Source organism: Monopterus albus, unplaced genomic scaffold (genome assembly GCF_001952655.1).
Source record: "Monopterus albus unplaced genomic scaffold, M_albus_1.0 scaffold376.1, whole genome shotgun sequence".
NCBI classification, from domain to species: Eukaryota; Metazoa; Chordata; class Actinopteri; order Synbranchiformes; family Synbranchidae; genus Monopterus; species Monopterus albus.
The window spans coordinates 1-51279 of record NW_018128256.1 but is presented as its reverse complement, the minus strand read 5'-3'; the positions used below and the strand labels follow the sequence as shown (position 1 = coordinate 51279).

General features: G+C 42.0%; 3 protein-coding genes across 4 annotated transcripts; 1 reads left to right on the top strand and 2 right to left on the bottom strand.

Annotated features, from left to right (window-relative positions):
- Positions 1–1875: 1875 nt before the first annotated feature.
- On the bottom strand, positions 1876–4706 carry LOC109951324 (transcriptional activator protein Pur-beta-like). The gene is given in 2 exon segments (XM_020585776.1): positions 1876–3659; positions 3662–4706. Coding segments are annotated over 2 exon segments (909 nt in total). The 5' UTR covers positions 4260–4706; the 3' UTR covers positions 1876–3348.
- A 155-nt stretch (positions 4707–4861) lies between these two features.
- Positions 4862–8614, top strand: LOC109951325 (histone H2A.V-like). Its single transcript, XM_020585777.1, has 4 exons — positions 4862–4964; positions 6021–6098; positions 6450–6579; positions 6775–8614. The coding sequence occupies exons 1-4, from the start codon at positions 4962–4964 to the stop codon at positions 6834–6836; spliced, it is 273 nt and encodes a 90-aa protein (XP_020441433.1). The 5' UTR covers positions 4862–4961; the 3' UTR covers positions 6837–8614.
- A 3370-nt stretch (positions 8615–11984) lies between these two features.
- Positions 11985–34549, bottom strand: hs3st1l2 (heparan sulfate (glucosamine) 3-O-sulfotransferase 1-like 2). 2 transcript variants are annotated; one of them, XM_020585791.1, is made up of 3 exons: positions 34345–34549; positions 14070–14463; positions 11985–13510 (listed from the first exon to the last, which is right to left on the bottom strand). In XM_020585791.1, the coding sequence occupies exons 2-3, from the start codon at positions 14325–14327 to the stop codon at positions 12845–12847; spliced, it is 924 nt and encodes a 307-aa protein (XP_020441447.1). In that variant the 5' UTR covers positions 14328–14463; positions 34345–34549; the 3' UTR covers positions 11985–12844. The 2 variants fall into 2 exon arrangements, with proteins under 2 accessions (XP_020441447.1, XP_020441448.1); XM_020585792.1 differs by lacking the exon at positions 34345–34549 and adding an exon at positions 27279–27478.
- Between the last annotated feature and the right edge of the window lie 16730 nt (positions 34550–51279).

Genomic DNA, 51279 nt, shown 5'->3' with positions numbered 1-51279 from the left:
CTGAGATCTACTATGATGCAAGAACGTCTCTTTGGACTTGCCATTATAAGCATAAACCATGTGGTCTCAAATCAGTTGTCATATGATGATGTTGTAGATGACTTTGCTGCAAGAAAAACCAGGAGAGTAAAGCTGTAGCAGGTTATGTGAGATTGAGGAGGTGATGGTGTAGTTTTTAAGTTACGGCAGTACCAAAAACACCACTAGAGGTCTTTGTAAGATCATCTTTTTATTTTTATTTAAATCCTTGTATTTTTTTGTGCCTACTCGTTTCTTTAATATCTTATTTTGCACAGTGCCGTATTTATATTGTATTTTTAAGTTAATGTCACTTGTTTACACTTTTTATTTTGGGAGTATTAATAGGTACTTTATGTAAGCTATTTATATTGTATTTCATATGTTCAGTTCATTTTTTTGTATTTGTTTCTTTAATTCTTTCTAAGTATTTTGAATGTGCAATTGCTTTATTTAAATAAAAGAATGTCCAAGACAAAGCTATTACGTTTCTTATGAGTATATACACTAGCAGTGGAATTTACTGCGATGCAATGGGGCGCCACCTGAAATCTTGCCTAGGGCGCCAAATTGGTTAGGGCCGGGCCTGCTCCACCCTGGGAACAGTGACTTTTGAGTTGATGCTTCAAGTACTATACATTTTGTTGATCACACTTTGGTGCTTTCATTCAAGTATTCAAGTATGAGTATTTTTAACTCATGTAAAACATCACATTTTATTAACTTTAAATAAAGAAGTCACAGCTACAAAATAAAGTTACGAAGGCACTGTTACTTCCCATCAGATAGATGCTGACAATTAACTGACAAGACATTTTAATATTTGGCTTATAGTTTAAGTCATTTTAAAGCAAAAAGGGACAAAAACTTTGTGGTCCCAGTTTGCTGGTTTTTATAGCATCATTTCACAGTTAACTGAATATCTTTGGGTTCTGAACAGTTTGTCAGACAAATCAAGCAACATGAAGACGTCACCTTGGACTAACGGGCATTTTTCTGTAACTTGTGACAAATTAAAGACAAAACAATTGAGATAATTGCAAACCTAATCTGCAGGTTAATGAAAATAATGAGTACACTCACTGACCTTGAAGCAGGAGTAAAAAAGAGACCACACGTCTCCTGAGCAAAAACCTTTTTTTTTTTATTTCTCGTTGAAAGGAACTTGGTAGAATATTACAGCAGAACACACATGACTGAAACAGCTGCCATTTCACGTAACACAGTACAGGAAGAAGGATGTAGTTCAATCTCATGTGTAATATCATATATAGTATATTTATATCAATAAAAAAGAAAAAACTATTGCTCCCAGGTGTTTTTTTCCATATGGCATTTCTCTGCTGTGTCAAAGTGGGTAAAGTAAAATTCAACGAGAGGTTTACACACCAAAGGAAGTGGGACAATGAAAGTGACATTCCCCAAAGCATGGGTACTTTGTGGCTTTTTAAAAAATTTTAGGCTGAGCAATAAACTTTAAATGTTTTTACCATTGCAAAAATCTAAATAAAACTTAAAACCACTCTCACAAAAAAGGATAAATACCATCATACAGCAATCAGAGTATGCAAAAGAAAAGAACACAAGGCAGCTCCGCATAAGAGCAGGCATGCAAATATGATCTTAAAAATAGGAGCACTAAAGACAGCCTGTTGATGATTGCAGGTGTTTGTGTTCGCGTCGTATGGCAACTGATGGAAAGCCAATTAATGACAAAACGTGGTAAAATGGGTGGACTGAAACGAGGGGACAAGTCGACGCTCTGTAAAGTGAACTGGAGTGCTGAGTGTTTGCTGACAAACTACTTCAATGAAGTTGTGTCAAGAAATTGCTATAACATACTCTGTTATCAATTTGTTGTACTCGTCTTAATTTCCTCTAAGGAATAAAAGAAATGTTAAGAAAAAAGCAGGTATGAAATATCACCCTGGACAGTTGCATCCAAGTTTAGTGTTTTAAATAAGCCACTTTAGGCAGCATTTATCTAATAAATGTCTCATATTTCTAAGACATTTCAATATATCTCTTTTGAAAAATAATTCTATCTATACTTGATCTTTTTGTAAGTAAATCTCTTCCAGTATGTTTGTTTTTTTTACTTTAGGAACAGCACCCCACTATGGGTTTTTATTTTCCAAAAGCACCTAATTTTTCTTACAATCAGACTGAACACAGCTTCAGTCATTAATGGTCAGAGTTCAAGATTAAAGGATCCAAATGGTGCACCCTAAATACATCAACAAGGTCAATTTCCTTGAGACCTTAGCTCAAGCCCCGCAATGTTAAGCTTAGCGCAGAAAAGTGTGACCAGTGCTGGAGGCCTGAGCTCACCGCATCCTTTTTGCCAAAGAGGTCACAGAAGTCACATGTGGCCCTGCATCATATGAGACATCATCAGTTGTCACCGACATCTCAGCTGCAGCAACTTGCTGACCAGATCTGCACCCAGAGCCTCTTGAGGATGATGCACAGGCCCAGGTAATACACAGATAGGACTTGCCAGCCCTGAGCCATGTGGGAGCAGGTCAGCACCTAGCACCTGAGGGATGCCCAGGAGGGAGAGGAGGAGGGGATGGAGGAGGAAGGAAGGACTGGGGGAGGTCATTTGGACTCATTTGGATTGTCCAGGAATCCAAATGTGTCATGTGCTTGTAACAGATCACCTTAAAGGAGGGACCTCGCTGGGCTGAGTGCATGTCCAAGGATGCCCCCTATAGCTGAAACCGGGGCTCTGGGTGTTGCAGGTCTGCCTGGGCAAGCTGTTCGTTACTGATCACTTTAGACAAAAAACACACAGCCATGGTGAGTGATGCAGGTGCGCTGTCTCACGCCCACTCCACACCTGCTGGTTTGAGTATGTGACACGTTTCACACTTCCTTATTTTCATCACACAGATACAGGTCAGCACCAGGTGAGCTCTTATCATTGGATATCAAGCAGGAAGTGGGACTGGTAACCTACTGCTGCCTCTTGAGCTGTCAGACTTAATTTGCTGGGCTACATGTTTGAGGTTATCAAATGGACAATCAATATATTTATGTATATATAGATATTTATAGTTTTATCAAGGGGAAATCTCATACAGGAGCTGACTACTGCAGTCCGCACTCATTTATCTATAACATCCACCTAAACTTTAGAACATGGATCTCTTATATAGACATTAATTTCTCAGTCAAATATACTTTTTATTTTACTCTGTTGTTTTAGCATTTAAAGTTCGATTCGTCATGCACAGAATAGCTAGTCGTTCCCCTCTCTCCGTTTCTCTGTGTATCTCCAGGCTTTGCATCATGTTGTGAGCTTCATCACAAGCAGACACCTCTCCGTCAATCGTCGTCCACGTCGTCGCCCTCCGACTCCTCTCCGGTTCTCCTCTCATACATCTTATCCCGGTGCCGCTCCTGGATCTCTTTCATTTCCTCGGCGTAGCGGCTGAACGCCCCTCCGAACTTGCTCCACGCCTTGAAGGGGATTGTTATAGAGTTTCTATAGCTGGGCTTCACTTCACTCACCCTTAAGAAAACTCCGTACTTGTTGGATCCCACGTCAAAGAAGAACCGCTTGGAGTCCACCATGATCGAGGTGCCCTCCGGAAGCTCGCTGTAGCCACCGGCCCCTCCGCCGCCGGCCAGCTCCTGTAGTCGTCTATTAACTTGGCCAAGGCGTCGCGGAACTCTATTAAGCCCTGGGCCGGGAGTGCAATGGTTTGTCCGGCTTGCAGGCCAGCCCCGGGGATGCCGCCTACTCCGACACCGAAGCCGGGGCCTCGATTGACGGTCTGTCGGATCCGGAGAAACCGACCCCTCTGGTTCTCCTTCAAGTCGAGGTAGTATTTGCGGTTCTCACGCACCAGGAACTCGCTCTTCAAGGCCCTTCTAGGCCCGGTGTCATCCCCACCGGATGACTGAGCGATCTGCTCCGGGGTACTAGGCCCAAGCTGGGCGTAGTGCTCTATGAAATCCCCCAGGTAGTCACGGAACTCTGCTGCAACTGACATAGAGAGGGTCAGTCGACTTTTCGAGCCTCCGGCGCCGACCTCGGCGATTTTGATAAACCGGCCTTTCGCGTTTTGCTTCACATCAAGGTAGAAACGTTTGTTCTGAATGTCCAATCGTTTCGAGGCCAGCTCCTGGGTCTCCGGTTCCCGCTGGTAATGCTGAAACCCACTGCCTCCTCCCCCTCCACCGCCACCGCCGCTGCTGCCACCGCGCTCACTGCCACTGTCCCCATCCGCCATCTTCGCCACCAGCAGCCCGTTTCTCTGCGTATCTTTGACCCTCACCCCACCTCCTTGCTTGGCGAGCTCGCAGAGGAAACCGGACGCTGGTTGCTGGGCTTTGATTGGCCACTGCAGCTGCCAATTACGACATCAGATAAGGAGCTTGCGTTTTCATTTGCCAAGTATCTGTCAATAAAACGTATTCTGCCTTCTGAATGACATTCGAGTATATGTTGTATTTACAATCCGAATACCAGCTATCCATGTCAGTAATAAACTTGTAACTATACATGCACCGGAGAATGGGCTCTTTGGTGCATTCACATTTTCCATAACCACTTTCCTAATGTAGTCGACACAAAACTTTGTATTTGAAGAGCTTGAAATTCAAGAATTAATTCCAACTATGGCCTCATGATTATGTATTTTGTACATTTTTAGACTGGATGCCCCTGGAAGGACACTCCCGCCTACTTGTTGGTTTCGTGCGCAAAGGCAGGCACGATGATCCTAGAGTGGGGGATGGGTGAATGTTGTGTAAGCTGTTTGGCGATTGGTCGACACAGACATTCGAAGTAACAACACGCACTCTGATTGGCTCTCTAGGCTTCCACGAGGGGTCGCACGCAAAAGATTTGCGAAAGGGGTTATTGTTTCTTTGCTTTCGGGAGCTGAAATTGTTATCCACTCAGTTCTACAATCAAATACCACAACGTTAAAATGGTAAGTGCGCGTCGGGCAATGGTAATTGCGTTGTAGATGCTGTCTGTTCGTTTTTACTTTAATTAATACACTATAGAAAGTGTTGCTTTCAATTTTTATTGAGGAAATTCGACCAGGACGTGTGTGCTTAACAAGCTCGCTACATAGCTAACTGTTAGCATTAGCCTCAGAAGTCCGAATTTTTTGCTTTTCTGTCAGAGGTAGCATAATACTGTTGCTGCGCTGTGTTTTTTCAGATAGTGTCTCTTTTGTCGAAGTGATGTGGCTTATTCGGAGATTACACTTTGTTTCACAGAAAAGTGCTCTTGAGTCGGAGTAGCCTCTGAAAGGTGGACTAGCAACCATTAGCAAGCTAAGTTTAGTTGGTCCATTGGTTTAACGGTAGGTAATTGGCTATAAGTGTTTGATATTAAGTCTGTAAACGCGTATAATAGGGTTAAGACGTTGCTGGGGTTTATTTACGACAATGCGACTCCATTAGACAACTTCGCTTTGTTGAAATTTATGAATGAAAACTTAAGCTGGCCGTGTTTGACGCGGCGGTTTGTTTTCTGTTTGTCGCGGGGTCAGCGGCAGTACCCCGCTTAAAAAGTTTCTAATGTTTTTGTCAGGATGGCTCCGTATCAGTTTCCCCTACTTAATCGTTTCATTGCTAGGCTGTTCATGCAACATCCGTCTACCATTAACGTCGCCTGCTTGGATTTCGTGTGTTTAATTTTTGATTGGCGGGAAAACGATAATAGTTTAACCGGGCATCTGTAACGGAACCTACTGAGCTGCTAATGTGCGTGTAGTGCCTGCTCTCTCAATTGGTCTCCCTTTTCCCCACAAGTTCATCCACTTCATTTGCTTATACTGGATCTGTAAATATTTTGCCCAAGTCGAAAATATGATGTGCTATTGTAGTGTTCATCTTTGTTATGTAGTGCTTACTCTTGCGCAAGTCCATGCACTGCAGCCGCTCAGATTTTTGCCTCACCTTTACTGCAGTTATTTCTCAGAATACGTGCTCTTGTTATTTCCTTGTGTAAACTTCCTGAGATCACCCTTATGCAGGCTGGTGGCAAAGCAGGAAAGGACAGTGGCAAAGCCAAGGCGAAAGCAGTGTCTCGTTCCCAGAGGGCTGGGCTGCAGGTAAATCTTCCTTCCTTTGGCAGTTTGTGGCTTTGCTTCACATGTTCCCTGATTGCAGAAAAAGTTGGCGTCTTTGTTTTACTCAGACCACTGACTTGTATCTATTTCGTGCCAGTTTCCAGTGGGTCGTATCCACAGGCACTTGAAGACTCGCACAACCCGCCATGGGCGTGTAGGGGCCACAGCGGCTGTGTGCAGTGCTGCCCTCCCACTGCTGAAGTAAACCACCCTTGTTTTATGCATATTTGTTTAACAGTGGCCCTGGGTGTTGCATCATACTGTGTTGTATTGTTTCTTTGTAGATTATTGCTTTTTCCATTAATATCCGTTCATTGTCATTTTTATTCTCAGGTACTAGAGTTGGCAGGCAATGCTTCAAAAGACTTGAAGGTCAAGCGTATCACTCCCCGTCACTTGCAGCTGGCCATCCGTGGCGATGAGGAGTTGGATTCCCTTATCAAGGCAACAATTGCTGGAGGAGGTGAGCTGACAGTTTCTCAAACAGATTAATTAGTTTTATTTTTACCGATTTTATGACCGTTTGTGTCCTGATTGCATTTTTATTATATAACTTGTGTGGACTGCTGATTTTACACAACACATTTCTGCAGATCACAGGTAGTCTTTAGTGAAACATTTCATCTCACCATTGTTTTATTTTTCTGCTTGTTTTCAGGTGTCATTCCCCACATCCACAAATCCCTCATTGGGAAAAAGGGCCAACAGAAAACTGCATAGATACCATGTCGACCAGAAGTTTTTGGGCTTGGGCTTTCATAGGACAGGGGTCCACATTTGTTCTTTTTTATTATTAATATTATAGCAAACAAGGAGTGATTGTTAGGCTTTGTGTTATATTTTCTCATAACTAGAAAAAAAAAGTACAGAAAACCCCTTAACAAAAAACCCTTTGTATGTTATTGTAGGACGCTTGACTGGGGAGTTAATGATGATGAATTATTTCTGATTGTGAAGCTGAATTTGTTTGATTGGCCTGGGACTCTGTAATGTTTTATACTGAAAAAATGTTAAACCATTTTTTATATAAAAATTGTTTTGTGGTTATTTTCTTGAAGTTACAATATTTACTATAATACAAGTTTTAAGGAGCTTTTTTGGACAGCAATTTAACAGCTAAATGTGAGATGGTGCTTTTTTTTTCCTTTGACTTCCTATAACCTTTTGAACTGCACAAGGATAGTGACGTATTAAAAGTTGAATTTTTTTACATCATTGGAAAAAAAAGAAATACCACAACTGTGCTGTAGTGTTTTGTGTTTGTGTTTATAGCAGTGTTAAACTTGAACTTAAACATTTGACAGTGTGATCCAGGTGACAGTTTTTGCTTCACCATAGAAGTGTCCTGCCATTTATCAACTACATATCACCTCTGGATATAGTTGGTACCCTGATATTTGAAGAATTCTAGGTGATGATTTAATACCCAGCTGATCTGAACCACAGCAGTGCTTCAGTCATTTACCTGCAACACCTAAGTGTGTGCAGAAACTGACATTCCCACTTAAGTCTATTGGCTTTTTCAAGTAAAAGGGTTTGAGACTTGTTTAAAAGCTGGGTGTTCAGGGAAATGGCTTTGCATATTTTATCTTTGAATAAATACCCTTTGCATGTTATCCTTGGCTTGAAACCACTACTTGAAATTATTTTTGCAGCTCTGATTTTTGTAAGTCTTATATGGAAGAGGTGCTATGACTGTCCAACAATACATGAATGAAACTGCCAAATGTTTTTCTGTTTGTTTTTTATATTTACACTGGAGATATTTATGAAATGTGAAAGTTTTTGAAATCAGCAAAGTATAAGTCAGTACATAATTGAAAATTAGTTTTGCATTTTCTCTGGTAGAGAATTGAATTGTTAACTGGAGGTTAAAAAGTATCTCATCCCTTGTATTGGCTATTTCATTTGGTGTATAATTACAGCTTAAGGTTAAGCTTTAACTGAGCAAATTGTGGTTGAATTTATGTTGTCTCACATGACAATTTGAGGATCTGTTCTGCAGGTTTGCAGCCTGCCAGCAGGGGGAGCCAGTGACATTCACAGTCACATCTCTTCCTCACTAAACAATCAATTAAATAGTGGAACAATATTCTTCCTAAAGCCAACCACATCTCCAAACATGACAAATGTATTTTTACATTTAGGGAAGAATTGAAGGACACCTTAGAAAGGCAAACTTGCCACAAATAAGGAATGTACTTGTGCATGCCAGCTTATATTGCTGGGCTGTTCAGCAATATGGTTCTGATCATTGCTAGCCTGCAAAATATAAGTTTAGAATGATCAAACCTGCAAACAGTTAAAAAAGCACACTTCTGTTTTCCCTGTTGTGTAAAATAAGTCAAAGAAAAAGCAATACTTTGCATTCAGTCTGTAAAACTAAAGATTTTATTAATATTTCAGGTTGTGTTTAGGATAGGAAAATATGATTATCTGTTAATGTCTGCTCACTGTAAAATATATGTATGTCTAAATAAAAATACAGGGTCACATAATAGAGTGTCTAGATGCAAGCCTATTTAATGAACTACATATACTGTAGATGCGGATCAGACTGCTGCAGACATCCATTAAAGTTCAAAAGCAAAAACAATGACTTAATCACTCAGGAAGGGCGAGGTGCATGTTAAATTAATTTCTCATTAGTTATGTCAATTAAAATGTGTCGCTTCATAGATGTTGCACATGCACAAGTTAATTGTGATGGTCTGAACCTGATGCTGGCTGTGATGAGCTGTTGTGTGGGCAGCTGTTGATTTTCAAGCAGACAAAGCGTCTCTTCTCTTCCTCCACAAGATGAAGAGTTTCCATGGAATGATCTACAGCTGCACTGGGCTTCTGACAACAAACTGCAGAAAATGCTTCACATTGATTGCAGCCATTTGAACCACTTGCACATTTCTTTGATGTCCTGTAGCTATTTTAACACCATGAACAAAAACGTGATGTACTTAATGTATATTTATTCCCAAAGTCTGCAGTTCAAAGCTGTACGTGTCAGCCGACTTGTTCCACTGGCTTTTTACTTGTCTTTTTGCTACACTTCTATCAGTAGTGATTTTTCTGAAGGGCAGTGGTGTTGGTGATGGTGAGACCTTGAAAGATTAAATTTAACTTTATTCCCATTCTAAATAGCAGAAACAGCTGAGGAACAAGGACATGTCACACTTCAGAGAACAGTGCTGGTTAAAGTACTGAAATTCTTGTGCTTTGCAGCTAGAAATTACTACATTACAAGTGTGAGTTCTGTGAAAGTTCTCAGCCATCTCACTCTCAATCATCCAAGTGGAGTGATGGCTCATTTCTCCAGACATTCTGCTAATTAAAAGTCGTCCTCTACTCCACAAGCAGTAATAGTTTCAAAAGAGATATTCTTATGGAGTTTAAAGTACAACTAAATCAGTCACAGTGAGGGGAAAACATGCTGTGTCTCTAATTGTCATTTCCCCCGCTTTCTAATAAGTTGAGGATTCACTTGTCTGTCAGCTAATATCTAAAATGTACTGTGACATGAGGAAAACCAGGCTGCTTTATTTATTCATTTGTTTTATTGTTCAGAAAAACACACTGCTTGACAGATTTAATCTAAAGGACAAGTTCAACATTTTGGGAATTAGCCATTGCTAACTTCACTTTCATGATGAGAGTTTGGCAAGAACATGAATACTACTCACGTGTCTGCTTAGCTCAGCATAGAAATGGGAGAAGGCGCGTGCCTGGCTCTGAAGTAGAGCGGGGTCAGGCTGCATTTTTCTGTCCGAACCCATTCTGTGCTAGAGAGTGTGGCGTCTGAAACCCACCCGGTCCAGACAAAGCTTATAATATATAACAGGGGCGTTTCTAGACATCAGGCTCTACTGGGGCACAGGCCCCCCTTTACTCAGATCACATTTTTTCCTTGAATGTTTACTACATAAATTAAATATGCTATACATTGTGCTATGTGAACGTCCCATGCTTAGCCCACTGTTACACTGCCATGCTGCTGCTAAAACAACTACTGCTAAAGGTAACATGTCTTGTCGCGGTTATTTATTTTTACAGTCACTTGTGATAAACTGAGATTAACTTTAACTCTTATTATTTTAATGCTGACAGAAATTTAAAAGAATCTAACTGTGGTTTTCTCCTCTGTATCCCAGCAACACCTCAGCTTCATAGTCGTCTCATTTCCTTTGCAGTTCCCACCCACTGAAGTGTCAGAAAACCTCTTTAAAATATTAGCTGCAAATGATGTGGAAGAGATGAGTGATGACACTGCAAAAGAACAAGCGGCTCTGAGGGTGACAGGAAGAGAACACTGTCAGTTATTTAAAGGTTTTCACAACCAGTGGTCTGACTCATAGGCCTAATGGAAAAACATGTTGTTTTGGGAGCATAGTGGTGGCTCACAGCCCAACACTGACAGGGAGGATCTTATACACAACTGACCTTAGCTCCACTGACATCATGAGGCCCTGTGCTGGTCTTTTCCTTACACGAGAAAATGTCAGATCTGAGTCACATTGATTTAAAATGTACATCTTGTCCAATTATGAGGCAACAAATGAATGTAGCTTGGTTCCCTGGCTGGCCTGGGAACGCCTCGGCCTTCCCCCGGGGGAGCTGGAGGGAGCGTCTGGGGCAGGGTCTTTGCTTAGACTGCTGCCCGCGACCCGGTCCCGGATAAGCGGAAGAAAATGGATGGATGGATGGAAATTAATGTATGTTCAAGATTTAACTGGAGGTAAAAACACCAAAATTTTTCTGCTGCTGCTTTCCTCTATAGTGTTTGTGCCTGCACTTGATCATTTCTTAGAAAAGGGTTTAACATTTTCACCAGAAACATGATTGCAGCCATGCTAAAGGTTCTGTGAGGCTGTCCTTCAGTTCTTTGCGTTCAGTGCCAACATGTAAAATGTTTTAAAATGTTTGCCATCTTATTTAAGCATGTTAGCATGCTAACATTTACCAACTGAGGGTTTTTTTAGTAGCTGTGCCATTAAACCATTTGTAACATTAGATTTTGATGGGATGATAGCGCTGTATGGAAAGATAGTGATGAATAAGTTTCCAAATGTGTGTAGACTACCAAAGTTCACCGCAATCCATCCATTGCCTTCACAAACCACATGTGTTTAGGGAATTACCAGTGTGATTGATTAATCAAATATGAGGCTAAAACTGAACGTTTAATCCTGCAGACTGCTGCTTTGCCAGCAGTGAAACTGATTCTGAGAAACACTCTCAGATCAAAGCTGGTTATTAAACTGTAGCAAATTCAGATGGATTATCAGAGCATGTCCAGAGCACAAGCCTTTCTGGGAATACATGGAACACGCAGCTGCCTCACAGCTTCAAAGAGCAGGAATCATGTGTTCATTCTTACATCTCTCTCTCCTTCTTTCTCCACAGGGTCCTAGTGAAGACAGTGGAGGGTGACAGCTTCAGGTCAGCCAGTGTCTTCTGCAGGGAGCAGCACCATGCCAAACATATTAAGGTAATAGTCCAAACTGCTTGTTTGAGTAGTTTCTTCTAGTTAGGATTCAACCTGTAATCAGTTCCTGAAAGCATACTCAGTTTGAAACACAGGAAATGATGCCACATTACTGATGTTGCTGAAGCAAAGAGAAGAAAAACAAATTAGTTAGCATCAAATGCAAGAGCTATTCTTTTTTGTTATAGTGGAAGAAACAACCACTAGAGAAGGTCATCATTAAAATGAAAACCTAAAACCAAGTTATACTGAAATACCAGAACTATAGGGCTTTAAACTTTAAAGCTGCACCAGTCAATATTTGTATGTATTTATTAATTATGGAAAAGAGATCAGTGTGAAATGGATTATACATATTGACAAACTGTACTCAACTTTATACAGCTTTTTACAATCCTTATTGTTTTTAAACCCTTTAAACCTGAGCTGGTTTCAGGCAGGAGACTGTAGGACTGAACATGTTTATTAGAAGGACGTAATAAAAAGACACAAATTAACAATAGTTCATTGGTCTTCAAAATAAAAAGTAATGAATAAACAAGTTTTCAATGCAGCTACTTTCAAAAGAGCTAAAACACAAACAAAGATATTTTCACAGAACATCTAAAAGTCAGCCTGGAAAAATAAAAGAATAAAAGAATGACGTAAACAGGATGACTCAACGAAAACATTCTGACTAACACAACCATGGCACTGCTGAGAAAAATCAGAGCAATGAGATGGTTTCTGATTGAAATTGTCTACGTTGAACCTTGATTGACTTTCAATGCGATTAGAGTTCATAGTGCAACATTTAATCAGTTCAACCATCTTTTCACCACTCTTCTATTTCTACATCACTTCAGTATCTGCACATCTTCTTTTGACACCTCACAAACAAGCACTAACAAGAGGTTAGTTCTGTTTCCACACTTCTGAATGGCACTGTTGTCGTAGCTTTGTCAAAAGCGAGTTTGTCCATCAGGAGGCCCTGCATAGTTGTGGCAAAGGTTTGTGTAGGCCACATGTTCAACAGTGAGTTCTGAATTCTCCAAATATTGTCACAAATGATTTCTGCACTTCTTGGCCACATTTATACCTGAGCAGGTATTGACAACAAGGGATGTTTATGACTTTAAATGAGCTAAAGTCTATAATTTATCTATCTACAAAAACACACTACCAACAGATTTCTCTGTCCCCCTGAGTCCCTGCATGTGTCAGCATTGTTCAGGAGGTGTTTTATCTCCAGTTACTGTTCACCAGTGGATCAGCACCAAGAAAATGACCTCCCCACCATTTCAAAGAACAACTTGTTGGGCTTCTGAAAGTACTGACAAAGCTTCTTAAAGGCCTGGGTGCTGAGCGGCGCATGCGGCCTTCCTTTGGACTCGTCCAGGCACTTGTCTTGTCCAGCAGACAGGAGGCAGTAGAAGCCTTTGGTGGTATTGTAGCAGAAGTTGTTGGGGCTGATTCTGGGCGGCAGGTCCAGAAACCTCTCTGCTTTTCTCAGCTCAGGGAAGGGATCTCGAATGAGCGCGTCGCCATCCACCACATGGATCTGCTCCCTGGGGAAGACTTCCAGCCAGTGGGCCAGGTGCTGGTGGTACAGGCTCCTCTGCAGCGCCTTGTATCCAGGGTTGATGTGGCCCTTGTGGAGCAGGATTTCCTCTAGCGGCTGGTAAGATTTGTGGCGGGTCAGGCGGTTGTGCAGGACCTGGGTGTAGTCAGATACCAGCCTGTCAGCCGGGTCCCGGACAATGAGTAACAGGCGGATGGCGGGGTTCATGTCCCAGACGCGTGCAGGAACCTGAGGGGCTGCAAAGTAACCGGGGGTCTTCTCCACTGTCAGCTGACCAGGGAGGCTGAAAGGCATTTGGGCTCGGTACCAGGCTAGACCTCGGCGGTAGTGCTCCTCCACATTGAAATAGTGCACCTTACAGAAGGACAGAGGGTGGAGCAGAGTTAAAGCATTCATGCTTCTGGATCAGGGGGCTGCTGATGCATCAGCTGATTGGCTTCTGACTAGTACCAACCAATTAGTGGTACAAATACATTCAGTAGCCTAGTACTCAGTGTTATAGTTAGATCAGTAAACAAATCCTCCTCTTTCTTACATGCTGAAAACCTCTGTATTGTTGACTTCAGGGATGCAACATATGATTACATTCAACTGTTACTGTTGTAGCTGGTGGAACTGGACAAGTTTTTAATATTTATGTAAAGTTCAGTAGTTTAGTTCAGTAGTTCCAAACCTAGGGGTCAGGCCCCCTCCAGATGGTCACAAGATATGTCTGATATGCTTTATCATTTCTTTTAAACTATAACATCATAATCTGAAATGTTCCTGGACCTGTGAAACTAATGTACAAGTGCAATAGAAGTGTGAAAAACAAAAGTACCTCAAAATTATAAGTACAGTACTTGAGTAAATGTAATCAGTTTCTTTCCACCGCTGCAAACAGTACTTTTATTAGATCAAAATGATGTTGTACCTCAGCCTTAGCAACCTCCACGTCTGGATGCAGGTTGAGCATCTCCAGCAGGGCCCTGGTGCCTCCTTTCCTCACACCAATGATAATAGCCCCGGGCAGCCGCTGCTGGGTGGCATTGTAAGAGGAGGGGGAAGAGGATGATGAAGAAGAGGAGGCAAGGGAGCCGGAAACCCCAGTGCGTAATTCCCTTAAGCACAGAGACAGCTGAGTCTGCAGCAGCACAAGCACCAGCAGGGCTAGTAGCACCGTCCACAGCATGGTGCCACAGACACACACTCACAGCGGTGGAGTGGAGGTTATGTGTACACACTCATGAAGCTCCCAGATTAGTACGAAGCTGTGCTTGTTATCAGTCAGCAGGGGGCCTCAGGAGGAAGCTCCTCGGTGGGACAGCCTATGAGCCAAGAAAAAGTAAAGGTTATCATCCAGTTTCTGTTTTAACCCTAACACCTACCCCATGTGGTGGAAATACAGTGTAGAAAAGTAAAACATTTGACAAAGATGCTGCTAATAGACAAGTGATAGGAGCTCCACTTTGATGTAAAACAGACTGAACAGAACAGAGATTGTTAAAATTTAACTGAGATATAAAAAAAATCAATTTTAGGACATAGTGCAACTGTTAAAACAGGGAAAATGCTATGTCAAACCCAGAAAAGAACAACAAAGAAACATGTAATATTTCCTATCTTCATGCTGTAGTCTGCTTTATCAGATCCTCCTGGGCTTCTGCCATTAGTTGCAGCCTGCACATTAAAAGATGCCCAAAGATATGATTGTGACGCAAGAATATAGGGCAGGAAAATAGGGCGGCATGGTGTAGCAGTGGTTAGTGCTGTTGCCTCACAGCAATAATGTTCTGGGTTTGAGCCCGGGCCGACCTGGTGCCTTTCTCCCTGTGCCTGTGTGGGTTCTCTCCAGTTACTCCGGCTTCCTCCCACAGTCCAATGACATGCAGCTTAGGTTGACTGGTGACTCTAAATTGCCCGTAGGAGTGAGTGTGGTTGGTTGTCTCTAAGTGTCAGCCCTGTGATAAACTGGCGACCTGTCCAGGGTGGACTCCGCCTCTCACCCAATATCAGCTGGAGTTGGCTCCAGCCCCTCCACCCCCCTCTCCCTCAATTTAGGAATAAGCCGTATAGATGATGGATGGATAGATGTATCCTCTGAGAGGGGGAGGATGCATCGTCGGCATCAGTCAGATTACAAGAGGGTAGTTTCTTTTCCTGTCACATAGCTACAGCAGTCGGCCCGTGCATGCATGCTTGCTTGACTACTTCATTATCCCATATGTTTGAGATTGTTCTGCACTTCAATATTCCATTTACAAAGTCCTAGTCTGAGCAGTGGTGACTCCAGCCCAGAATACAGGGGCGTTATATGATTGTGACCAGAGAATATTAAAATATTCATCTATATCTAAAGCAGACAGAGAGGAGACACATGGAAAATTAATGGTGTTATGAGGTTTAGGGTCTCCTCAAGGGGCACTATCACCCCTCTGTGTTCAGCTGAACCACTTTTACAGCACAGAAGACAAGTTGCCATGAATCCTGAGTGTCTTGGTGCTGCTGTATATCTCCTGGAGTTTAATTCAGTAGCTGGTGACATTTTGTCTTCAATGTAAGAAAGCACACATTTTCACAGATGCAATAAAAGAAGAAAGAGATTTTGTTTCAACTGAGGATTTCATGTGCTGCAAGAAAAAAATGAACCCATGGTCAGACACATGATCAGTCAGCATTATCTTGTTTGTGATTTTTTTTGTTGAGGCCAAAAAATGTTGAACTCTATTGTTTTTATTCAGCGACAGTACCGACCAACTGTACAGCTACCTAACCTCAGAGGACAGGGTGAGGTTGTTCGTCACGGCTTCTCGAGGAGAATGTGTTTTCAAGAACACGAGTGCCCAAAGCACAAAAAAATGTTTCACTCACTCAAATTAATTAGATATTTTCTTTTATTTTGTTACACAGCACAAGGGGAAAATGCACAGGCAGCTGTACAGGCTTCTTCAGTGCAGTAGTCCTCCAGCTTTATCCTATACTACAGCTACTTAAAACATTTGCCTCTGCATTTTCATTGTGGTGTACCACACAGCCTTATTTTAGTGATTCACTATTTACTACAAATTTCTTGAAGGTGTCCTGTAAAGAATCATCTTGTAAACAAAGTTCTGAGACAGATTTTTTTTTTGTTAGTCCACTGAGTTGTCCTGATTTTATCACTGGCTACCAAATAGATTTTCACAAAATAAATGGCTAATTTTAAGTTAATATTTAATATTTACTATAGTTAACTATTTACTCTTCATTTAATGTTATTCTTCATTAATGTAAATTGTAGACAAAGTTCACACTTTGCATGTGTAGCTAACTTTCTGTTGTGCCAGTTTAGCATTTAGAAATAACTAGTGACCTGATCACTCTTCAATTCTGCATATAAATAGTAGGCTATGGTTCTGGGAAATCAAGTCAAGAATCTTTATTGTCATTATGCATAGCACAAATTTCTTAGGATATTAATTAGAACAAAAAGAGGAATTTACAGATTTAAAATAAAGTGTAATCTATCATTCCTTTAAATCATTTTTAATTAATAATTTAATTTTAGGATTGCCCATTTGGTTCATTTTGTTATTGACAGTTAAACAGAGTATGGGATTGCAGATGTTTTCAGGCAGGCAAATCTGAGGACGCCTCTGGCTACAGCTAGCTACCTGACACACCTGTTGGTAATAAATTGATTGACCATGACACTGAAGAGCTGCTACACACCGTGAGAAGTCATAGCTGAAACTTCTGTGTGTGACAGTTTGAACCAATCAAATTAAATATATAATGATTTATTAACCTCATTTGTTTGTGCTTTGGAATTTAACTTTGACCCCAAACTCCCTTTTTATTGTCTCTGGCTGAGTGCAGTGTTTTTTTTTTAACCTCCAGGTAGGTTGATAAGATCAAAACCGGTTGTTTGACCACCTGACCTGATGTACAAGCAGGAAATACAAGGGAATATATGAAATGCACAGAGACTCCCAGAAGCTTCACACTGAATGAGACATGAGTGGCCTCAGTCTACTCATCTAACATGTACCAAAAAGTAAGCAACTCCATACACATGTTCTTTAAGATCTGTCCTTCTGTCTCAAGCTGTGGAAACTGTTACTGTTGCCCTTGTATCAAACCCAGAAGGCCTATAAAGTGTCACCTGTTTGATGCTGAGTTTGAAATGCATTTGCTTTTCTGCTTCAAACATTTCCTGAAAGGTGTCCCAGCTTGTCCAACAGGTCTGTTGACATACAAGTGTATTTTGTTGTTAATTTGTGAAGTATTTATCTGATGTATTTTGTTTTGACATGGGAGGATACAGTGCCATGTTTTGTTTTCTCTTGTCTCTGTAGAGTTGGGGGATGAATTTCTTCAGTGAAATAGCTTCATTGTTGTCTTCAACTGCATTTCTGTGCACAAACTTTCCCTTAATGGTCATTTGTTTTTACTCAGAGTTTAATTCATCTGAATTATTTTCCTGAAAGAGAAACGGTATGAACATGTTGTGTTCAGCTGAGGGTCTCAGCCTTTTTGACTCAAAAACACCACTGTAACAATTTAATGATTGATATAGTCAATTTAAGTGTTAATTTCCATCATTTTGTATTTCTGCTGTGTTCCTGTCTTATTGTTCAGACTGTAATTGGTAGTGGGGAGGAGTTAAATAATCTCTGTAGGTGGTTGCTGGCAGTTCTCTCTAAAGAAAATATATTAATAACAGGAGTCGAACAAGTGGTTTCAGTAGTTTACAAGCTGTTGCAAAAACCTAATGTAACACAGGAGCAGTAGCCAGTTTAAGAATGAAAATGTACAAACACTCCCAAGTCAGAAGGTCTATTTTTTTTCCACATTGCCTATATGTGTGGTTGCTGTACATGTTGAACATTATTGCTGTATTACTGCATTTCTGGCCTATTAAAGCTGCTGTGGATGGAGAGATCACATATACTGGCTTCTTATACGATTCATTTCTCCCTGCACCATGTAGCGTTTTCGGTGATGTTTATGAGAGCTGAATATTTTCTTCTGTTCGACTCCATGGAGCTGCACTGGAAAAAGCCAGGTGTGTATCACTAACACTAATTCTTTCCATCCTCTTGTTTTTCTGTTGGTCCCAGTGCCTTTCCTGTTGTCATTGCTGTTGTTGTTGTTACTGTTATTATGCTGAGCTGCCCTGATGTGACAGAGTTATTAATTAGTGTAATAATGTTCTGGTTCAGAGAAGGAACCCTGTCTAGCATTGTTCTTGTAGCAGAGCGCTAATTGCACCTTCTGGGAGCTTCCCACAACCTTCTGTGTTATCCCCTGGCTTGGTGACATTGTCGTCATCTATGCTGTAACCTTTGCCATTCCTCTGACGGCAGAGGGGAGATTCAGGGCACAGTAGTGTGTGGCTTTTGTGGGTGTGGTGACTGTTCACTTATGGCTATGGTGCTGCTGTTGGCAGCGAGGAGAGCTTTAAACAGATTTATTCCAAGATGTAAAAAAGTTTATTTATATCTATCCTTGTTCTTCACCTGTATAATCAAGTCATATTCATGCAGAAACTTCAGTTAAAAATGTGTGTATTAAATTATAATAAGTCGAATTTAAGGTGTACGTTCTCGTTGCACAAGATTATTCCAGAAGAATATTAATCAGTTCTACTTTTGTCTGATCTGAAGGTCATACCAACAAAATCAAGGCTAGCTTCCTGTTTTGTTTTGTTTTTTATGATGCAAAGAGCCAAAAGTTGTTTTTGTCCTTTGGACTTTCAATTGCAAAGTCACCGTTGAGAATTGAGAAACTGCACTTCAAGACACACAGTTTGTTTTTCCTAACAGGTGTAGTAGCAACAACCACAGGCAGATGTACAGTCTGTGTTTTAAAAATGGTCTTCTACTATCTTTTCTATATTATTGTATAGCACTTTTCTATGCTTTACAGCACACTCAAACCGTTTTCATTTGGCCATTCACCCCATTCACACTCCCCAATGCTCACACATTCACACACCGGTGTTATCACCAGGAGCAACTGGGGGTTCAGTGTCTTGCTCAAGGACACTTCGACATGTGGACTGGACAAGCCGGGAATTGAACCGCTAATCATCCGGTTAGGAAACAACCCGTTCTATCTCCTGAGCCACAGCTGCCCTGTGTATCTCTGTCAGATGGACTATGACCAGTTTGGAAGAAGTACTCAGTGTTTACTTAAGTAAGAGTAGCAATACCACAGTGTAAAAATACTCTGTTATAAGTAAAGGTCTTGCATTATTTAAGTAAAAGTATTAACAGAAAATATATTTTATGTACCAAAAGTAAAAGTACTCATTAGGTAAAATGGCACAGTTTATATTGATGTACATGATATTATTCAAAAATAATTATTGTGTATATCACAATTAATGTTATAAGCTTATACGATTTCCAATAAAGGGGCGTGTCAATCTGTAACCGATTTCCACCAAGGATGTGCTTGTGTATCCTTGATTGTAACTTGTCCAGGCAGCCTTCTCGCTCCTCAGAGCAAGAATAAGAGCTCTGTGATGTTCTTCATCATGGAGGACCGGAACGACTTCAGGGACGAGTGAGGATCAAGGACCAATAAAATAAAGAAATTAGGATTCACCTAGAGACTCACTCACTGTGGTCTGGCATGACTCCAAGTGTTGACCAAAATTACCTTTAAAACAATCAGTGCTGAAAGCCAAGTGCTCAATTAAAATTCCTTACATCATCTAAAATTATGCTGTCTTGCAGCTACTGGGCTCAAATGATTCTCTATGGGTGTTTCTCAAGTCAATATAGGTTGCCTTTTCCCTCACTTGCATCTTTTCAATGCGTATTAGTCCCCCCAACTTTAGATGCAAGGGAAACGTGAGGAGAGTGGACTTGAGAGAACCGACAGAGAGCAGAGCTGCTGTCAAAGTTGACAGGCATGGCGCTTCATAATACAACTACTGGGGCAGGAATAGTGGGCAACTTAAACAGGAACTTGTCCATAAACTAGACTGACTCATTTTGGTTCAGCCTTCATGTTCTACGACGACAGTGAAGCCACGCCTTCATAGACCGTGTGCTTCAGTTCAGTTGAACAAATCCAAGAATGCCTTTCCTATTTTGGGGAAAGCTCTGAGCTGTTCCAGCTCAAAGTCTAAAAACAACGTAACCGTGCAGGTGAAAGGTGAACCCGTGAATTTCTAGCCCAGTTGACCAACAGAAACAGTGCCGTCTCAGGGCATCTTGTGTATGTATGGAACTTGAGCCATTATTTTAACTGTATGCAACTGTTTAGTATTTTATATTCCAACACTAGACTATAAACGGTGGCATCACTCATTGTGTGCATTTAAAATTACTCAGTTATTTTATCTCAGTATAATATCAGTATTTCTGAATTTCAACTGTACATTGGATATTACATCTGTTTTTAAGATACAGATACCACTGTGGCCTTAAAGGCTTTAACAACTTGCAACCCCAGTTGCAACTTCTTGTACTATCTTTTATTTCACTTTTATTCAAGCGAATGCACAAGATAAACCGAACAAAGTGTTTATGATTGTGCGCAAATGCACACAGGCTGGTGACAAGTGAAAGGGAAAAACATGCATAAATGAGTCATCTATCCCAGTATGACAGTCATCCATCCACAGGGCACTGGGGGGGTCACTGAATAGTTTGATGAGAATGAAAATGATGAGTCATCTGCTGTGGCCTTCAGTCACCAGGTCTCTACCCAGGTGAACAACTAGGGGAGATTTGGGACTGACGTGTTAGGCGGCGTCTCCACCACCATCAAAACACCACACAAGGGAATACCTTAAGTGGCAAACTATGGGCTGATGCCAATCACAATGTGGAGGGTGAAAGCCACACAGAGACAAAGACAGGGATCTTTTGGGGGTTTTGCGTGTAGATGTGTGTGCTGCACAGTGAGAGACATTCCTTGTGTTCAGTGGGTTCATGAGTCCCTCATGAATCTTCTGTAAACTGGAATATTCCCCTGCTGTCAAGTCCCTTCTCTTCCAGCTCACCTCATGACCTTCCTCTCCCTCCTCCACCGCCTCCTTCCCTCCCTTTCACCTGTCCTTGTCTTTTTTAACTCCCGCTTTTCTTCTGTTTCCTCAGCCTGTTCCTCGCTCATTCGTGAGCTGTTTGAATCCATCCCCATTTCTGTGGATGTGCTAACAAACCCCAGCACCATGCTAATAGGGATGCCCTGCAGCAGCCCCTCAGCTGCTCATAAATAAAACAGAAGCACACCTTTCTGCCCTGAAATATTTTTGAGTCAATGAACTTTTAATCTCAGTGAATTGGAAATGAGACAGGATTGGATTTAGTAATGAGGAACAGCTCCATGTAAGTGTCAAATGTGTTCCTGTGCTTTTTACCTTCTACTGTCAGTAAAATTTTTACATACCCATTGTACACCTGTTGTGTAAGAACATTCATATCATTGTTTTTGTCTATATATTTTCTACCGTCTTATCACTGTAAATCTTTGAATTTGTTTTGTATGAAACTTTGAACATGTTAAAACAAGCTGTACTGCAGGATTGTAAAGGATTTTAGGCTGGTTCATGCTTGGCCTCTGTGGTGTTAGTGACCCAAAAACTAAACATAATGACTATCTTTATTAGCACTATTTAATATCTGGATGGCTCTTTTCAGCGGCACCATATGAGCTCCAAGTTCACCTCTCTGCCCTTTGAGGCTCATTTGCAAATGAGTCATTGCAAATCCTTGTCTATCCCTCCATCGCTTTTTGGCTTGATTCACATTAGCCTGTGTGGATATTGAGAACAAACAGCAGTAATGCCAGGACTGTCAGCAATGCCTGAATTCTCTGTACTGACAAACACGAGTATCTAGCCAGGCCAACGAGTAGAGAGCGAGAGAGAAAAGATAAGGGGGAGGGAGAAGTGTAATTATCTGTGAAAGGCAGATGCTGTCATCTGTGTTTTGGGAGAATCTCTGCTTCTCATAAGGTTTGGTGTGTGTTTGTGTGTGTATCTTTCTCATCTGCATGTGTGCAGTGCCTTTGCCTTTTGTGCGAGCACACAGTGTGCGACCGCCTGCGATCCAGGCCCTTGGTAATATCTTTTCAGTGAGCGATGGTATTTTGGGGGTTGGGGGAAGGATTATCCTGTACAAGGAGATGCAGGGTGGCAGGGAAAGGGAGGAGACGGGCAGTAGGGAGGCAGGATAGGGCTGTGTGTGTGTGTGTGTGTGTGTGTGTGTGTGCTCTGCAGGAGGGTGTATGTGTCAGACAGTAAGGAAGATTGCCCCTGGTAGGGGGTGGTATGGTGAAACGCTTTGGATTGCCAAGCCTGTCATATCACCAAGGCTGTGAGAGCCAGATAAAACTCTCTCTGTCCTCTTTCCTTGCGTTCGTCTTCCATTCAGTCTACCCCTCATCCATCTCTCTTTCACACTCTGTTCTCCTTCCTTTTTCTTTATTTGCTGGGTCTTGCTTTCGTTTCCTCATCCATTTGTCTTTCTTTAGCTCAGAGCCTCCACCTCAGACACACTTTCTCAGTTTTATGTTTGTCTCCATACACCTTCTCGCGCCTCATTCCCGCTCGACCAGTCGCGCTGATTACAGTACACACAGATCACAGCCTCAGAGATGATTGCCTTATAGAATAACAAAGGAACTGTGACAAGGCTGGTCCTGTTTTCTATCCTGTTCCTATTACCCGCCTGGAGAGGAGATGGCCAACACTCAGAGGGGGGTCAGTAATCAAAATAGATGAAGCCATCTGAGACAGACAGGAATCGGTCATGCATCCATATGGGGCTGACCACGGGCGTTCTTCCTCTTCCTCAGAAATCTCACAGAAGCGATGGAGGACGATCAGCAGTGAGACTTTGGATGGTGGTTTGTGATGTTTAACACTACAGAAAGGATACTAAACAGATTCTGCGAGTCTGCCTTTCTCCTTCTCACATCATAGTATGTAACAAAAATCCTTTTAAGGCCAACAAAGCATCCGATCAGCTGCCAGGGCTCGTAAAAGTCATAGATGAGTTGAAAGAAACACTGAGATGTGGATTAGAGTGTGAAAAGAACTCTCCCATTTCTACTGAAGTCCAGAAGTTCAGCGTCTTCCAGGCACTCTTTTTATCTGTGCGAGGAGTTTGAGGCATCAGGTACTGAGCCCGAGGAGAAAGATGCTTATGTTGCCTGCATGAGTGGAAGATTTGATCTTTTCCCGAGAGAGATTCAGAGTAAAGACAGAACTGCCTACGTACGTCTTGACAAGAGCCTCTTCTCTCTTTATATCCCTCTCAGAAGTGCTGCATGCTCATGTGAGCTTTGTGCTGACAAAGCTTGTATGGTGTTAGGTTATTTCTTAGTTAGATAGATATGGATTAGAAATCTGTTGTCTAGAAATGTTTAGTGCAGACAGGGTGACTAGCTTAGGCTGTAACTATTCAGCCTGCAGGGACTGCAGGCACGCCAAGGTTACAGGAAAAGAGCTTTTAGGGTCAACTGTAATGCTAGTCTTAATATTTGTCTTAATGTGTAAGGTTATGTCAAATTGTTTTAGATACACACCACGAAAACAACAGTCACGCACCTTGACTTTTCCTCATGTTTTGGCTAAACGATAGAGCAGCTGCAAAGCTTGCTTATCGGGTGGCGTCACGGTTTGACGCCCCTTGTAGCATGGGCTAGCCCAAAAATGATTAATATTATATAGGTTGTTGGGTCCAGGGATCTTGAGCTTTTCTGCTGCCTGCGCGCAGGCAGAGGGGTGAGAGAGCTCTGGACGTGTAATGTGAATTTTACCTGTGATCCTCTGAATAAACCAGCACGGTTATTTTTTATAAAGTATAAAGCAGTCTCTTTCGTCTCATTGAGAGTTCCTGGTTTGAAAGAACCGGAAGAAGCTACAAAGAAATAATAGCTTATAATGGGCATCATCGCAGAAATACTTGGTGTACATGCATACAGAGATACTTCAGAAGCAACAAGCTCTCAGCATTAAACAACAAAAGTTTTTTGACCAAGCTCTTTGGAACAGCACAGATCTGACAGGGGGATAGTATGAGTCTCATTTACAACAGTATGGTTAAATTTACATACAAAAACAAGTGGACTGAAAGAAACAAGACCACTGATAATCTGACTGCCAGCAGGAAACACACATCAAACCATGTTAAAAGTCTGACATTGTGTTGATCCGCCCTGACCTCCGCCCATCTAGGGAGTCAAGGTAACAATGTTGTCATTACCTTTACTCCATTCATAATTACTACAGCCACAGAGGACCTTGTCAAATGGACGTGATAGATGTCTTGAGGCGCCAGGCAGCAAGTTCTTCTAGTAAAATGATTGATTTTAATAATACATGCAACTGCTGTTTCAAGCAACCAGCCATCGTGTTAATGCTCTCTCACTGTTAACTGGCCACACCCTATCAGATCGGACATCTCGCCTCACCTCGTGTCATTTGATCATTTCTCTCTTTGATGGTTTCTACCACTCTCTCTCTTTATATCTGGTTCAGACTAACTTTCAGTCTTTTTTTTTTTACCCATCAACCCCTGCTGATTTTCAAATTGGACTCTTTGGGGGAAAAAACTCTGAACAGCCTTTTTACCCCCTCATCAAATTCATTCACACATGCATAACACCCAAACACCCCCTCTCGCCTCATCCCTCCCTCCTCTCTCTTACATTTTTAGCCATGCATGCTCCAAGATCTGGGTCAGCTTGCTCCTTCTCTTCCCTTATGTGTGTTTACTGTGTGTAGGGAGCATGAATATTGAGCAAGTGTGTGTGCAGAGGGGAGTCTGATTAGGAAATGCACTTATATCAAAGGAATCGGTGTGTACACATGCATATAAAACAGCAAAGCATGCTGGGATTGGCTTTAGGCTTGAATGTCTAGACATCACTGCTGAGGTACATTCCACACCTACTGTATGTCTGGGTGGTGTATGTGTGCAAGTGGCTGTGTGCCTGTGTACAGTAGTCATCCTTGTTGTCACACACTGTTTTATGGTGTAACAAGAGGTGTTTGAGTGTCAGAGTTCAGACTGAGCTCTACCTTTGCAGGCTAGAGCAGGATTTTAGTCACACACTAGGTACTTGCAGTGCAGCGCCACTCGCAGGTCGCCCTAATAATCCCCTGCTTCCGTTTCTCTGGTGAATGTTTTTCCCAGTTTGGTGTGGAAGATCATGACTGGCTCGCACAGAGTCCTGACCTCAACCCTGTCCAATGTCTCGTGGATTAACTGGAACACCGGTCCTCTTCTCAGAAGAGGAGGCTATTATAGCCACATGTTATCATTCATAGTTTTGGAATAAGATTTTCATCAGTTGCGTCCAAGTGTTTTTGGCCATGTAGTGCATGTTACAGCGGCTCAAAACTCGTGTTCTGCTTGTTGATCCACCTCTCCATTAAAACAGACATAATGCCTAAATTTATCCTCAACCAAACTTCACTGAAAACCCATAATGCCTACATTTATCCTCAACCAAACTTCACTGAAAGTTGTAAAGTAGAAGTATTAGTTTTGAGATACTTTAATAACATAAAGAAAACAAATAAAAAACCAAACACACCACAGCATACCTATCTACAGTATTTTGCAATGGAGGTAAATTGGAGGAGGCTTCTTTTGAAGGGTAAAACATTTTAATTGCTACAACATTATAAACACGCATCCTGCATAATTCACAGTCCTGTCTCCACCCCACTGTCAACATCTTTGTTTACACACATACATGTGCACATACACTTACAGACGCAGCATATGTGGTTTCTGTCACTGTGACAGTGTCCCCAACAGCTTGGTCTGACAGGGAGAAGCGCCTGACCCACCACAGTCACTGAGGCGACTGTCATTGAGGCAAAGCAGGACACTCTGGGGTGCAGGACAGTTGTGTGTCTGTGTGTGGGGGACAGTATTTGGGGGGATGAGGGATGAGATGTCAGCAGCTCTTGGCCCACAGACACCATTGACTAGTTTTTTTTGGATGAGTTCAGTGCCATTTGCTGTATGTGTGAGTGTCACGTTTGTCTGCATATGGGCGTCTGGAACGAGGGCGAGCCAACAGATGGAGGCGTGCAAGTTGTCTGGTCAATATTATCATGGACCAGTGAACCCAAATATTGTGAATTTTCTGGGCTATATACTGTATGTGCAGAAGGACATCAGAGCAAAATGCAGTGAAGGACAGAAAAAAGCAGATGGCGTTTATGTAAAAGAGGAGGATCTGAAGGTTGGAAGAAGAGAGGAAAGCAAGTGATGACTGAAGAGACAGAGGGAGAAATGATGTGCCAGCATCATCAGGTGTGCTGGGTTCCTGCTGGAAGCTTACCATAGCAACAACTGTTTAGATCCCTCTCACTTGGGCAGTGGACCCCAGGGACTGAGGATTATTAAAGTGAGGAGGTTTGGAAGGATGGAAAAAGAGACGGAGAGAGAGTGAGAAGCTGTAGAGGAAAAAAAATCAGGGGATAGAGGGCGTGTAGTGGTGGTTACAGACGATGCCACACTTTGTGAGGTGTTACAGCCAAACAATGCCCTACGGTGACGAGTAATAAACCAAACCGGCTGCTGTTGCTTTGATTTTGTCCAAAATGGACGATTAGTTTGATTGGTGTCTCAACTGTTCAGCCCTAAAGTCAACACAGTCACACAGAGGGACAGATACTATGTTTGGGCTTTTTATAAAACACAGCAGTCTTTTTGAATTATATCACTTGCACTTGAGTGTTTTGGCTGATATTAACCCTGGTTGTTGCTCTTTCTTTGTCCCACTCTCTCTGTGCTAAAGACGCCACCTCTTCCCTTTGGTAGCCGCTGGTTCAGACGTTTAGCTGCCCAGAGCTCCTCCATGGCTGTTTGACATGACTACTGGCTGGAAAAACCCTTCTTCTAACCTTGGCTAGGCAGCAGGCAGGGCTGGTTTACAGACCGTACTTTGACACCACAGGGTGGAGAAGCTGGAATAACAGGAGGGCTGTTGGCAGCAGAGGGCCCTGTGTGGGGGGGGGGGTTTTATCCAATAGACACCATGTCCTGTCCCATTTTTGATTGATTTATCAGAACAATGCATAAAATCTCAGTTAATGCATCTTTAAAGTAAAAAAAAAAAAAAGCTGCTTAATTATGTGTCTCATAAAACACACTCTGGTAAAGCACTTGAAACCCACCTGCCCAGCGCTCGGTGTCGAGCATTCTTCAAGTTTGACACCAAGGTTGAGTACTGCGTTCTAATTACCCCGTCTGCTCTGTCACTATTTTCACAGGGCTCCACTCGAGGTGCATCCTTTTTCCTCACTTTCTGTCTCGGAGTCCAGTATTTCACCGACTCTCCAGTTCGGCTTGCAAATCCCCTCAGCACACACACACACACACACACACACACACACACACACACACACACACAGGCACACATTAATGCTCAAGTTCATTCTCCCACATAACACAAACGCATACATGCACTCTGTAGCTTTTTTGTCTTGTATTTACATGCACACACACACACACACGGTGACTAAAGGAGGGTGGTTTTGAATGACCAAGCACTTTATGTATGACTGTTAAATGATGGTATGCCCTCCTATTTAACCCCCTCACACACCTCATCCCTAACCTGACACACACATTGCCACATAGCTTGTGATTCAAGCACCTACTGTCTGGAATCCATCAGGGTCACCCTGCAAATCAAAAGCACCGTCCCCTCTCTGGAGTCTTTTTGCCCTCCGTGACCTTGTTTTGATCTTTTTTTTGGAAGCAGGACAGGATTCGAGTGCAATGACTTTGTTACTGTACAGAGTGGGTCGATACGTGGGAGATTGGATTGATTGATTTTAATTGGCAGGAGACCAGGAGGATGGTGGAGGCACAGTCTATCAGGCTGATAGGACAAGGGGTCAACAGATGGTCGTTCGAAGGCTGCTACTAATCATATCTGTCCTCTGTCATGGCCAAAATAACAAATTACACATAGTTTCTTCCATAAGTCAGATTTAGGAAGTTTAGCAAAGCATCTGAAATATTAAAATGCACCATGGAAACCACCAAAAAAACTAGGGAACCTAAAAAAATGCTGCTTAAGTATAGACTCAAATATTACACTGTATCATAGGTGCAAAACAATGACTGGCTGTGTTAATATGATCTGCTAAATTATCACACTTTTCTACTGCTGTAGCTCTGTTTTCTAAATAATACCCATTCCAACTATGACACCCTCAAATTTCTTCTTTTTTTTTTGTTTTTTTAATTAGAATTTCACTCTGGTGGAGTGATGATGTTCTCATTCATACTGAGATCATCCTTCAGGCTGAAAATGTTGGCTCATGCTCAGCCTTGACAGACAGATCTTCCTGTTGTTGTGCTTTTGAGCTGGACACTGAAACCCCGCCTGCCCCAGCCTGATCTATGAGCTGTGTGCAGGAGGGCAGGCAAAAGGAAAATTCCCTCCAGGGATCAATGTGCTAATGTAATTAACATAGCTGAAACATTGTACAGGCAAACAGTCCAGTGTCCAAAGTGGAATATGTGACCTTCCAATCTGCAATGAGCTCTGGACATAATATGATGATGCATAATGATCTACTGCTAGCAACATTAGCATTGCAGCTAAGGCGACGCCGTTTTGTCTACCACCCTGGGGTGTTTTGGAGCCAACCATCACAGAATGCACCGTGCAAACCCTCATTGTTCCACAATAACGTGAACAGGCCCTGTGTGTGCAGCCCAAGGTGGGGTCTTGTAGACCTCCTCCATCTGCCTGTCACCAGGAGTTCTTGTCACTTCAGAGCCACTGAAGTGTGACAGCCTCGACAGCGTGTGTCTGTGTGTGTTTGAGTCACCGTGAACCTTCACACCGACAGGGCGAGTGGCTGCCAGCTTGATGAACCCCTACATCAAGGTTTTACAGTCACAGTTAACACTAACCTCCTGAGTGCATGGCTGCCCTCCAGCTCTTCAAACAGCACTACATCCTCAGATAAGAGCGGCATTTAAAACCCTGAAGAAACCTGCTATTTAAAAAGATGTTTGTAGCTCATTAACTTGAGTTATTTCAAACCTATCATGCAGCCAGCTGCTTCAGTTCAGGGGGTAGTGCACTATGAAACGTAACCTGCAGACGCTTGAAATCTTTAGGTTAGATGATTAAAAATACAACAGACCATATATTAAAGCCATAACACAAGCTGAGATTACACATGCATACGATTTCAGAGTGGTAGAGTCTACATGCTCCAAGCTCTCTCCTTAATATAAACCAGGCCACATGTTATTCAAGCCATCTTCTCAAGGCCAATCTGATCAGATCAAAGCTCAACATTGAACAGACTCTGTCAAAATAACATTCAGTTGCAATAATGCAAGTTTGAGAAAGGACGATTTAGAAATCTTTGTTACTGCAGGAACTCGATCTCAGGCTTGAGGGTCTGCAGCTTTACAACATGTTTAACACAAGCAGTGACCAAATTCGCACTGACAAAGACCCTATTTATCTCTTCTCTCTTTCTTTTTTCCAGCATTGCTTCTAAACATGATACTTTTCAGTGGATGACTCACAGATGTCACATGCCAGAATCCAAACTGAGCTCTGTGAATACGCTTGACAAACTAAAATCTTTCCAGTGTGAATGTAAGCCTCGTTACTGGACAGTCATCTAGAAAATTTCACATAATCTTTAGTTTCTTTACTAAAAATTGCAAGACCATTGACTTGGCCGCTTAAACTTTCAAACTATAAACAATAAAAATGTATGCGGAAAAGTTGATATTCATACATTTTATTTACAAACTATCGTTTTAGCATTACCTCATATTAATCTCTCAGGAATACAGATGTAGGATGTCGTCCTTTCCACTTAACTCACTTGAAATTGATAAAAATAAACTCTTGATATATTTCATGTGACTGTGCCTGTGGTGCCTGCAGTCATTTCTGTGAGACCAGACGTCAAACAACACCTCACTTAACAAAAGTGTTATTAGATGAAGCCGCAAAACCCAGCACAGCGCGACAAAACTCTCAGAACCAATTGTCGTGATGACGCTTTAGCATTCTGATTGTCGGAAGTCATCTGAATATGACTGTCCTGGTTTGTGTGAAAGATATTAGTCACACCAACGCACGTAGTTGCACACAGTCGTGCTTTTACACACAAATACAGTATTTGCATATGCACATTGCCAGCTCGCTGGATTTTGTCATTTTTATGAGCCTGTACTGTAACAAGGGGAAGACTGTGTCCTGGTTCAGGGCACTTCAGAGAACGTATGCACTCTGCTCATAAATAAAGGCCATGCATTATTCAGGGCTGCTCCTTCAGCTAATGCCCCTTAATGTGCCCAAACAGCCATAATGTACTCAGCTACCAAGGTGGCAGAGACCCCCGCACTCACACACACAGGGAGATGTCAACCCTACATTTGACACACTGTGTTGTCGGTGTCGCTCTCAGGCTCTTATCATGCTCTCAAATTCTCCCATGTTCCCAATTTTCTAAAAAAAAAAAAATCCATTTTAGTTTTGATCCAAATTGCTCCTGCTCACGCTGTCTCGCCATATTTCCATTGAACTTTGCTCAATTTGTCCCTGATTCTCCATCTTCAGTCTCCATCTCCCACTCCTCCCACATATTTTTCATCATCTCTTTTGCTTTGTTTTTAGCAGAGAATGTAAACCTGCTGTTCTGCTCCTCTTCGTGGCCCCAGGGTGCCAGCTCTTTTCTGAATTAGGATTTTGTTTAAACATGGATTTGTACTGTAGCTGTGAAGCTGCAGCAGCGAGGCTTCCTAAGTTTCTAATCTTTATGCATTTTCTGGGGAAATTGAACTAATTCCATTAGGAAGTAAACAGGAAACGCATTTTTTTTAAAAAGCCCTGAAAAACCATAAAAGTTTCTTAAGGTGGAATGTTTATCACTGCTGCTTTGCTTGTCTGCATTTTATCAACGGTGTTTTATGTTCTAATCAATTTGGCCGTTTTACCATCTGTGGATTTAGTGGCAGCTTGTGATCCTGCTTTTGTTTTGGCCTTTGCAGAGTACTTTAACTTTTCTGAAGTGTAATACAACTCAAGTTTACAATTTGTGTTTGTCATAAGAATTATGATGCAGGTTTGAGGCATGTTTGTCTCAGGAGACATTTGCTCTGCTACTTTTTTCATGTTAAACATTGAAACATCTAGAGCACGAAAGACTTGCACTGGACACTACAGTGCTGTAGTAGTGAGTCTTAAAACCTGAAACTGAGCATTTTTGTACTTCCAGGTTTCTCGGTCTGGAGTGTCTGGGTTTTTTGTTAACACAAGGTCAATACATTTTCACCTTTTGTTTTATGTCAAATGATTTTTATGTCTTAAAAAAGGTGGTGGCTAAAAGCGACTACAGAGGTTGTCTGGGATTTTATACGACGTCATAGAGACTCTTCCACTTACTAGTCCACTGTTATCGCCTCCTTGTTTTTAATCTCATGCACTTGCAAACTGTTCTAACTGACATAGCCATGATCACTGGTTAGACCAGGTCACATAAAGAGGAAAGGATTCTGCAGAAGAGGAAAGCGCTATAAGTTGGAATCCGTGGTATTGATGCTGAAGTCATTTGACTATGTTATAGTTCGTTTATGTACTAACAGAAGCTTTTTACTTCTGGTGATTGTATATGGGCTTCAAACATCATAGTGGTGTTCACTTGTGAGGATTAGCTTCCTGAACAAAACATGTAAGTGTTGAGGGAAAAAGGGTAATGCTAACTTCCGGGTTGGCCTATAAAAAAAAACACCACCATTCCTACGGCGCTCTACTGGTTGAATGTTAGTGATGTCATGATTCACATCATGTGCATCAGGCTGTTTGATTACTCTGAAAGTCTTGGCCGAAATTGTTAACATTTTATTGGCTGGATTTCTACCATTTTCTTTACCTTGTTTTTGTTTGTGCTGCTAGTACCCTATCACGAGCAAGTTAAAGATGCTCTAATCAGGATTTTCTATTGGATTTTCTGGTCCACAACTTCACTGCTTTGGCTCGCTCTCACCTCGGGCTCCTGTTTTCAGATCAAATACTTCAAGCACCAAATGGCAGATATAGTTGCTGAAGCGTTTAGCAGCTACAGCGTGCAGAACAGCCGTGTAATTTTTATGGGTGGAATACAGAAGCATGAAGAATTTTGAAGTATGTGCTACTGAGCAACTTTCTGAGGAATGAATATGAGCAATGTTGTAATCCACTGTCTCCTTAACACCAGACCCTCTAGCAGCAAAGGAAATCTGGAACAGTACCTTTAAAGATTTTACCCTGTAGAGGAAGTTGTGGGGAAAAAGTACTGATCAAGTTAAAAACACAGACACAGTTTTGGTAAAATGTTCTGTCCAGTCCAATTAAAGCTAAATGATCTGTCATGACTGGACTGATATCTTTGATGAGTTCTTTAAACGTCTTTGTTTAGTGAACGCTGTGATGTCATTTCTGGGAATTTCCAGTGGAGTTAGTTTCTATGGTTCTGACCTTTAGTCAGCTGGAGTTGGACAGTCATAGTTCACACTAACTCTCCTGCTCCTCTTATTAAAGCAGCAGTGTAACACATGACTGCCCATGGTTCTTATTAAGCCCTGAGTTTCTGTGTGACAGTGTCAAGTTGCAGAACAGCAAATATTTACATGAAGTGTTCATGGCTGGTTACTGCCACTGGGTCACACAGTTACTAAACGTGATCGTTGCTTCCAGGACGCATCAGATCTCGGTGGAACATTAACCTCTCATGTGACACTGATTGCTCACGGTTTGTTTTGAGACGCACAAAACACGCCCCCTCATTCAGCGTGCACACACACAGACCAGACAATGACTCCATTCATCTCTAGGCTCGGTCTCCCCTCTCTCTCCTTCACTGCTCACATCAGCTCATTACAAACACACTGACGGTCACAAACACAACACTTCACAGCCTCGCTGACCTGGATCTGCTCCTGTTGTTTGGTCTTTTCACAGTCTGTTTTCTCTAGAGCAGGTGATGTTTCTCATGGTATCATTTAGTCGTATAGGAGAGAGGAACAGTAACTGGTGCTTCCCAGGTTCTTCAGACAGACGTAGATACAACGTTGTGCACAATTCTTGTTTTTAGTTTGGATTATTTGACATTATTAGAAGGAATATGTTAAATCAAGCAACAAAATGCAAAGGATGATGCAATAAATTTTGTTTTTTCACTTTGGTCTTTGCAACAAGTCCTTCAAATTAAAGCACTGTAAAAAACTTGGCGTGTGTTTGTGCTTTCTGATCTGATGCCCCTGTCTGCAGGGCATCAATTGAAAGCGCCTTCCACAGCCATACTTGCTTCTAGAAAAAATAATCTGTTTTATGATGTGACAAGACTGCGGTTAATGTTTAAGTGTAAGGAAATACCCCTGTTTGGGTCAAAATGGCTTCTTTGTTAAGGTTAGGAAATTTTGGTTAGTAAGGGTTAGGGTTAGGGGGGTCATGGATAAAAGAAACCAATGCTGACAGTTGGCAGGAAACCAGAAACAAGCAGCAGTCTCCTGTAGTCTGACTCTTTGACCTGTCCAACCACACTGACCTTCTCACTTTGTGGCTCTCTAGTAATGTCAGCCGACTCCCTTCTTTACTTCCAGTGAGCAAAAAAACTATAACTATACTGTAGCTGGTGGAGGTCTTTGCGCTTTTAATGTGAACAAATGTTTTAGGCATTAGGCTTAAATATTGCCATTTCCATCTTGGTGTGACTGCAGGAGACCAGTTGTCTCCCTTTTTAAAACTTATTCTGATTCCCAGCACTACAAGCCATTAACACTAGCTCTTCAGGTGCCCCCAGCCCAGTGAGCTGTAAGAGACTCAAAACTTCCCCTAAAACAGTTTCCTTTACTTTACATCCCTCATAACTCATTCTTGCTGATTTTATGCTTCAGTGCTCTTACAAAAAAACTTCATCCACATGATGAATGAACCTTCACGTACTTTCCCCACGTCAGGATTTGTGATTTAATAGCACAACAAGCTACTCAAAGTTTACATCTGTGCTCTTTATCTGATTTTATGAAATTCCTAGATTCTGAGGTGCCACTGATACTGTAAAGGTGCAGTCACACTGCACAGCATGAAGCAGGACTTGACACAGTCTTTTGTACATGTTGCACCTTGTGTAAATACTGACTGTGCAGGGTGTAGTGATGTTTTCAGATTCAACAAAGAGCAGATAGCGAATGAAATAAAGGAAGAGGTCTTACCTGACTGATGTCTGTTTCCCTCAGAATCTGCAGCGGTGTTTTTCTCTTCCTCCTCTTTTACTACTACTTCTCTTCCCCGTCTCTCTCCTCCTTCCTTCCTCTCTTTAGTTTTGCTCCAGCTTCCCGGGCTTCGCTGAGGAGGTGTGTGTCGAGAGTCGGAGTGTGTGTGAGAGAGAGCTGGTAAGACAGCGACTCTGCTTTGTGCTGCCGACCTCGGGAGCGTGTTGATGCAACTGAGAGAGGGAGGGTAAGAGAGAGATTAGTTCACATCTCCACCTCAGGGAAACACCCTTCTCTCTCTCTCTCTCTCCCTCTCCTCCTATTTCCCATTTTCTATTTTATCAGTTGTATTTTACTCATCAGATTTTCTCTTCTTTCATCTCATCACCTTGAAGGACTCATGGAGCCAAACATTTCTACTCTCCTCTTCCCTTTATTCTCCTGTTTAACTCAAGCCAATCCTCCTGTGTCATTCTTGGTTTTTAACCTTCTCCTTTGTTGTAGTTGTTCCCGTATTCCCTCTTCGGTTTGCTGTTGAATCATAAATAAGTTACAGTTGTCTTTGTGCCGACTCACAGAAGCACAAAGACAACAAACGACCCATATATCTCTGATGGTCTCCGTCTATGAGCTGCTGCTTTTCATTTGACTTTGTATCAGTGAAATATTTCATCTTTTGCACATTAGACATTAAAATGTGAGGCAGTAGGTGGAGAGAATCTCTTCACTGTTCAAATAGTTCAGAGACAAACTGCTTGTTAATGGCTGCTGAATAAGAGCAGGTGGCTAAAGGTTTTAGTAAATGTCATGATGCTGAGGGTTAGACAACCAGAGCAATGATAATGTAAACAAACTATTTATTTTAGATGTAAAGGTCTGATCGCAGTCACGACCTTCAAGTTCCTTTATCAACTCGTTTTTACCTCTTCAGTTAAATACTGAAAAAATCTCCATCTTTGAGGTTAATGTGTTCAATAACTGAGACCTAAAACCATCATTAAATTAAGACATAAGTAGATTTATCTTGAACTAATGCACAAAGTTCACTGCACTAAAATCAAGAAAAATAAATTTCATAATTCAGACAAATGGTTGGGAGCAGAATAAAATCTTCTGTTCTCTTGTTCCACATTGACTTGGTTACAGACAAATGCCTTGGTAAAAAGAATAATTTTACAGTTTTCCAAATTTGCTGACCAGCTTAACACCTGAATGTCTTGCAGCAAAACGGGGGAAGGAGAAAAGAGCTGAGCCCCTGAATGCTCACTGACAGGTAACTGAACGAGGCAGCAGACAGTTTAACCTTGAGGAGACCCCTGCTCGGTTCTGTTTAAGCTCATCGCAGCGATTACAGAGTTTAGCTTTAGTCAGCGAATCTGTTTTGGATTAAAGTGCTCCTGGGGAGGCTGCACAGAGGGGGTGTCTGTGGGCGTGCATTAGTCGATGGGAGTGTTTGGACACCTCTGTTTTGGGTCTGTACTCTGGCCTGTTGTAGTTGAAAACAAACCATGAGAACGAGGTTAACACCCAACATTGTAGCTTTGGGTTGAGGGTGTTTACATGCAGTTGCATCTACAGATCATAAACTATTCTATTCATAAGAAGGGCCATAAATCCTACTGTTCACCAAATGGATGTGAACAACCTTAAGGTGTTATTCTATTATTTTCTTTAGCCTGTCTTTGATTGCTTAATAACCAAATCTGTGTCCTGCTGGTTCCTACTGAAGTCCTAAATCTTTAAATAAGAGTCACAAATGTGTAGTTTCCTTTTATCAGAAGGGCAAATATGTTCCCAAAACCTTTGGGTATTGTAACGTTACTCAAACAGAAAGAAACTACAGTATGTGTTTGAAGGAACATGACCAAAACATGTCACCCAGTACAAGTGGGTGGCTCAGTTCAACAGCGTGAGGATGACACAGATGCTCCGTGGCCCAGGGCGCCGTAAGGTCGGCCTATATTGTCACCTTTTCTTGGGATTTGTTGACAATAAGTCAACGAGGTTAGTTAAAGCTTGAGAAATGTTCATCTCTCCCAGACTCCAACCTCCTCCTCATGAATTTGGTGCAGTTGAAGGAGGTCACGCTGTTCTATATATTTTATGCCTCTACAGCAGATCAGGTTGGCATAGTCATCAGGTTTCCATTCAAATGTAGTGCACAATTTAACCAAATTTCCAGAAAAGTGTTTCCATCCACTGTTGAATTTTCAGATTTCTTTTTTTTGGGGGGGGGGGTATTTTTGCTAGTTGAGCACATTGAGATAAACAGCTGGAGTAGTGCAGATTCTGCTGGGTGCCAGTTAGCAGCTGCAGAAGAAGAGGGTGAAACAAAATGAGTATAACAGAACAAAAGCAACGTGAACAACATGATGGAAATTTGTTATTTATTGAGCGCCAACAACGGCACCTCAGGAGACCCCTCTGTAAAAACCCTGAAGTTTGCAGATGATGCAGTGTCATCAGTCTCATCAAGACGGTGACGAGAGGGGAAGTTGAACAGCTGGTCCTGTGGTGCAGTCACAACAGTCTGAAGCTGAACATACTCAAAGTGGTGGAGACGACAATGGACTTCAGGACTTGCTGATGATTTGTCTCTTCAGTGGAAGCTTGGACTGACATTATACATCATTTAATTAACCAATTTTGTTCTTGTTTCACTTTGTGGTATTTTATTTGTATCGATAGACAAACTTTTCTTCCTCAGTCAAGCATACACATTTTTTCCCCCCTATTTTTTTGCATTTCCACTCAGATTTTTATGAGGAATCAGGACCGAGTTAGGAGCCTCCCATCTCTCTGAACAATGCTCCACCACCAGCTCTAATGTGGAGTGTCTGTTATCCTCATGTTACTGCCGAGGGCGGTGAGGTTTTCTTTTCCACTCCAAAACACAAAGCTAACCCACTGTGGAGTTTCTCTGCAGGGGGTGCACTCACTGAGCCATCTTCCTCTCCCTCTGAGACCCTGTGAGACACTCAGCTGGCCCTATGCCCCTCCTCGTCTTCTCCCCTGTTACCTCCCCCTCCCCCCATCTCTCTCTCTCTCTCTCCTTTCATTTGTCTCCCTCCGAGACTTGGGTTAACTATCGCTCTGATCTGCCTCTCTGATCACTTTCCTCCCCTTTTCATCTCCTTCTCTGTGTTCAGATCTCCGTTCTGTCTCTCTATCCCCTCTCCCCTCTTACTGTTTCTCAACCTCCTCTGATCCCTCTTCTCATCTGTCACCTCAATCCTCTGCTTTTTACAACTTCTTGGGAAACACTACCTTTTCTTTCTTCTCTGTTCTCCTTTTTATTCCATTATCTTCCTCTCCTTCCAAGCAGCAAAGTGATTTGCCTCTCGCTTAGGCCTGTGAGAAAATCCAGGGACTTGGCTGCTCTATGAGGCAAAATCTCTGAATAAATAACCATGGGTAATTTGCTCTGAACCTGCAGCTCAGTATTTTTTCACCCTCACAGTTTAGAGAGAGGAGATAAAGACACAATAAAACGGTGGGAGATCCTTACAGAGGCTCATTATCTGGTTGTCAGTAAAGTTTTCTCACAGGGCTTTGTGACGGATGGTTCAGTCCCACTCTGCTCCATCTACTTCTTTTTCAAGGCAAATTATCTGTGTTACAGTCTGGTTTTTCCAGCGGCTGTGTATGTGGATGAAACGCCTCTCATTTAAGGGAGTAATGAACCGCCAGTTCTAGCTGAACTAAGGCAAATTATTGAGAATAAATTGTAAAACTTGTCAAATAGAACTAACAGGTATTAGCAGTGCTGCACCTCACATGCCCTGCATATGAGACTCTGTTAAAGATTAAACAGCTTATGAGCAAAAACAAGACATTTAATGCAATTAAATAGACGTGTGTCCATCCTGAAGGTTGTAGCTGTGGACGTGGTGTGTCCATCCTGAAGGTTGTAGCTGTAGATTAATTCTCTCTCATTCAACTACAGATACACACTCTACCATTCATGGTGAGAGAAGTGTGTCAGCGCCAGGTCAGCCATGAACATCGGGTATTAATAATGCAGGATGGGAAGCAGCCGCTCTTTCTACAAAGTTGTATGCTGCGACTGTGCATATCAGCTCCCCAACCCACCACCGTGAGCTACACAGGCCCAGAGAGGTGAGTGGACAGGAGGAAAACCTGCTGAAACACCTTTCACAATGTGATGAAACAAACTGGAGCTATGAAAATGTGTGGTTTGAAATAATGTCTGCTATCCAAATGTCAAACTGTTTAGCTTTGTTTTTAATAAATGGCCCCTCCAGGGTTTCAAAATCACACATTCAGTGCATCTTTATAAAGAAATTGCACTGACATTTTGCCACAATTTTTGTATTATTTTGAGCAAGGGAAAATAATGCAAGTCTACAGATTAAGAGTGTGACGAAGTGATCATCAAAATATGTAATAAGTAAAGTTCATTTTGGTAACTTGGTCACCTTAATACAAAGCCTGGGGGCAGGTGCTGCCTGACAAGATGAGTTCTGGGGAACAAAGGAATCACTGATTATTCCTCTCACCATTACTGGTGAAATAGATTTTGATTAATGTCATGGATTGGTTATATAACATAGTGAGCAGTGTTTGGCTTTTTCACATTCTTCACTTCACTGGTTTCTATTAGGTGTTTAAAAGGACAAATCATAAAAGAGGCAACATCTTCAAAAGAAGCCTTTCAGCTGCTCTACTTTACAGATTGGAAAGGCCTTAAAGAAAATGTGTCATTTGTGTTATTTGGCTGAATAAACAATGATTGAGTGTTTAGGACCTCTGGGTGGACTTTGTTGCTTGTATTGATAGTAGTTGTATGTGTTAAATAAATTCACATTGTAATACATTTGGGTCTTTGTTCTGCTGTGTGAGCATTTATGTACCCAGCAGGACACTGTCTCTTTATTGTGATGACTTTGATCATTGTGCTTAACAGCGTTTTGTATCATTAATAAGAAAACCAAAATTTTATAGTTGTGCTTATTGCTCCACTGGCTGTGAATGAACTGATTCACAAAAGGAGCTGAAACTAATTCTGTATGACTCATGCAAATGAACAGACAGTTAATAATAACCAGTTCTTATCCACCCTTCATCTTTTTTCTATCCCATCTTTAAGTTAATACATGACCTCTATGACCTCTCTTTGTTCTTCATAATCATGCCCTTCCTCGCTACAGAAATCTGAACCTCGGTTGTTCTGAATGTGTCTGAAGGATAAAAACACAATGCACCTTACCTCGTGTCACAGCAGTGAGTCTGGATACTTTCTAAAAACGTTTTCACGTTGTCTTTATGATTTGCTGAGTATAGATCCACTTTAGTTTCAGTCAAACAGCCTAGTGACTTATTTCTGCCTGTTCATCAGTCTGGCGCCTGAACAGATCCAGTGTAAACCCTGATAGGACAGCAGCTGCTGCAGCTGAGCAGGTGGCGGCTCGATGCCAGGCTTGTCTCATCGTTGTCTTCAGGAATAATAGTAGACACCCAGCGAATGACTTTCACATTATGATCATCTCAAAAATCACACTAATTTTATCGTGTCTGTTTTTTAATGAGAACAAATGTGCATTCTGCTGCCAGTTTATTAGGTACACCTAGCGAAACCCAAGCTAAACAACTGTATGTCTGGAGGATGTAGCCTGTGGTGCTGCATTATTCAGAGCAGTGCTTCTGTCATTTAGCCTAGGTTTACCCATCTAGTAGATGTTGAAATAAGCAAAACCTGCTTGTGACGCTACAGGAAAAGTCAGGGGGTCATAGTCGGTTGGATTAATCCTCTGGGAGGACGGCGCTTAGGTCACATTTATTCATCCTTTTGCATGGACATTATATGAAACCTTACTGGCTACACTGTTTGATTGTGTTGTCTAATTCTCCCCTGCCTGGGTGAGGTATTGCTGCTGACTTGCATGCTGAGCAGTGTCTGCCTGAAACGTCCCTTCAGTGGATAAATAAATATTTGATCTGAGTGCTGTCCTGCTCTCCGTCCTCTGGGGGCCATATATATCTATAAAATTTCATGGCAATCCTTCCACTAGTTGCAAAGAAATTAACATGGATAAAGGTGTGTTGTTACACTACAGAAGTTTTTTTTAAATAAATTTCCTGAGCACTGCTTAGTTTTTTTTTATTTCTATCAACATAATTAACATTTTAGCATCATCTTTGTAAAGAACTGAGATAAACATCTGCTCACTGTGCAGAAACCCACCATGTCAGTCACTGCTGGAGCCACTACACTCTCCTTGTGTCGTCCTCCATGACTCTCAGCTTTCTTCAGAGGCTACGGGAGGACAAGCAGTGTTCATTAGCTACTGATGAAATGTAGAGCTGCAAAAGGCCAAAACTAGAACAGAGGCTAGCAGTTGCCAGCTGGTACATCAAACCAGTCTTTGTGTCTTGGCCGAGAAAGTAAGAGAGCAGTGACTGCAGAACAGATCCCAGGAGAGGCTGTGGTTGAATTCAGGCCTTGGTGCTCACTTGTTCAGATCTCTGCCTTAAGAAGCCTTAACAATAATGTCTGGAACAAGAGCCAGCCACTGCACGAGTGAGACTTAATCTTGAAGGAGATGTTTGGTTTTATTTATATGTGAAAGATTATGGAGAGTGCTTTCTTTCACATTATAAAATGGTAAATGAAAGTGTATTTATGTTCTTGTCTTCTTCTTTGGTGCCACTTGTTTATTGCTACGTTTCCCAGCCTGCAACACGTCCTCCAACCTAAACAACTATATAGACTGGTTTCCCCACCACAGCCCACAGGCACATGTCCTGAGTTGGAGCTCCTGTTGGTGACAGGGGATATGTCACAGATAAACAGTGAAAATCACTGTTGAAAAAGAAAGAACTAACCTTTTCAGGAGGTGGCAGTGCCTCGTTAAAGCTTTAGTTTAGGGACAAAACAACTTGCGTTTTACAGAGAGATCGGTGGTTTGAAGTAGATATTTTAAAGTTAAATTGCATTCGCCATCACTATCAAGGCTATTGGATGATCATGGGGCATGGTTGAAATAAACTAAGTTGACTTGTGGTTTAGGGTGGCACAGAGGTGTGGTGGTTAGCCCTGTCACCTCACAGCAAGAAGGTTCTGGGTTTGAGCCCTGGCCGACCCGGGGCATTTATGTGTAGAGTCTGCATGTTCTCCCTGTGCCTGCGTGGGTTCTCTCTGGGTGCTCCGGCTTTCTCCCAAAGACATGCAGCTTAGATTGACTGGTGACTCTAAATTGTGGTTGTCTGTATCTGTCAGCCCTGTGATAGACTGGCGACCTGTCCAGGGTGGATCCCGCCTCTCGCCCAGTGTCAGCTGGGATTGGCTCCAGTGCCCCACAACCCTATTTAGGAATAAGCAATCTAGATAATGGATGGATGGACTTGTGGACTGAAATGGGAAACAAACAGTGGTCTCCAGGGTTAAAGTCCAGTGGACCTTCTTACTATATAACAGCACGTCACTCGTCATCCTCCTTTTGCTCCTGTTGTAGTTGCTACAAAAGTTCTCACTACAGAGCTTTGTCACTTGACTCGACCATGTACTGTAGCTTTGAGGTTGTCTCACGTGACCACTTGAAGTTACTTAACACTATGGTTGTAATAAACTACTTGCACAAATGACCTGTGAGGTAATTAGTTTTCTATTTGCGGTGTCATCACTAGGATGTCTTTTTTTCTTTAGAGCAGCTTTGGCACCATAGATGTGTAAAAGTGGATTCAGTGTTACAAAATAGCTGCTACTCATTCTAATAAAGGAGCAGACGTGTTCACTGACAACTCTCCTGAGGCTTCTGTATGTCAGATCCATAGCACAGCTCTTTGTGTCACGGACATGACACAGCAGAAATAATATTTCTTTTAACAATGGCACCATGTGTCCCAGTAAGCCATGATGGTGAACCAGCATGTATAAATGGTTTTCCTTCCAACCCAGAATGTCTGCTGTCAGTTAAGTCTATTGCAGAGATTTATTTCAAACCTTTTGGATGCTAATTATTTTTGCTATGGTTTTACAAACTGTGTCTTTTATAATTATTGTGTCTGCTGATACATTTCAGTAGTAGTTCATCAGCTTCACACTGCATCAGTCATTTTAAAGTCTTTGTACATCTACTGTAAACTCAGTCAGGTAACTAATCTTCCTCAGGACTGTGGCCGGGCTTGACTAACAAGTTTCTCACTTTCTGTTAACTTAGTTTAATCTGTTCAACTTAGACAACCTTTAGGAGGAGACTTAATCAGCCAGAATACATGACAGTACCTGTGTGGAAGTGGAGGGCGCTTATACAAACTTACAGTATGAGAATATAAACATTTTTATAATTAATGCACACACCAGGTTATGGTTCCAGTAAGCCCAGTGGCACAGATGAATTGTGCCACCAGTTAAGTGCTGGAAGCTTGGTGATATCGCACATACAGACTGTGCAGAGGCCACAGCTGGTTGGTTGTGATTTATTTTGTTCATGGCACAAAAGATAGAGAGTAAAGCTTTGCTGGTTGTGCAGCACAGCTAAGTAACAGCTAAGTATATGAAATTAAATTTCTGGGGGTAATGGTTGATGACAGATTATCCTGGAAATCTCATATTAGACATGTTCAGCATAAAATAGCTAAAAATATATCGATATTGGCAAGGGTTAGACATATGCTGGACGTCAAAGCATTGCGGATTTTGTATTGTTCATTGATTTTGCCATATTTGGAGTATGGTGTTGAAAACTGGGGAAATACATACAGGAGTTCACTTCAACCATTGTACATATTACAGAAGAGAGCGATAAGAGGTGTGCACAAGATGGGGTATAGGGATCACACAAATGCAGTTTTCATACAGTCCAAATTGTTAAAATTCTTTGATTTAGTGGGATATAAGACTGCTGTGTTTATGTATAAGGCCAGGAACAATTTATTGCCTGGTGGAATCCAAAAGCTATTTGGTGAAAGGGAAGGGGGATATAACTTAAGGGGACATTTAAATTTAAAAGTTCATGCTATACGAACAACCAAAAAAAGATTTTGTATTTCTATAAGTGGGGTCAAACTATGGAATAACTTAACTGTGGACATGAAAACGAGAGGTAAAAGAGACAACAGAGGAAACATCACATGTTAGTGGATAAAACCTCAGAGTAAAGATAAACTGCATTTCTTGTGAGAGTTGTTCATCTTTATCATGGTTTATTTATGTAAACTCCTGCTAACTTCACCTTTCCTTCCTCATTCTGTGTATTAATGCTTCACAGGCACTGCCCCGTTTTTGTGCCAGTCTTCAGGCATTTTGTTTGTCTTGAGTCTTTGTCCACCTGTTTTATACTTTTTTCTCAGTTGTCACTTTAAAAAAAACCTGAGTGGGAGCACTAGAACTTTGAAGGGGGTGTGAAAGTTGGCATATCAGAAAAATAGAACATGTGATAAGGGCTGTTTTTCATAAACACACTGACATTGAGGTACCTGCTTCTGTAGTCAAAGTCAAAATAAAAACCTATCAAAGTAGCTGATGAAAATAAAATGGGTGAATCAGGAGAGACGTTTGTCATGAGATTTTATGTTCAGGCATAAAAGCATGAAATACCACAGGTTTAGTGAAATGACACTTTTTAATCAGGTTTGAGAGGTTTGTCTTTTCTATTGTACCCACTGCAATAGAAGTAGATATATTTTAGTGTTGGAGCATTGAAAAGTGTCCACGAACAGCTTCATGTCTCACTCCAGAATTTGTCCCCATTAGGGAATCTGGGTAACCGTATTCAAGAAAGTAACAACGAAAAAGAAGTAAAACCAGGATGAACATCATTGTGGCTTTTGAACGATGGAGACGGCTGAAAGAACAAAAGGGGCTGAGAAGTGACGCCATGGTCGTTTTTCTGCTGACAGGTCATTATTGGTTTGGTTTTGTTTGGGGGGCATTTGTTGTTTTCCTGAAATCTGTTAGTAGTAGTCAGGCAGTGCACGTTGCAGTGTGCACTGTGTTTTGGAGGAAACACTTTGGAAAGAAGTCAGAACGAATGGGTGGGATTGCTTTGGCTGTCTACTTTCAAAATCAAGCTTCCTCTTGGTGGTTTTGAAAGAAGGTGCTTTGGAAGCCATATCAAGAAAATGAAGAAATGATTGATTGATTAAGATGAAGTGTTACCAGCAGCCCTGGTTTTGAGTCTGACCACATGAAAACGTCACATCAAGCTCATGGTGCAGGACAGATGTGGTCCTGAAATGGTGAGATGACTTTAATCTTATAAAATGAGATAAATTCCAAACTCATAATTCACAAACAGGAAGCTACAACATCTGTGACACAATAAAAAGGAACCACAAAAGAAGATATGTAGCAGAGTAGTTGATGTATAAATGAGGAGGTTGATTGAAAACATGATCCAGAAGAAAAATACAACTACTTGGTTTGTTTGGGTTCAAGCTCATAAAGACTGAAATGATTCGTAATGTGGTTTTGTTGAGCTTCGGTCTCAGGCGCTGTAGTTGCAGAGATGAGTCCTTGTTTTTCACAATATGGAAATTAAGTTGTAAATGTGGAAACTGCCTGAGATTTGCACATTCGGAGCCTTGCTTTTAATTATGGCTTGTTTTTAGATTTCCTTTTTGGATTTGATAGAGGAAGTGGATCTTTGATTTTTTTTTCCTCTGGGGGATTAAACAAGAAGCTGTAATTTTGTTTTGTACAAGTTTGTGTCTGTATCAGTGAGATCAATGTGTGCTAACATGCAGAAACTGGGAAACAGACATTCCCACTTTACATAATTCCTTAAAACACGTTTACCATCATGTCTCTTTTTAAGGTTGCCTTTGTATTAACACACTTTTATAACTGATGAACAATGTGAGCTTAAAATATTTTTTGTTCAAATTCTATTAATTTAAATCAGAAAAATCTCCATAATTTCCCTCTTACCCCAAGTGCATGTGGCCATGAAGCCAGTTGTAGCTGTGAGATATCTGGCACCGAGCGACGTCTGCCTCCTCTTTGCCACAGTTTAGGTGGCAGGAGTTTTGTTTGTGGTGCCCAAAGCATTGAGACAATGTCCCAGTTGTTCTACAGACGTCGTAGTAAACAGTTGTCATTCAGCTTCTAGGGCAGTGTCTGTAGTAAACGTGCACAGAAACACAGGGGGCCTAGGAGCTCAGGCCTACCTGGTCACACAGCTTCAGACAGAATACCAGAAAGACATTGAATGCATTTTGTTCTAAATGTACCTCTTAATAATCCCATTTCTGATGGCGGCAGCAGCATGTTAGTGTAAAACTGTCAGGCCTTGTCCGTCCATCCTCCTCCATCTCTCTGTGTACAGCAGCACTGCTCAAGGTGGAGGAGCTCGGTGCTTCAAGTTTAAACAACACTGAAACAAAGCAGTTTGCTTAAGCTTGTCACATGACAGTGCTGTGAGGAAGAGGAAAGGTTCATATTCGGGCGTCATTCTGAAAGCTGTACCGTGACCCACACTGTTTTCCCAGTCAGACATCAAGTAGAACGGAGTCCTCCAGGCCCCGTTCACCCTGATACAAACAGTACAGTGATTTCACTCCTCTCAACTGTCAGATAAAACCTGACTTCTGGCTTTTCCTGAAACAGAACAGACTAAACTCCATAGTGAAGTAACTCCACTGGTTACACTGCTGTGTCCTTCAGACTTGTTGGCTTGTTTTAATGCTCTGAGCTTTGTTGTCTCTGTATCTGTGTGTGGGACGCAAGACTGTTGACAAGCAGTGAGCTGGACAGCAAAGACAATGAGGGCACCATACAAGCCCAGAAATCACACACCCGCCCCAACCTGTTCATGTTTTTATTTTGTTTACAGTCTCAATTTAAATAAGTTGTTGCATGTGAGTAAGTCTGTTCAGTTATTAGAGACTGAAAAAGGGTTATAATTCTGTAAATGACACCGGCAGGTAAGGGGCAGCTGGGGTCCTGAGAGAGCTGAAAAAAACCCACGATGGTCAGTAGAGAAAGAGGAGTGAGAGCTGCTAAGGAGTAGTTGTGTGTGCGGTCCGGATGTGAAAAAAACCCTGTTGGCAATAAAAGAAACTTTTCCGCATTCTCGAAGCCTGGCTTTATGGATCCCAAGGTGTTACATGTGCAAACAGTTTAAGTTAAATGCTGCTGTAAAAATCCAGTGTTACAGAAACTGCACTGTAAGTTTGTGGAGGTAGGTTCATGAACTTTCTCTGAACCCATAGCAGCATGGTTTCTGACTAACCTGCTGCTAGAAAACAGTTCATATGAAAACTGTCCTGTGGTTTGAGGGCCTGTAACAGCATCTGTTAGACACAACACCACACTGGGCAAAATCTTTGAGCATCACCAAAAATGATACTGGTATAAAGTTCAGTTGCAATGAAATAAGTGTTTATGGTTGTTTGTCACCTTTGTCAGGGAGTTTCACACCTGTGCAAAAAGATTTGAGCAGTGATTTTATTATATATTAGTCATTTTAAAACACTGGAGCTCAGAAACAAGTGCACACTGAGACCATGGGGTCAATATGTAAAGGATGAGAATGGTGATACAGTAACTCAGCTTGTATTTTAGTCATTCTTACAGAGTGTAAATGTTTTCAGGCCCGAGTCCTAAATGTCCTGAACCAAGTCCAAGTCAGTTAATGTTGCTGTTTATCCAAAGATTTCAGACAGACGTGCTGCTGCCAACTACGCCATCAGTTTTACATTCTTACATTTTATTAGAACCAACTTCTTTCAAGAACAGAGACCCTCCCAGCTTTGCCCACGTGGACTCCAAAAGCATGCATGTCCTCTGCTGAACATTTTCTGTAGCTGCTTCTCTGATAAGGAGCTCTGGTTGCTCTATTCACTAAATCCTCAGATTTGTGCCCACAGTGGATATTTAGCACTGTGGACTAAAATGTTTGGTTCGATCAATAGTTGTAAACAAGGATCAGTGAACTCCCCGAAGCTGGAAATGAGACAGATGAGAGGATGCTCTGTGACGTCCCCGTGGGACCAAACCCGTAGCTGCTCCGCTGGCAGCAGACCAGAGATGGAGTTTAAAGGCTGAACAGCTGCTTGTAGCTTCTTTTTCACAGATGCACTTCGATTTATTCTGCATTTAATCAAACCGTGTAGACCTGCTTCTCTACACTGCTGATTAACCTCAGCAGTGTAGATTAACCACTGGTGGGTTTTTACAGCCCTCATTTTGGATTTTTGTCCTCCACTGCATATGTTTGTTTATTTACAATATTTTGGACTAAATTGTGCCAATTGTTTTATGCCAGTCTTGGTGTAGGACACTTGTAGTAGAGAGATGCAACAAAGGTCCCAGCCAGACGTAAACCATTGTCAGAAATGGTCTGTGAAGCATGGAGGCAACATATTTCAACTCACTGTTTTACTGATTTATGAGATTTGATCTTTCGCGTATTGTCATATGAACATCAAATATCATGTTCTGGGAGGCACAAAAGTAGAATTTTAATTCTCCATCGTACATAAACTGTCTCAGACTGGACAGCTGCAAAACTAAATTACAGCAACAGCTTTTACATTATTACATCAGTTTAAAATAAAATGGAGGCTATGTTTGATTATAAAGTACTAAAAACTCCACAGGGCACCTTAAAGAAACCTCCTGGTTGTATCTTTAATCAACAAACAAAAACTTATTCCACAAAAAAAAAACTGAAAAGTGCTATAACAGTGTTTGTAGAGCTGCTTCTTTGTTGGTGTATTTACCAAATAAAAGAGCAACTTGTGAAGGTAAAGACCTTATTGAGTTTAACTGCTTCAGCAAGAATCTTCCTCCTGTTGTTAATAATGTTGTTCATTGTTAAATTTCTCGGACTCTGCCCCCAGAGCGTGTTGGGTGTGTTGTGTCAGGAGCCCTGAGCTTTGAGATGCTCCACTATGACGCTCCTCTGAGCCTCTGTGGTGGTGAGAGTGGAGGAAAGAGGAGAGGACGAAGGAAATGAGGAAATGAGATGATACAAACTAGGAAATAAAACAAAACTGAGAAAGGAGAGGGGAGGAAACAAGGTGAGGAGAGCAGATGAGAAGAGGAAACAAAGGAGAGAAGAGGAGTAATCGGTGTGAGGAAATGAGGACCAACCGTATGTCTGAGTGACAGACGGTCGTCGCTTTAACAGACTGATGTTACATGTCTGAAGTGTGTAATGCCTCCTCACAACCTGCAGTCAGATACAAAAACTAACATCAGTCTACACAAGGCCAGAGAGAATGTTTGATACCTTTGTAAATTAAATACCTTTTTAGTTATTTTTAGGACGGCAGATACCGTATGTGTGTGTGTGTGTGTGTGTGTGTGTGCATCATGAGAGAAACTTCCTACTAACTTTCTACTAACCTACTGCTGAAGTGAATCTGGATATCAGACCCAGCCCCTCCATGCCAGCATCATTTCCACACTTGGCTCCATCCAGGTTCATTTCCTGAGAATCTGCTCAGCCCATCTGAGCCTTTAATTCGACCGTTCTGGGTTATGTACAACTTCCCCTCTGGTCGCTGCCTGTGTCTAAGTGTCTGTGAGTTTGTGCTTGAAGATGTGAGTTCACCCTGTGACTGTTTTATTCAGCCTGAGCCCAAAGAGGATTTGGTAAACAGCATGGATATCCCCCTTGTCAATTAGCTAACATGTTGATGTCAGCATGGTCAGTATAATCCCCCTCTTAATGTATTGTAATAAACCCCCTTCTTCCTTTGTCTTGTTCACCGAGATGCTCAGCGCACACACAACGGGTCCTGAGGGAAACGGCCACTCACAACAACATGACAGGATGCTGCATTAGCTCAGCCATCATAACAACATTACCAGGGGCTGAATGAAACTCTCCAGGGCTCCAGAAGAGACAACTTTCTGACCCTATGAATGGCTCTGATTGCAAACGCTGACTGTAGAGTTCACTGAGGTGCCTGTCCTACTCGTACCAAGCTCCCGCTCATTGCTGTATTTTCATGTGATTCAGAATCAGGTGCTGTGATTGAGCTAAAAGAAAGAACTGGTGAAAAGAGCATATTCTAGCTGCTTTTCTTCCAGCTGAAGAAAAGTCAGTGGATCACTAAAGTCAGTAAGATTCATCCTCAGGGGACCATGAAGTTGTTGATTTACATCAGTCTGGACCAGAGCGTTGAGCTACGTGATGACTCTTATTATTCAGTTCTGTGGCTGTTTGTTCCAAACAAATGAATAATAAGTGAATCACTTTGTGTCCTGTCATATTGTGTGTTTATGCAGAAACATTCACCAGTTTGTAAGCTTATAAATGCTGACGACCAGGCTTCTCCTCCCAAATGTCATCCCCTTGTATGGACATGAATCACAGCGGCTCACGTCCACACAGCCTGTCCGCTGCCTCCCTCTGGTTCTGAGGGACGCAATAAGTGTCAGGGCCAAGATGGCAGCTAATGATGTGTGGCTCGCCAGGGGGCTGAAGCAAGGCTGCTATTTCAACCGAGGAATGGTCCAGTCTGCTCTGCTAATGCATCCCAGACAGCTGGTGACACAAACCCAGCCATCCAGAGGATCTGTCATGACATCCCTGCAGACGCTCGGCCGCTGTGGCTGGGGGTCTGTGTGTCGACGGGTTTGATTGTTTCATGTACAAGATCCTCCAAGAGCCAAGGGTCTCTTTCCTCCTCCTCTCCGTGATGAAACAAATGAGGTTTTGTCCTTGAGTGACCATTATGGAGCTGCTGAATGTATGTGTGTGCTTCCATTACACTCTCAGCAGGGAGTCAGAGGGGACACTTTGAAAGTCCACTGCCTTAAGTTGTGCTATGCATGTGTCCCAATGCAGGGCCAAAGCATAACCTTACAAAGCTGCTCCACTACAACGACCCCCCTGCTTCCCTCTGTCTGAGGCTGGGTCAGGGTGCAGCTCCAGAGTGAGGGAGCTCAGAGTGAAGGTCCCATTGTGAAGGAGATCTGGTGGTGGAGTGGACTGGTTGATGATCATAAGACACCAGTGATGCGGTGTCTGGCTCGTATCCTGTCAATTGCTGGGACCTGCAGCATCAACCCAGTCCTGGTGCAGCTCCAGAGAGAGAGAAGCAACGGCTTATGGGATGGAAAACGATTAGCAGTGAGGTTTCACTGAGACGTGAAGTTACAATGAAGCTTTCAACATGTCAGAGGACTAAAGCAGTACTAAAGACCTTTTCCTTATATTTAGTTTTCCTAGATGTTTCTCATCCTTTTCCCACTCTAGTGCTAATGATCCACTTTTGAAAGATATCAGTACTGTTTGTGTTCACGTCCCAGTCTGTGTGTACGCTGACAGTTGTACCACAGGCTGTGGAGGTTCCATGTTTGTTAGGTGAATATCGACCATGACTGAAAGTCTCCCCCAATGATTTTTATATTTTTTACACTTATGAAAGAAAACCTTAAATAAAAGTTCAACTTTTCTGTTTCCTAGAAATAGTTGTCCACACTCTGACCGTCCACTGTTCATAACGTTGAAGTGCGTGCATGTGTGTGTGTGTTCTTGTACTTACCACATAGTGAGGACCAAAAAAGTATTCTTTGCTACAGAGTGAGGACATTTTGTCCGGTCCTCACTTTGTGAAACACCTTTTGAGGGTTAAGACTTGGTTTTAGGGTTCAGGTTAGAACTGGGTTTAGTGTACGGTTGGTCATTTGGTTCTGATGGTTAAGCTTAGGAGGGGTTAGGGAATGTATTATGTCAGTGAGTGTCCTCGCTAAGATAAAGTGTGTTTGTGTATGTGGGAGAGAGAGAGATGGAGCTTCAGGTTTTTCTTGCACATCACTGCGTTGTCAGGTAGCACCGTCTACACTGCCTCAGACCTGCTGTCCTAAACACAGTTTGATTTAAACATCTGTCTGACGAGCTGCACACCCTCTGCATCAGAATAACCAAACACACACACATGCTGTGTTGTCATTCCTTGTGAGGACTTTACATGGGCTTACATTCATTTCCTGTAGACCTACCCTAACCTTAACCA

Bases quoted from the DNA above. Each gene is read 5' to 3' on its own strand.
- hs3st1l2 (XM_020585791.1), bottom strand. From the start codon at position 14,327: ATGCTGTGGACGGTGCTACTAGCCCTGCTGGTGCTTGTGCTGCTGCAG. The intron at 13,511-14,069 runs GTACAACATCAT...TCCTTCTGTAAG, and splicing joins TGGAGGTTGCTAAGGCTGAG to GTGCACTATTTCAATGTGGA.
- LOC109951325 (XM_020585777.1), top strand. The intron at 6,099-6,449 runs GTAAATCTTCCT...TTTTATTCTCAG, and splicing joins CCCAGAGGGCTGGGCTGCAG to GTACTAGAGTTGGCAGGCAA. The intron at 6,580-6,774 runs GTGAGCTGACAG...GCTTGTTTTCAG, and splicing joins GGCAACAATTGCTGGAGGAG to GTGTCATTCCCCACATCCAC.